The sequence below is a fragment of the Nuphar pumila genome, chromosome 1, assembly GCF_984573655.1.
Source record: "Nuphar pumila chromosome 1, dmNupPumi1.hap1.1, whole genome shotgun sequence".
Lineage (NCBI taxonomy): Eukaryota > Viridiplantae > Streptophyta > Magnoliopsida > Nymphaeales > Nymphaeaceae > Nuphar > Nuphar pumila.
The window spans coordinates 59,734,344-59,806,432 of NC_143249.1; the positions used below are offsets into that span (position 1 = coordinate 59,734,344).

Consider the following 72,089-nt stretch of genomic DNA (forward strand, 5'->3'; position numbering starts at 1 on the left):
GACTATATAATGCCTGTAGAAGTTCTGGCCTTTGCCCATTCTCCTGAGGCTGAATGAAGAAGATCGACTGGTCAGTGGGTATGACATTGGGCTCATGACTCGATTCCTGAATTGGGTGACACACCTTCCCATTCCTAAGGGAGATAACATATTTGACTTGCATAGGGTGTGAATCTGTGGGGTGCTGTGAACACCCCAAATTTTTCAAAATCTTTTAAATATTCCCTTCTTGCCCTTAAATTCATTTTTTTAGCAAATGTATCATTTTTTTTAAATATAAATTCCAGTTCATTTCTCAAGTTTTACTGAAATCAAATTCATTTTATATGTTTAAATTGATTTCGGATCTGGATCCATTGTCCAGATCCAAATCTAAATCTCCTTGTTCAAATTTTAAATTTAAATTATAGAAAATACCAAAAATAGTCTTTAAATAGCTCGGACAGTCCATTCGACATCCGTTTGGATCCATCACATGTATCTCTCAATTCGAGCTTCAAAAACTCAAACATTTTTCTCAAAACTCGGGTCCGAACCCATTTTCTGAAGAAATTTCCTCAAAATAGCCTTAAAACCCTTCTTTTTGTAAATATTTCTCAAAAATACAAAAAAAACAATTAGTTTAAATCCTTGTTTTGCCATACATTTTAGGATTTTGTATTTCCCAAAATACAAAAAAATAAAAATACTCGAAAAAGAACCAAAAAAATCAAAAATAAATGAAGAAAATTGCAAAATAGTTTTTAGAAACCCGTTTTAGAGAAAACTTTTTAAAGAGGTCTTTTTTGGAAAATCTGATTCTCGATGTTTAAAAAAAAAAGTCGAGTTAGGGTTTTGAAAACCCTAACTCTCTCTTCTCTCTCCCTCAGCCGCCTCTCTCTGGACCTCTTTCGCTCAAACCTCCCATGGCCATGTGCAAACTCCCTCCAACGGCCTCTCCTTCTGAGGATCACCCTCCGATCACCCATGTGCCCCCATCGCAACTCTCCATGGTCGCTCATCTCCAACCGACCACCTTCCAGAGCTTTCCTTCCCTCCCTTTAAGAGAAGCCCGCAGGGGATTTCCAATGGGCCGTCTTCTACCCCAGCACCGCTCTTCTCCTTCACGGATCCGTCATTCACCTCCCCATTGGCGTCCTTCCTCCTTCCCTGGAGCCTCTCCTCAAGCGAACCAGATCATGAAAGAAAGTAGGTCGTGGCCTACCTAATGCATAAACTAGGCCAGACTGTGCCCCAAACAATTGAAATCAACCTGCGCTGGGAGGGGGGTTAACGGCAAAGATAGGAAGTCTTTTCTGTAAAGAGTTGAAACTTCTTCATAAAGATGATCATCCCCAGTTGTGTTTTGATATCTACACGAAGCTTGTGGAACGCAGGAGTCTGATGGGTTGAGTTCGAGCTGTTCGAGATATCCAAGTTGGATTTATATTAAAAGACTATCGCTCATATGCAGAGGAAGTTGCATTCATCAGTCAAAATTCTTTTCTGCTAATCAGGTTCATAGGGATTGGTATGATTTCCTTTACAAGTTGGAGTATTGATTTCATAATAAGCAAGAGATAGGGATATAGAATTAAATGTGAAATTTTGAAATTGATTCTCAAACAAGTGAATATTTCAAGTCAATTCATGAAAATAAATGTTGTGCACTGTATTGTATATGTCTTATTGCATCCATTCACTATAGACATCTGAGTTAGTTTATTGTAAAAGCATTTTTTTTTCTTTCCACATCTCACGGTTTGTACTACCACAAGCCACAATCCCCACTTACAGCTTCATCCCATATACATATATATATATATATATATATATATATATATATATATATATATATATATATATATATATATAATCTTTAGTAATTGAAACCGTCACAGGCTGCAATAGTGATTGTTGCGGTTTTTCACTTTAGTATTTATAGCAATAACAAGCACCGTTGCTGCCACCATCTGTACACCGTTAGCAGTGCTGAAGTCTGCTAAAGTTTTCACTATACATGGCTGTCAGCCGCTGCACATTTTCTGCAATTTCTGTGTATCCACTATTTAAACACCAGCATCTCTTCAACTGCAAGTGTACAGCAGCATCACGGTTTCCGCCATGTCATGTGGCTGTCGCCATGACATCTCCTCCTCTTCACTCAATACTTCCACTCTATTTTCAGCATGCAGGAATTATATTGGTGGTACTTAGGTTATCTTTTCTCTTGATTTTTATTTCCAGCCTCTGCATATTTTGACACCCTCCCTTCACGATATTTTGCCACATGGCATTAGTAACAATAACATCCTGTCACTGTTGTGCTTATAGTATGTTGTCTTCATCGTTTGAAGCGCCTTCGACGTAGGCCAGGCATCCTTTTACCTCATCTCAACAGTCCCACTTGCGGTAGCAAGGCCCCCTGTCAATGACACTTCTCTTCCACCTTTACTATTATATTACACAGCAACAGGATCCTCTCTTTCACAGTCATTTTCCTGCATTTGCCTTCACCTGTTTAGACAATAGTTCACTCCAATAGCTGTTTCCCCTACATGTTCTGTCATATAAATCCCACTCTTTATGCCACTGTTGTGCCACATAACAGCAAAACCCACACATCCCATAATACCTCAGTACTGGCACAATCATAGCACCTTCTCCAGATTAGCTTCATATATACATATCTTCCATTCCATAACATATAAGGCATAGGGCATACCATATATATATATATATATATATATATATATATGTGTGTGTGTGTGTGTGTGTGTGTGTGTGTGTGTGTGTGTATGTCTTAGTTGAAGCTTCGCATCTAATACCTCCATTCTTCATTAGAATAAACATCTTTCAGGTATGTCTTTAGTTTTAGTGTGACAATTCTTAGATCTACTTTTTATTATTATTATATATATGTTGCCTATTATCTTGTGCTAGCTCCATTTTTGCAGGAAAATATATGAAAATGTTGTACTTCTTCTTAGCTTAGAAGTTGTACATAGTAATCTCAGAATTGTAATAGTTGGATTATAATGAGAAAACTTGCATTTCTAGCTTAGATTAGAATGTATGAGCATCTCATAAATCATGTGTTTCATCTCATTTTTTTTTATTATCCTCAAAACCTCACAATTGGTGGAACACGAATGGCACGTGCACCATTTCGTAAAAGGTAAATTAATCCTAAGTTGATGATCCACATCAATGGCCATAGTCAGGGTGTGGACAAAACTTAGTATTTTTATCTTTTACGAAATAACACTGGATCCACACTGGATCCATTTTCAAAATTCATCATATTTTCCATAAATATTTTCTTCTTTTATCAGAATTTAACTCAAAATTAATTCAAAATATATACCAATGGCCATAGTCAGGGTATATTGAGAATTAATTTCATTTTAAATTTTATAAAAGCACCAAATGTATTTTATTCTTCTCCTGAATTTAAATATAGATTATTATATAATACATTCAATGACCATAGTCAAGGATGTATTATATATTCAATCTTATTTTAATTCATTTAAAGAATGGAATAGCTTTTCAAAACCTAAATTTTAAATTCTGTAAATTCATTCATCATTTAGGATAGAACTGCATCATATTTTCAAAATTCCCTTTTCAAAAACTCCAAGTGATGCAAATATCTTCCTCAATCTATAAAATCCAATTCATCCTTTCATTTTCAAATTCAATTTCATTTTCAAAATCAATTTCATTTCCAATCTCAAAGTTCAATTTAACTTTGAGGTTTCAAAGTCATTTTTTGTATTCAAATTCAAATCGGATTTCAAGGTTCAATTTGACTTTGAAGTTCCAAATTCATTTTATATTCAAAAACCCTAATCAAACTCAAAGTTCAATTTTAGCTTTGAGACTCTTGATTCATCTTCTAAATCCCAAATTCAAAAATTCAAGGTCTAAATTAACCTTGAAATTCGTTTGTATATTCAAATTCTAAATTTCATTTTTCAAGTTCAACTTAAATTTGAAAGTTCTTGATTCATCTTTTTGAATGTAACTCCAAATCCATTTTAGGATCCAGGATTCAACACTCGTATTGGATCTTAGACTTCAGATCCAATTCCTCTTTAGGAACCAGACTTTGGATCTTAGACTTCAGATCCAATTTCCCTATAGGATCCAGAATCCAATTTCACTTTGGATCTCAGAACGCAGATCCAAATCCATGTTAGGATCCAGAGTCCAACTCTACATTTTCAGATCCAGAACCCAATTCTATATTTGGATCTCAGACTTCAGATCCACTCCAATTTTGAACCCCGAAATCCAATTCCAATGCTAGATTTCAATTCCATTTTCAGATCTAATCTGAATTTCTTAAATCCATTTCTATTCTTAAGTACCATTTGATTTTCTCAGTCCATTCCAATTTCAAACTTCAAAATCCAAATTCAATTCCATTTCAAGCATTCATTTCTTTTTCTAAATTCAAAGTTCAAATTCAAAGTCTATTTCTGACTTTGAAACTTCATTTCCTTTCATTTTCAAAGCTTCAAATCATTCTTTCTCATTTATTCTACCAGCTCTGATTTACTTCAAAAACTTAGAACTTCTCTGATCTATCTCAAGTGCTAAAGATAGATTCAACCATTTCTTCACTTTATTATCAAGTTCATTTCAGAATACTTGGAAATTTTCAAAACATCTTTTAAAAGGAGCATACATTCTTGCATTGCACAAGCATGATTCTTTGTGCATTTAGAGTTAGAATAAATTCTTAGATTATATTTAGGCAAAACAAAAGGCATAGATTCGATCCTTGGTTCGATTACCCCTGGTAAAGGCGCCAGGAACGGTCGAACCTCGTACCGACGAGCGAATCCCGTCTCTCCATTTTCCTGCAAATTTTTAAAACGGAGGCGAGTTATTTGTTAAATATTTTCAAATTAAGGTCAAGTGAAAACCCGCAAAAGAGTTCCTCTTCTCTCTTTCTTTCTTTCTTTCTTTCTTTTCTCTTCTCTCTTTCTTTTCTTTCTTTTATTTCACTCCCTTCAAAAAGGAGGAGAATAGAGGTTAGAAAAGGAAAAGAGAAGGAAGAGAGAGAAACCAACGAGAGAGGAAAAAATTTTGCGATGATCACAGTTTTGGCGACCGAGATGGGACTCGTCTTCGTCTGGTCGAATTGATGCCTTTTGCCTTGCTTTTATATAATCTAAGTCTTTATTCTAACATCTGTCAGCTTCATTTCCATGCAAACCTTAGGAGCCTAGACTTTGTCCTAAAGCTGACATCATTGCATATAGGATCTAAGTATGGTTTGGTAGGACCATATTGAGGAGAATATTCCATGTTCACATTAGATTTAGGTCTTAAATACAACTCTCCTCAATTTTAGGGATTGAATGTAAACAATGTATGCAAGTGTATGCTTCTTTTCATTTAAATCTATCTCTTTAGGAATTGCATTAGAGTCTTCTGATTTTATTGCATGTTAATCATATTTTGAAAACATCCCTACCTATATTGTCCTGGTCTTCACGTTGCTGGGCTGTCTCACTGAACCATAGTTCGGGAGAGAGCCTCACAACTGGACCACTTATTTGGGTTCGCGCCCCCCTACCACGTACCTAAGGGCCATAGTCCGAGGTATATCGGTAGGTGCTCAAGGATGTTGGGAAGCCATTACCTTAGAACCGAAGAGATATCTTATATGCCACGTACTTCGGGCTTCGGCTTGAGTATATCGGCATACCTTGATTGAAAGCAGATGATCTAAAACTTAGAGTTAGGATTAAAGACCCTAACAGCCATTTTCAAATATTGCATATAGAGTTAGCTTTAGGGAATGCTGCTTATACATCCTTGTTTGTATATCCGTGATTGTACGATATTTTATATCTTCCCTATATTCTTCGAAACCCTGGGTATGTATTATTCAAAAAATTTCTCTATTTTAAACCCAGGTGTATTTTCCCTTTATTTTTCTGATTTCTTCAAATTCTTTGATCCCGCCTGCAATTCTTCAAATTTTTCTTAAAATATCCTCTTTCGAATTCTTTTGTAATAAAATAAATGTTTGTCAGGATATGTCCCTTTCAAAATTACATATTTGTTCATTCTTTTTCAGAAAAACAATGTGGTTGTCACAAATTTTTGGGTGACAACCCAATCCCTCGTAATGGGATATTTTCATTATTAGACTTCGATTTCCTTCTTTATCATATTTTCCTCCAAAATTTTTCTAAATATCCCATTCTTACCTTCAGAGAGGACATTGACATTTCATCATGGTTCGGGCAAGGACTGGAAAGGAAACAGTGCCCCAGCAAAGCAACAGTGAAGGAGAGGAAATGAACTCCATCAGGTCATCCAAGCAGCAGGGCGAAGAAGCAGAAAGCAATATCGATACAGCTACATACAAGTTATTTCAGAAAGTGATGGCCAAAATGATGTCTGAACAGGCTGAGGAAAACCCTGAGAAAATATCTTCTAAAAGCAAAGCCAAGGGAAAAGTCAGCAAGAAGCAAGTTCAGTATGACAGCACTTTAGAATCAGCAAAGGAGGACTCAGAGGAAGAGCAGCCGACGTATTTTCACAATCCCTTGTATCGGCCCAAGAAAGTCAATGAGGGGCACGAGTCAGCAAGCAAAGCCAAAGGTCAGATCCCAGCAGAAGATCCGATGCAGGAGAAAATGAGAGAAATGACTCGTGCGATCAAAGACTTACAAACCCAGGACAAAGGCAAAAAGAGCTACACCAGTGCAGATTTTTATGACGGCCTAGAAGGAGATGACAACTGGGAAGATCTTCCTCGTAAATTCATAAAATTTGATGGGACTGGCAACCCCAAGGCTCATCTGGCCACATTTTTCGCCGAGTGCAACCGATTCAAAAAGAACAATAGGGCTTTATTCTTATGCTTTCCACGCAGTCTAGAGGGAGTTGCAGCAAGATGGTATGCCGACCACATCAACCCGATTGAACTGCGAGAATTTGACAAAGTCATCAACTTGTTCATTGAAAGGTTTTTCTTCAATATTGAGGCTCCGCCTACCCTCAACCATCTTTTCAACCTAAAGCAAAATGACAATGAGAGGGCAAAAGATTTCATTCATAGATGGAGATCCACTTGCAACCGGATGAAAGATCCGATATCAGAGGGGCATGAACTTTTAATAATTTTGAACAATTTCTCTCAACCTCTGAAGGGTCTGATCTCTACTTCTCCGTCTAAGTCTTTCATCAAGTTAATAGAACGAGTTGAATGGCTCGAAATGGGATTAGAGAATGGAACCTATCATGGCATCACCTTGGCAGGAGGCAGTCAGGATGTGAAAAAGAAAACCAACTTTACCTTTTCTACCAGTTCCTCCAACAACAATGGCAAAAACAAAAGAGGTGGCAGAAAGAACCACACTGGCGGGTCAGGCAGAGATGATTGTTCCAGTCAAAAGAGTGGGATCAGCAGGCAGAATGGCAGCCCTCCCTCGAGCATCCAGTTAGAGTCAAAGCCTCAAGGAAAACCAAAGCACGATGGTTGGGGATATGACCGTGAGTTTACACCCTTAGAGCAAACACTTGAAGAAGTTCTTGAGTATATGACAACAAAAGAGACGGTTAAACTTCCCAAGGTAGCAGATCCACCTGTGACTATGGGAAGGTTCAAAGACCAGTTCTGCAAATTCCATCGGGCGATGGGGCATGACATCGAGCACTGCTTTGTTTTCAAAAACATCATCCAAGACTGCATTGACAAAAAGCTGTTGGTGGAAGATTAAGAAGAAGAGTAGCTACCCGTCCTAGCCTAACTTCCCGAACTATGTCAATATTTTTCTGCTTTCTTTCTTTTTCAGTCACCTAATAGAGACAATTCAGTCCCAGTCTTTTGTGACCTTTGGTCAACAAACTTGTAAATATTTCAGTTGTTATCAATATTTTCTATCAATGAAATTTCAATTTTCTTCGTATCTGTTGATATCAAACACTTCTGACCTTCGCCACGATGGGGCATATATTTTTGAAAAAATTGTATTTCTCATATTCTTTTTTAAATTAAGGGACAATCCTAAAAACATCATCATGAGAGAAATGATATTACCTATGAGGATTTTCGAAATCCTAAAAATCTTGAGAATTTCTGAAAAAAAAAAAAACTTCTTCATGATCACCAAAAGTTCAATATTTTGATCTAATCTTCTTCAAAATAAACTATCACCTTGATTTTTCTTAAAATGGGTTTTTAAACCATTATCTTCAAAATTAACCCTCATGATGATCTCTCATGATGATTCCTTTTAAAAGGATCAGATCTCACACTGATCATTCTCCTTACAGTGGACTTTCTCCCCAAAAATGCTTTCTCACTTATCTTTTAAATAAACATTTTTTTTTCCAAATCCCATATGCAGACAGGATCAGAAAAACTCCCTTTTCTCTTAAATCTTATAAATTTTCAGTTAAATTTGATATTTATATCAGTTTCATTCATTTTTATTCATGTTTTCATCAAGTTTATATCAATTTTATCAAGTTTTATCAAATTTTATCAATTTTTTCCTCAAATTCTATTAAATTTTATCAATTTCTATACCCCTTTCAGGTTAAGGGAAAAACCTGACCCTTGTTGTCCGAGGTGTTCCCGCTCAGGTTAAGGGATAAACCTGACCCTCGTTGTCCGAGGTGTTCTCATTCAGGATAAGGGAAAATCCTGAAACCCCTCGTAGGAGCAATAATGCTACCTACGAGAATTCTTTTGTAAATACAAGTTTTGTCAACCTTTATTGATTTTCTAAATTTATATCAATTTCTCTTCACCTTCTTAAATTCTATTTCTTTTTCCCATTCAGGATAAGGAAAAATCCTGAAACCCCTCGTAGGAGCAATAACGCTACCTATGAGAATTCTTTTGTAAATACACGTTTTGCCAATCTTTATTGATTCTTTGTAGATTTATATCAATTTTCCTTTATTAAATTTTCTTAAATTTTATTCTTTTTTCCACTCGGGATAAGGGATGATCCTGAGACCTCTCGTAGGGGCAATGATGTTACCTATGAGAATTCTTTTTGCAAATACAAGTCTCATCAAATTGATTTTCTAAATTTCTTTTCTTAAATTCTATTCTTTCCCCTTTCAGGTTAAGGGATAAACCTGAACCTCGACATTCGAGGTATTCTTTCTCAGGATAAGGGATAATCCTGAGATCGCTCATAGGAGCAACAAATGCTGCTTGTGAGAATTCTTTTACAAAGCAAATAAATTCCCTTAAAATTTTCTCCATTGTTTATCAATATTTCATCAAAATTTTATTTTCTTCTATCTGTTTAAATTTTATTCTTTTTTCCAGGACAAGGGGTTAATCCTGAAAATTGGACCGCATACAGCCAAATGTGCAGGTCCATCTAAATCCTAAAACATAAATCTCGTCATATCTCTTCTGAATTCAAGTCTCAAGTATATCCTCAAAAAAAAAATCTCCTTCCCTTCCAGGTTAAGGGATAAACCTGAATCATTGTCTATTATATACTAATTTTCCATCAAATGTCTATCAATTCATCAAATGTCTTTCATTATCAAGCCCTCGGGTTACCATTTTATCAATGTCTATCATCTTCAAGCCTTCGGGTCACAACTTCATCAAAGTATATCATTTACAAGCCTTCGGGTCACAACTATATCAATACCAATCATTTTACCAACAAATCCTGCTTTCGAGCTGGTCGGGCAATCAAAATCCTGCTTTCGAGCTGGTCGGGCAATCAAATCCTGCTTTCGAGCTGGTCGGTCAAACAAATCCTGCTTTCGAGCTGGTACTTCCATCAAAATCCTGCTTTCGAGCTGGTACTTCCAAAAAATCCTGCTTTCGAGCTGGTCGAGCAATCAAATCATGCTTTCGAGCTGGTACTTCCAATCAAAATCCTGCTTTCAAGCTGGTCGGGCAATCAAATCCTGCTTTCGAGCTGGTCGGGCAATCAAATCCTGCTTTCGAGTTGGTCGGGCAAACAAATCCTGCTTTCGAGCTGGTCGGGCAAACAAATCCTGCTTTCGAGCTGGAACTTCCATCAAAATCCTGCTTTTGAGCTGGTCGGGCGACAAAATCCTGCTTTCAACTGGTACTTCCAAAAAATCATGCTTTCGAGCTGGTCGGGCAATCAAATCCTGCTTTCGAGCTGGTACTTTCAAAAAATCCTGCTTTCGAGCTGGTCGGGCAATCAAATCCTGCTTTCGAGCTGGTACTTCCAATCAAAATCCTGCTTTCGAGCTGGTACTTCCAAACAAATCCTGCTTTCGAGCTGGTCGGGCAATCAAATCCTGCTTTCGAGCTGGTCGGTCAAACAAATCCTGCTTTCGAGCTGGTCGGTCAAACAAATCCTGCTTTCGAGCTGGTACTTCCATCAAAATCCAGCTTTTGAGCTGGTACTTCCAATCAAAATCCTGCTTTCAAGCTGGTACTTCCAAACAAATCCTGCTTTCGAGCTGGTCGGTCAAAACAAAAATCTAAATATTCCTTCCCAAGTTTCAACTAAAGGTCGCATCAAAATCCATATTGAGTAAATATTTCACATAGAATCATGAAAACTTTGCCAATTTGCTAAAAATATTTATTGATTCCAATATTCTTATTACACAAAAGAATCACCTCTGATTACCTCTAGTATTTCTTTCCAAAAGGGTGAAACCTTTTATGGAAAAGAGGTAAAATTCAAATCTTTTCCCTGTTGATCAACCAAAAGGATGTGAGAAATGTCCTCGGTATGATTAGCGAAATAAATATTCAATGATGTTGAAAAGTTAGAAGCGAATTGATATTGATCATGGCTATGGTGCATGTTTAAAGACGGCTATCTGGCAATCAGGCAGTGAAAATATCCCGAGCGATAAAAAAGAATCCACTCAATCCATATCTCCTTATCCATTTTTTGAGCTGCAATCAAATATCGGCAAAAGGGATCTCTCAATTGTCGTCAAGATGAAGGCGAATTAAGCGAGTAGACCCCCGGGGCCAAAGAAGATTTGAAACATCTCCAAGATGACAGAGTTTGTGACGGATTCTTCCAGGGAAAGTTCAGATCACCATCAAGATGAAGGCGAGTATGATGGACCTACCGACAAACCCTAAATGATATTTGATTTCTGCTATCATCTAAAGACCTTTTGAGCCAATATCATCAATAGAATCCCTGAGATATAAGAAGGATCGGAACATCTCCAAGATGAAGGAGTTTGTGACGTACCCTTCCCTGAAGAAGAGAAAAAGTCAGGACATCTCCAAAATAAAGGATGATGTAAAAAGCCCGAAAAAGTTCAAAAACTCAAAAAGAGTGCAAAAAGATCATCATGGGAAAACACCCAGATATCAAACTGCCAAAATTGCCAGAAGTTATCTTTTCTTATGCGAAATTCTTTTATCAATATCTTTTCACTACTTGTTTTTATGAAATTAAGAATATTTCTTCTTTTCTCATATCAAGGAAATGAATAACGTCCTTAAAGGAAATCATCAGTGCTAGAGTTCTGAATTTGACTCTTAAAAACCAAGGAGTTAACCTCGTTGGAGGAAATACTCTAGGTAAAAAGAGGGAATATCTTTGCACACATATGCACATTTTCAAGCGTTGAAGTCAACTGTAAATTTATCTTATTGGCAAAATTTTCTAGATATTCTAAGAATGAAATAAATATTCAATATCCATTTTGGTGCAACCTAACGTTGTTTTCCAGAAGAGTTACCCCATTCAGTTGAAGTATCTCTTCTGTCCCATCACGGTTTCGAGAAATCCGTATAGTTGTTCCCACTCAGGTTAAGGGTCAAAATCTGTATTTTCCTGCGAGAGGTCATTAAAATTCAAAAGTTGATTTAGTCTCAGCAATGAGACGTCCAAGTTCATCCCTTTTTCAAAGCTTTAGGGAACCCCATTTCCTTCCTCCTTTCGCAAACCCCTTTCGGATTTGTTAGTCCAAATTCCGAAGGTCCCATCATGGTCCCTCCACTCGAGGAGTCCGTATGGTCATCTCCTTCAGGTTAAGGGTTAAGCCTGAACCTCGTGCATCGAGGTATCTTCCTTTTTCAGGTTTGGGTAAAACCTGAGTCTCGTTCTAACGAGGTTTCTCGTTTTGACGAGGCGTTTCCTTCCAAGTCCCATCATGGTTCTTCCCATCGAGGAATCCATGCTTTGTATATCCATCCGGAATAAAGTCATACTTGAACTCCATCTCATGAAGTGTTTTCTCAAAAATGTCCCATGAAGGTCATCATATGTTCCCTTCCCCATTCAGGTTATCTTGAGATATCTTCGACCCATCCAGGTTAAGGGCTAAACCTGAGTCATTCCACAAAGCTGATCCAGTCTCACCCACGAGGCTTGATCTAAATTCCTTATCTTTCATCATTTCGATATCATCGCCCAAAGTCCCATCACGATTTCCTCATCTCTATCATTTAGTCATATCATGGTCGAGGATTTCGCTCCCCCAAGCCATTGAGGATAAGGTATTAAGCCTGAAACCATGTCTTTCAAATAAATTCTTCCACACCCAGTTCAGATCTGTTGACTGGGGCATTTTTCAAAATTTAGAGTGTTTTCTTTGCCACTAAGCTCGGCTTTCAACCGGCTTAGTAGCAAAGAGGGGCATCTGTGAACACCCCAAATTTTTCAAAATCTTTTAAATATTCCCTTCTTGCCCCTAAATTCATTTTTTGAGCAAATGTGTCATTTTTTTTAAATATAAATTCCAGTTCATTTCTCAAGTTTTAATGAAATCAAATTCATTTTATTTGTTTAAATTGATTTCGGATCTAAATCCATTGTCCAGATCTAAATCTAAATCTCCTTGTTCAAATTTTAAATTTAAATTATAGAAAATACCAAAAATAGTCTTTAAATAGCTCGGACAGTCCATTCGACATCCGTTTGGATCCATCACATGTATCTCTCAATTCGAGCTTCAAAAACTCAAACATTTTTCTCAAAACTCGGGTCCGAACCCATTTTCTGAAGAAATTTCCTCAAAATAGCCTTAAAACCCTTCTTTTTGTAAATATTTCTCAAAAATACAAAAAAAACAATTAGTTTAAATCCTTGTTTTGCCATACATTTTAGGATTTTGTATTTCCCAAAATACAAAAAAATAAAAATACTCGAAAAAGAACCAAAAAAATCAAAAATAAATAAAGAAAATTGCAAAATAGTTTTTAGAAACCCGTTTTAGAGAAAACTTTTTAAAGAGGTCTTTTTTGGAAAATCTGATTCTCGATGTTTAAAAAAAAAAGTCGAGTTAGGGTTTTGAAAACCCTAACTCTCTCTTCTCTCTCCCTCAGCCGCCTCTCTCTGGACCTCTTTCGCTCAAACCTCCCATGGCCATGTGCAAACTCCCTCCAACGGCCTCTCCTTCTGAGGATCACCCTCCGATCACCCATGTGCCCCCATCGCAACTCTCCATGGTCGCTCATCTCCAACCGACCACCTTCCAGAGCTTTCCTTCCCTCCCTTTAAGAGAAGCCCGCAGGGGATTTCCAATGGGCCGTCTTCTACCCCAGCACCCCTCTTCTCCTTCACGGATCCGTCATTCACCTCCCCATTGGCGTCCTTCCTCCTTCCTCCTCCTTCCCTGGAGCCTCTCCTCAAGCGAACCAGATCATGAAAGAAAGTAGGTTGTGGCCTACCTAATGCATAAACTAGGCCAGACTGTGCCCCAAACAATTGAAATCAACCTGCGCTGGGAGGGGGGTTAACGGCAAAGATAGGAAGTCTTTTCTGTAAAGAGTTGAAACTTCTTCATAAAGATGATCATCCCCAGTTGTGTTTTGATATCTACACGAAGCTTGTGGAACGCAGGAGTCTGATGGGTTGAGTTCGAGCTGTCCGAGATATCCAAGTTGGATTTATATTAAAAGACTATCGCTCATATGCAGAGGAAGTTGCATTCATCAGTCAAAATTCTTTTCTGCTAATCAGGTTCATAGGGATTGGTATGATTTCCTTTACAAGTTGGAGTATTGATTTCATAATAAGCAAGAGATAGGGATATAGAATTAAATGTGAAATTTTGAAATTGATTCTCAAACAAGTGAATATTTCAAGTCAATTCATGAAAATAAATGTTGTGCACTGTATTGTATATGTCTTATTGCATCCATTCACTATAGACATCTGAGTTAGTTTATTGTAAAAGCATTTTTTTTTCTTTCCACATCTCACGGTTTGTACTACCACAAGCCACAATCCCCACTTACAGCTTCATCCCATATACATATATATATATATCTTTAGTTATTGAAACCTTCACAGGCTGCAATAGTGATTGTTGCGGTTTTTCACTTTAGTATTTATAGCAATAACAAGCACCGTTGCTGCCACCATCTGTACACCGTTAGCAGTGCTGAAGTCTGCTAAAGTTTTCACTATACATGGCTGCCAGCCGCTGCACATTTTCTGCAATTTCTGTGTATCCACTGTTTAAACACCAGCATCTCTTCAACTGCAAGTGTACAGCAGCATCACGGTTTCCGCCATGTCATGTGGCTGTCGCCATGACATCTCCTCCTCTTCACTCAATACTTCCACTCTATTTTCAGCATGCAGGAATTATATTGGTGGTACTTAGGTTATCTTTTCTCTTGATTTTTATTTCCAGCCTCTGCATATTTTGACACCCTCCCTTCATGATATTTTGCCACATGGCATTAGTAACAATAACATCATGTCACTGTTGTGCTTATAGTATGTTGTCTTCATCATTTGAAGCGCCTTCGACGTAGGCCAGGCATCCTTTTACCTCACCGCAACAGTCCCACTTGCGGTAGCAAGCCCCCCTGTCAATGACACTTCTCTTCCACCTTTACTATTATATTACACAGCAACAGGGTCCTCTCTTTCACAATCATTTTCCTGCATTTGCCTTCACCTGTTTAGACAATAGTTCACTCCAATAGTTGTTTCCCCTACATGTTCTGTCATATAAATCCCACTCTTTATGCCACTGTTGTGCCACATAACAGCAAAACCCACACATCCCATAATACCTCAGTACTGGCACAATCATAGCACCTTCTCCAGATTAGCTTCATATATACATATCTTCCATTCCATAACATATAAGGCATAGGGCATACCATATATATATATATATATATATATATATATATATATATATATATATATATGTGTGTGTGTGTGTGTGTGTGTGTGTGTGTGTGTATGTCTTAGTTGAAGCTTCGCATCTAATACCTCCATTCTTCATTAGAATAAACATCTTTCAGGTATGTCTTTAGTTTTAGTGTGACAATTCTTAGATCTACTTTTTATTATTATTATATATATGTTGCCTATTATCTTGTGCTAGCTCCATTTTTGCAGGAAAATATATGAAAATGTTGTACTTCTTCTTAGCTTAGAAGTTGTAAATAGTAATCTCAGAATTGTAATAGTTGGATTATAATGAGAAAACTTGCATTTCTAGCTTAGATTAGAATGTATGAGCATCTCATAAATCATGTGTTTCATCTCATTTTTTTTTATTATCCTCAAAACCTCACAATTGGTGGAACACGAATGGCACGTGCACCATTTCGTAAAAGGTAAATTAATCCTAAGTTGATGATCCACATCAATGGCCATAGTCAGGGTGTGGACAAAACTTAGTATTTTTATCTTTTACGAAATAACACTGGATCCACACTGGATCCATTTTCAAAATTCATCATATTTTCCATAAATATTTTCTTCTTTTATCAGAATTTAACTTAAAATTAATTCAAAATATATACCAATGGCCATAGTCAGGGTATATTGAGAATTAATTTCATTTTAAATTTTATAAAAGCACCAAATGTATTTTATTCTTCTCCTGAATTTAAATATAGATTATTATATAATACATTCAATGACCATAGTCAAGGATGTATTATATATTCAATCTTATTTTAATTCTTTTAAAGAATGGAATAGCTTTTCAAAACCTAAATTTTAAATTCTGTAAATTCATTCATCATTTAGGATAGAACTGCATCATATTTTCAAAATTCCCTTTTCAAAAACTCCAAGTGATGCAAATATCTTCCTCAATCTATAAAATCCAATTCATCCTTTCATTTTCAAATTCAATTTCATTTTCAAAATCAATTTCATTTCCAATCTCAAAGTTCAATTTAACTTTGAGGTTTCAAAGTCATTTTTTGTATTCAAATTCAAATCGGATTTCAAGGTTCAATTTGACTTTGAAGTTCCAAATTCATTTTATATTCAAAAACCCTAATCAAACTCAAAGTTCAATTTTAGCTTTGAGACTCTTGATTCATCTTCTAAATCCCAAATTCAAAAATTCAAGGTCTAAATTAACCTTGAAATTCGTTTGTATATTCAAATTCTAAATTTCATTTTTCAAGTTCAACTTAAATTTGAAAGTTCTTGATTCATCTTTTTGAATGTAACTCCAAATCCATTTTAGGATCCAGGATTCAACACTCGTATTGGATCTTAGACTTCAGATCCAATTCCTCTTTAGGAACCAGACTTTGGATCTTAGACTTCAGATCCAATTTCCCTATAGGATCCAGAATCCAATTTCACTTTGGATCTCAGAACGCAGATCCAAATCCATGTTAGGATCCAGAGTCCAACTCTACATTTTCAGATCCAGAACCCAATTCTATATTTGGATCTCAGACTTCAGATCCACTCCAATTTTGAACCCCGAAATCCAATTCCAATGCTAGATTTCAATTCCATTTTCGGATCTAATCTGAATTTCTTAAATCCATTTCCATTCTTAAGTACCATTTGATTTTCTCAGTCCATTCCAATTTCAAACTTCAAAATCCAAATTCAATTCCATTTCAAGCATTCATTTCTTTTTCTAAATTCAAAGTTCAAATTCAAAGTCTATTTCTGACTTTGAAACTTCATTTCCTTTCATTTTCAAAGCTTCAAATCATTCTTTCTCATTTATTCTACCAACTCTGATTTACTTCAAAAACTTAGAACTTCTCTGATCTATCTCAAGTGCTAAAGATAGATTCAACCATTTCTTCACTTTATTATCAAGTTCATTTCAGAATACTTGGAAATTTTCAAAACATCTTTTAAAAGGAGCATACATTCTTGCATTGCACAAGCATGATTCTTTGTGCATTTAGAGTTAGAATAAATTCTTAGATTATATTTAGGCAAAGCAAAAGGCATAGATTCGATCCTTGGTTCGATTACCTCTGGTAAAGGCGCCAGGAACGATCGAACCTCGTACCGACGAGCGAATCCCGTCTCTCCATTTTCCCGCAAATTTTCAAAACGGAGGCGAGTTATTTGTTAAATATTTTTAAATTAAGGTCAAGTGAAAACCCGCAAAAGAGTTCCTCTTCTCTCTTTCTTTTCTTTCTTTTATTCCACTCCCTTCAAAAAGGAGGAGAATAGAGGTTAGAAAAGGAAAAAAGAAGGAAGAGAGAGAAACCAACGAGAGAGGAAAATTTTTTGCGATGATCACAGGTGCATGTCAAATGACATGGAATCCTCTCCTTTGAAATGACAACAGGCTGACTAAATAGGTGCCCATCCCTTTGTCTGCTGAAGGCCTCAGCTTACTATCCCATTTGAGTCTCTAGAGTGGGCTTGATGTCAGAAAAGGCCTCTAACATCTTCTTCTGAAATGATGTGGTCGAAGTGTGCTCTTGAGGAGAAGGCAGACTACACTGAGGGTGGACCTGTGAAACTATGGGACCCAAGTAACTTTTTGAAAAGTTACTTTATCTATGTTGTGTCTGGGAGGGTTGATGGGGTGGTTTCGCCATCTTGGGTTGTATGAGGGTACAAAATGATCGTGCACAAGTCTAGCGAAACCTTGAGTAGCATTTACCTTGTCTTCACGGTTCGATAGGACCACTAGGCACAGATGTAGTCCTATCAAGCCGTGAAGACAAGGCATGATGCATCGCATTCTCACACAAAGTTTCAAATAACGACCATGCCTCGTCCTTACTCTTAAGCATAAGAGTTCCCCCACATGACGAATCAATCATTTGACTGTTCTTTTTAGTAAGACCGTCATAAAAAAATTGCACCAGTTGCCAATGGGGCACCTGGTGGTGGGGACACTTGCGGAGAAAATCCTTTATCATTTTCCAAGTCTCCTGAACGAATTCCTCCTCTATTTGTGAAAAGCTGGTGATGGCCTTTCGATACTGGTTTGTCTTACCAATTGGGAAATTTTTTTTTTAGAAACTCCCTTTGCACATATTCCCAAGTGGTAATTTGAGCAGTATCTAATACCTTTAGTCAATGCTTGGCTTGATCCTTCAAATAGAAGGGAAATAAGGTCAACCTCGTGGCATTGTCTCTGAAATTGTTAATTCGCACTGTTGAGAAAATCTCAAGGAATTAATCGAGATGACGATATGGGTCTTCATTACTAAGGCCATAAAATGAAGGTTGCTTATGGATCACACTTGCCTTAATCTCAAAGTGGTTCGTTTCAACATCAGGTCGCGTGATGCAGGAGGCGGGAGTATAGGCGTTGGGCATGAAGTACTCCCTAAAGGGACAAATCATCTGTTGATTCTCAGCCATGGTTGCAACTCTATGGGCTCTCTTGATAAGGGACTCATGGTCCTCAATTGGCTCGACAAGCTCAGGGTCAAGCGAGTGTCGCCCTTGCATACACCTTGAAGTAGACGGGTGTAGCACATATCCTAATTTGGGGTTTTCTACCTAACTAACGCGCTAGCGGCCAAACCACGCAAACCATGAGCGAGTAAGCAAAAACAAATACTAAAAATGAGAAATAAACAAGCACCACGCAGTTGCACTCAATAGGGAATTTACAAAAATAAAATCTATGTGCACGGTACCAATCGTGCACATTCACATCTAAGGGAATCCTATAGGTGGGCTGTGCAGGAAAAGTAAATTGTTCTCTACGTTGTGCAAACACGTGGTTCTAATCCTAAGTACAAAAAGCAAACTAAACAATCATAATTAATCAACTAAACAATCCTAATTAAAGAACTGAATTAAACTAACAACCTAAAATACCAGAACAAACACAAGGCAATAAAGTGAATACTCGTATTTTGCCGTTCCCCGGCAATGGTGCCAAAAATTTGATGTCCTTTATTTCATGAAATATTTTTGAAAAGATTTTTAAATGAAAAATAATGTGAAAACCAGACACTAAATATAAAACCGGTTCTCACAAGTGGTAGACACCGGCTCTAACTCAAGGAACGGGGAATACTTTGTATTCAAACAAGCAATTAACTACTCTTTATTCCGAAAAGAGAAAAATACAAGGAAAGTAAAACTAATTAACTATTACAACCAATGAATACCCTACACAGAGGGTTTAAAATGGTTTTATTATAAACTCAAAAATTGAACTAAATTCCTAAATTCTAAAAGAAAAGCAAAAGGTGTCTTCTATCCTCGTGTGTCATGTCAGACATCCGCACAAGATATCACTTCTTTGCTTTTTCCATGCTTTCTTGCACAATCCACAACACACGAGTTGCACGAACGAAAGACTAGGACTATACTATAGTAATGCGAAAATGTGAAAATGACTAAATGAAGACAAATGCAAATGTGTGAAATAAGAAAATTACAATGACTTCAACTATAGGAAATATGATTGTGTAAAAATAAATGTAAAATGCAGTGATAAAATTATGTGCACACCTAAACACTAACTGTAACAACACCTAAACTTGAGACTTAAACACTAATGTTATGTGCTGATAGAAATTGGTTCAACTCGGCAGCAACTCACAGAGATGCTTATATGGTGATGAATAAAATTTATCTGTTCAGGTTATCCGATCATATGCTAAAAGTATAGTTGATTCAACTCAAAGTAACTAGATGTTGTTGTGCATGTTAATGATATGCATGTGCTGAAACTGATGCATTTATAACAAATGAAAATGCATATGAATCCAAATGACTACATGCGAAAACAACAAGTCTCTAATACAGATCAACACATACACAATGTTAGAACAAAAGATGTTGATGATGTTGACAACACAGATGTAGAACAGATGGATGTATAGATGAAATCATAGAATGCAATGCCTCAAATGTGACTCTATTGCAGAACAACTATAATGATTAATGACAATTATGCAGGTGACCAATGAAATAGAGAGCAACAAAATGCATAAATGATGCATATGCCATATTGTGGAATCAATGATCTACAATTTCAATTGATGCACTCTGCTGGATCGTTACACAATAGATCAAACTCTGTTGGACTGCTAAATGCTATGATGAATGCAGAGAATCAAATGCAGTGAATTAAAAGAGATTATAAACAAAACAAAACACAAAATGAAAAATTGTGCAATTCGTGAGATGCTAATGTTGGATGATGCACAACTATAGATTCAAATTGCAGAAACTACGATGAATGTTTATACAGAATCAAAAGATAAAACCAATGAAATGTGATGTTAAATTAGAACTGGTATGTAGATGGATGCACAACAGTCATGAAGTGTTGGAACTCAGAGTCAACCATGAGGTGAATTCAAAGCAGCCGATGTATGAAATTCAAAGCAACTGGTGAATGAAATTCAAAATATGATTTCACGATACATTTCACTATGCTTTCACGATTGCCGACAGAGTTAGCAGTAGATCCAAAGCAAATCGGTTTCAGATCCACAACAGGTGCTAAAGCAAACCTTGTGATTCTTGTGATAAACGGCTGCTAGATCAATCTGACAAATCTAACTAAAAATCATCATAAATGCTTAATACTCTATGCATATGCCTATGAATGTTGGATGCAGAGTTGCTGGTGTTTATTCAAGATGATCCTAAATCTAATCTAATAGCATTTGCATCGATGATGCAAATGACATGAAATTGAAACAAAACTACAATGTTGAACAAACTGCAATACAGAAATCAGATTGTGATTAGATGAAATGCAATCTAAACTAAAGATGCAGATGCGATGAAAAAATTCTAAATTAAACTAAACAGAGGATGCAATAAAAATAGAAGATGCAGATCTAAACAGAAATAAGAATGCGTAAGGTATTGATGCACAAAACAGGAAATGACTAGATAATGCCAATTGAAAAACACACAAAACATAAACTAAAACAATAAAAAAAATAGAAATAAAAAAGAAAGAATGAGGGAGAAGAAGAAGGGGAAGAGAAGAAGAACAAAAGAAGAGAAGGAACTTACCAAACCATGAAAGGTTTAGGAAAGAAGGGGCCTCTCCCCTGCGTCCACTTCATCCAGGTGAGTCAAGAAGCTCCAGCGGATTAGAGGAAGAAGAAAGGAGGAAAGAAATAAGGAGAAGAGAAGAGGAGAAAGATGAGCCAGAGGGAAGAATAGAGGTTGAGAGGAAGAAGGATTTGGTTTCTTCAAGGGAGGACTCCTTCTCCTTCCCCTACGTTGGGTTTTTAAAGGAGAAGGTTTGCTACTTTTAATACTAACCTCTATAATTTTTGTGAAAATTCCAAAAAGGGCTTCTATAAAAAACATTTTCCTAAAAATTCAAAAATCTACACTATTTACCTAACTACTTAAACTATCTAAAAAATGTTGCGCCTATTTATTTTTTTCGAAATTGATCGGATTAAAAGAATCTAAATCCTAACAGAAAATACCTTTGAATTCATACATTTTGCACGAACATACAACTCTTCCGTTGTCAACATTGTACGTGACATGTGCTTCTTGCCTTTCGTGATGCTTTTTTCCCTGCCATAAAATATGGTATTTGTGCATATTATCGGTTTGCACGAGTCCTTCTATTTTGCAATTCATGACATGTAACACCTCTTTCTTGATCCATTCAAATACAGTTAGTGTATACAGAGCTGCAGGTCGCCTCAATATCTTCATGCCAAAAGTTAGAGGTTGTGTATTGAAGCATTTCACGTCTTGTTCAAGCTCAATCTGTCTTAGACCGTCTACAAATAATTCATATTGTTCTATGAAACGAAACATTGTTAAACATGATTACAGGGTTTTCTTCAACGTGGCATGCATAGATTCAGCTCTTTGTATGTTTATCATACCTGCACAAAAGTATGTCTTCCATATGCCAATGCCCACTTCTCTTTTTCTGCATATAAATTTTGTAACCATAGACAGTCAATAAGGTCGTATGTCTTAATCATTTGCTCTCAATCTAACTTAAAAGTGACCTCGTCTACGCTATGAAGTACACACCTTATAAACTTTTTGTCAAACTCTGTATTCTGATTAAATATGTGTCCTATGTTCTTTGCTGCATTTTGAAAGATATGCCACAAACATAGGCGATGATGTGCATCTGGCCACACCTGAAGCACTGCAGCCGCAATTGCGTGATCACCATCTATAAGTACAGTTTCAAGATGCTTCCCATTCATTGCCTGTGTAAATACTCTGAACAACCACTCAAAGCTTTGCTTGGTCTGGTCATACAAAAACGCACCGCCTAATATACAACTCTGTGCGTGATGGTTCACTCTGACAAACTGCGCAAATGACCACTGTTTATTATTAATCTTTATTGTTGTATCAAACACAAGCACATCATTGAAGCATTCATAATCTACTCTTGACTTTGAATCTGCCCAAAACATATTCACAGCATATCCATCTTCGTCCACTTGCATTGCACTAAAGAAACCATGTTCATTGCTTGATTTATTCTGTAAGTAATGAACCAAAGAACATATTTCTTCGTTTTTCATGTTATCTGTCATCTTCCTTCTCAAGTGGTTTCTTAGATCCAAAGGTGTGAATGGCACATTTTCGCGACCACCATCTATGCGGGTAAACAAATTGTATGTCTTCCTTGGTGCAATGCCGACGCTATCGGCTATTTCAGCCATTGCAGCATGCGCTACAGTTACTTTGCGATGTGACTTTAGCATAGGAGTCATAAATGATGCAGATAAATCATGATTATGATCACTGATTAAAGTGCGCACGACAAATTTCCCATTCGGATGTCTTCTCAAAACCATTCTCGTTTGACATCCACATCTTGATTCTGGCATGCTCCTTGTTGGATTTCCCATTGATTTCTTCCAACCTTGCTTGGAACAAACATATGTCTTGCTAACCAAGACACTCTTCGCATTTTTTGACCAAGAAAACCTTCTAACACTGAAGCCAACTTTTAAGGCATAATCATTGTAAAATTTATATGCAGCTTCCTCATTATTAAACTGCATTCCTTCTACGGGGACAGAGTCAAGTGTAATTCCATGTGAATTCCCAGTTTCTACGCTTTTATTGTGTGTACTGACATCAAAATCTACCTCATTATTGACTTGCATTTCTTCTGCTGGAACATTCAAGTCAAGTGTACTTCCATGTACATTACCGGTGCCTAAACTGGAATAATCGTAGTCTACCTCACTATTGAATTGCATTTCTTCTACTGGAACATTCAAGTCAATAGTGGGTCTAATGCCTGCACCATTCTTTTCATATGCATCGTTAGTGCAGATGTTCAATTCTTCAGTTGCGTCATTAGTATAGATATTCAATTCTCCAGATCTTTCCATTGATTGAGCTACATCATCTTCATTACAACCTGATGATAAGCTCAACAATGTTTTAAGCAATATATCAATTTGTGTTTGCAGCAAAATAGCAAACAAATCTATATTAACTAGCAAAAATGTGTCTCATAAAAATGAGAGTCTGTTATTAATACAGGGGTTTGACATACAATGCATATAATGAGTGAATGTAGGATACCTGATGGGGTAGAGGCCCTTCCTAGCATTTGTAAACAAGCATTCTTGTCAATAGGTCCCAGCGTCTTACAAATATCGATAAGTTTCCAACCATTGTAAGGAGAAGATCTACCTGCAATAAACAAACAATGCCTTAATGGCACACAACACGACATGCCTTCTTCCTTGATAGCATGATGAGATGGAAAGCTACTCACGCCGCCTTAATGGCACTGGTTGGAATGTTTGTGCATCATTGCTTTCTTCCATAATGCCTAACAACAACAAAAAAGAAGAGAAGATAGTGGAATGTTTTGTAACCAATATATCAATTTGTGTTAGCAAGCACATACGTTTACTACGATTTAATCAGGATGCATGTAACAACTGATACCGATAAGGTTAAGCAAGTCAAAGCAACGATTTAATGAATGACAGTATGTGATTTAATGTTTGCTTATAATGAGCATCGAGTTGTCGCTTACCATGCCAATAGAATACTCATGTCGTACATGTGTGTTGACGATAACGCTCTCATTATATCCACGAGGCTATAACGCGAGTTCAATAGAAGTCGCTGAGAGAGCAGCGATATGCATGCGAAAATCACCCCCCAATGCGTGTAACGATGTGTTTTTGCACACACACGTTTTCAAAGTTTGTGTACAAATATCTTACAAATACATATTACAAAACATATAATATCAAATAAATCGATATACTAATCGATTTGTAAGATATTGAAAATCGATACAGCAGTTCAACATAATAACTTACAACTCGACAATACAAAACCATGTTGTCTAAAAGGTGGATAAATATATCGCACAATAAATTACAAATCGATAAGGAAGAAATTGAGCATAATAGCAAACAAATCGATATTAACTAACAAAAATGTGTTTCACAAAAACGGGAGTATGTTACTAATACAAGGGTTTGACATACAATGTAGGATACCTGATGAGGTAGAGGCCCTTCCTAGCATTTGTAAACAAGCATTCTTGTCAACAGGTCCCAGCGTCTTACAAATATCGATAAGTTTCCAACCATCGTAAGGAGAAGATCTACCTGCAATAAACAAACAATGCCTTAATGGCACACAACACGACATGCCTTCTTCATCGATAGCATAATGAGATGAAAAGCTACTCACGATGCCTTAATGGCACTGGTTGGAATGTTTGTGCATCATTGCTTTCTTTCATGATGCCTAACGACAACAAAAATGAAGAGAAGACACGAGAATGTTTTGTAACACAAGGCAGGCACGAGAAGGCAACAATGTGTTGTAAAACAGGGTAAAAAGCAAGGCGGAAAACTCGACTGGAGAAGAAGGACAAGTTTGGGTTGATAATGGGAGCTACTGTTACAGCAGATGGCGCAAGAGTTTAATGGATAGGGAACGTCTCCACTTTAAATAGTTAACATCAAACTTTCCAACCATCGTAAGAACAAGATCTACCTGCAATAACCAAACAATGCCTTAATGGCACACAAGACGACATGCCTTCTTCATCGATAGCATGATGAGATGAAAAGCTACTCAAGCTGCCTTAATGGCACTGGTTGGAATGTTTGTGCATTATTGCTTTCTTTCATGATGCCTAACGACAACAAAAATGAAGAGAAGACACAAGAATGTTTTGTAACACAAGGCAGGCACGAGAAGGAAACAATGTGTTGTAAAACAGGGTAAAAAACAAGGCGAAAAACTCGACTAGAGACGAAGGCAAAGTTTGGGTTGATAATGGGAGCTACTGTTACAGCAGATGGCGCAGGAGTTTAATGAATAGGGAACGTCTCCACTTTAAATAGTTAACATCAAACTTTCTGGATGGAGGACTTTTTTGTCCGCTTCTCGAACCGTCGTTTGACAACTTTTGAATGGAGGATATTTTTGTCATTTCCTCGAACCGTCGTTTCATGGCATGAAAAGCAAGGGTGATTAGGTCTTTGCAATAGCACCAGAGTCCGATGCAAAGTTATGTCAACTTACACGGGAATACGAGACCCATGTGCATGAATACGTAGCGCTCATTCGACCCCCCGAACACAGACGTGGGATTCAGTGAATCATCGGGGGCGAACATACACCACCCTCCCCTTTTTAAGGGGCCATCACCCAAGGAAAGCTACTTCCCCTTAAAGGCTTTGAATGAGAGACTCAACTCAAGAGAGAAAATGTTTCACGTTAACTGAAAACCAGTTCATTTAATGGGCTCGCCTTCTCCAAGGTAAACCAACATCCAAGTCCTTACTAAGCCCACCAGTTAAAGGCACTGGCACAGCAGGTACTTTGTTATATTTATTATATGGACTCCACCATGGGTGTTTGTTTAGCCCTTTTAAGAAAGAATCTCTTTCATAGGGAAGGGCACACTACAAATGTTCTTTAGAGAAAAGAACTGGTTAAAATTTTGATTTAGGACCAAGCCATATCTCATGTGAATTTTCGGGTATACATGAATCCGATTCAGATTTGGAACATACATGTTTGATTCATGTCGGGCCTAGGTCAGGTATCAAATAAATAAATGTGGTCAAACCCGCTCTGGGTCAGGTCCAACCTAGTCCTTGTACATTTTTGCATCAAATTAATAGTATCATCTACTTTTTCATTTTAGGGGCAAGATATAAGACTTATAATCCAGATATGAGCCAAAAGGGCTTTTCAATGTCCAAATAAGAGTGTCTGGTCCTATAAAAATCTTGATTCATACTAATTTACATATTTTGCTGGTTTACATATTCCGTAAAACCTGAGTTTTTATAATATATTTAAGTATGCGTCATGAGTGGTATGTGTAGACATAAGTTTGACACCTATAAATAATATTTTACTATTAATAATATTATTTATTACTTGTTAATAATGTTTTATAGAAATATGTTTAAATATTAAAATATCAAAAGTTTTTTATTGATTAAAAAATAAAAAAAATCTTGCGCAGGCGTTGTTTCTTCAAATTTGTTTTTGGCATATCCAGTCATACCCGTATATTTGTGACAGATTTACATCTATTAAGTTCTTTACTTGTTTGGCAACACGGGAGATGTAAACAAGTTCGTGAATTCATATTGCTACTCATCTAAAACCAAAACGTGCGCTTGGCATAAACTTAAACCGGAACAAGTTCATGAACACCAGAATTGAGAACAAAACCAAGGGTGCGTTTGGTACCCGTCGCTTGCTTTGGTCTTTGACGTTTGAAAACGTCTCTTTGAACTTTGACAATGGGGGGAGCATTGAAGATCGTGAACTGTGTGTCTCCACCAAACGCGCCCTTATTAGTGTTGAGTTTTGACATTGAGCAAAGTTTTTGTTTTTTGTTTTTTGCTTTTTGTTTTTTGTTTTTTGTTTTTTGTTTTTCCTGATTCTAACCTTGGATTTTTCTAATGCTTTCTTGTCTTGAACAGGCCCCAAACTTTAGACCTCAAATCATGATCTTAAAAGGTAACGTCATTAATATGAGGGATATATTTGTCCCTTTCCAAACAAGCCGTTTTCAATAATTGAGTTATTTTATACATAACGTGTACTTGAAGTTAAATAGGCATGTTGGTTATCTTGAAGCTTTTAGGGAATGAGCATTTTCTTTCAGAGTATTAAACATGGGAAGGGAGAATAAAATATTAGCGGCCCTTGATAGACAGTAGTACCATGCCATCTAGCAAAAAATCATGTATGTGAGTAAGTTTTATGAGCTTAGTTTGACCCTACTGACGTTTTTGGCATGCTTCGTTTTATTAGGAATCATACTTTGAATCAAGTATTTTTTTTAACAATAAAGACATGAATTTTGTAACGGTGAATTATAGACCGTTGATTTTGCAGTTCTTAGAAAAGCTGTTTATATGATGCAACTATTCAATCCAAAACAAACCATGTAAATCATATTATGCCGGCCTTGATTTGAAAAATGAAATTAAAGAAAAGGTGAAAATGACTAGTTTTTATTAGAGTGCAGTATATTCGACTATAGCCTACAATATGCTATAAGCAAAAGATTTAGAATAGAGTCCCCACTTTTTAAAAGCCAAAAAGAAGAATCCTATGCAAATGTTAAAGGTCAAAAATTCCCTTTTTAGATGCAACCCCAACACCCTCCAAAGTAAAAAAGGATCAAAAGAAACAAGAAAAAGAAGCTTTAAGCAGTAGTTTCCTAGCTAAAGCCGTGCTGGCTCCACTTATATGTACTCTCTCTCTCTCTCTCTCTCTCTCTCTCTCTCTCTCTCTCTCTCTCTCATGTGTATGCGCTCACAAGCACCCACCTAGAAAAAACCATTAGGGCTGTCAATGTGTGGGTACCCGACCCTTTAAGGTAACCCAAACCCCATATAATAAATTGCTTTGTTTGGGTTCGGGTTTCGCCAAGTCATGAAAATAGAATCCAAAACCAGAACCCCCATAATTTCAGAAATTTACTTTTAATGAAGATACATATAAAATACTGAGGTCAGATTGGGTATCCAGCAAAAAAGCGGGGTTAGGTTGGGTTGGGTACCCAGCAAAAATCATAACCCAAACCCGGCCTGCATGCCCATAACCGAGAATTTGGGTCAGCACTTTTTTGCTCGATAGGGTCAGCACCTTTCATGCCCATAACCAAGAATTCGGGTTTGGATAGGGTCAGGTACCCGGTACAAACCCCAACCATTGACAGCCCTCAAGACCATAACTGTTTTCTTAATTTTTGACCTTTTTTGGGGTTGATCAAACCCTACGAATATGATCTATATATATTGCATATTTGAAAACAAGTTTCAGATAATGTAACCATGCATATAGGTTTTTTAAGATCTTCAAAGTCTAATGGCTTATAACATACAAAAATTCCTTGAATAGTTATACTTTTACATCTAAAAAACAGAACTTGTTATTCCTGTGAAACAAACTATATTGAATGCATATACGAGGTTAGAGCGAGAAGATGCACCCACATTTATGATCTCTACTACCAAAGCACCCTGTCATTACTAATATATGTATAGGTCTTAGACAATCCTATCTCCTAAACAACTTAAAACAGCATACGCATGTGATTGCTTGATCCAAACATATAGATGTAATACATACTTAGCAGAAACCATGATTTAAATGAGGGGGTAATATTTGCTATCTTCATGGCCGAAACTCCATTATTTATTTTATATTTTTTTTTTGCATAACTGACCATGGCAGATGTGATCTACACGTTTGTATTTGGTACCTTCATGGGTTCCTTGTAGGGATGCAAACATTGTGGAGTTGGATCGGATTGGATATGGGACAGCCATGGTCAGTTATGCAAAAAAAAAATATAAAGAAATAAAAAAAAATATGTATTACACAAGTTTTTATTTCTTCATTATCAAGTTTTGATGTGATATGAGCCCTTGAATGAAGTACTTTCATGTTTAGACTTGCTTTTATAGAGATTAAAAATCAAGGGCTCATATCACATCAAAACTTGATAATGAAGAAATAAAAACTTTTTGGTTAAATTGATTGGGCCCAAAACATAATCTTTAGTAAATCTATACTATTTATAAAGGAAAAAAGAGGGGCGGCAATGGACCAAAATATCCCACCGTTGCAAGATTAGAACTGATACCCTATTTGCATGTACAAGTAAAAATTAAGCTAAAATAAGCTAAAAATATCTGTAACTCCATTGTTGTTCTCTTAAAGCATTTGCGACGTTTAGAAAAATAAAAATGTTCTAGGAGAAAGCAAATGGCAACTAAGACCTGCACGCCTCAACTACCACTAGAGTTATGAAGGAAAACCGACTAAATGGCACTCACTTTTTTTCACTTTTTAATGAATTTAGTTAGTTAACAATGGGGCGAGGCGACATGCACGTCACGTAATGGGTTTCTATATTCTTTCTCATCTTTTGACCATATTCATCTCTAACAATTTAAACCAATGATGTCAGTATTAGTACCGGCATAGGCCCCGGAATAATGTTTGATAGCCACGTAGGTAAGAAACTGCTTAGTTAAAATTCTAAGGTTATTATTATTTACGCATCTGAGCCTCAAGATATGATGTATATATTTGGTTTAGTAAAAGAGACTCTTGGATATTTATTTATTTTTGAAAGGCAAGCTGGGGTTAGGCAGAACCCTACCAGATATCTTATAAGCCCCATGTGGCAGCGGGATTCGAATCTTGGCCTTCAGCTTGGCACAGGACCCTGCTTACTACATGGGATACCACCTCGGTGGATCATGTTTTTCGAACCTGAGCCTTTAGTAAAAGAGACTCTTGGATCATATTTTTCCTGACCTGCATGTTAGAGTTTTCTAAGGATTGAAAATTTACCCGTACCAAATTTTCAACCCTCAATAAATAACATTTTTATGTTAAAAAATATAATCCAAGAGTCATTCCTTCTGTTTTGACCATGTAGAACATGTCCATGGAATCAGATTTGGTCAAAACAACCTCCCTTTGTAAGTTCCAATTAAGAAGTTCCTTACCCACGTAATAAGGCCAAATGTTCATAAGCTTGACAACCAAGCACCCCCAAGCATGAAGAGGTCATAAACTTTCAATTTTCAGAAAAAGAAATCAGGTGCAATCATCACTGAGACGGTAAGAGAGCAACTGCCAACTCAATAAATTGACAACCAAGCACCCCCAAGCATGAAGACGTGCAAGCTGCTCTCTCTCTCTCTCTCTCTCTCTCTCTCTCTCTCTCTCTCTCTCTCTCTCTCTCTCTCTCTCACACACACACACAGGTAGGATGAAAAAAAACAAACTGGACTAAACATTTAACGTATCATGAGATTCAGAATCATGCAAATGAGAGTGAATCTCATTGGCACAGCAAATCAAACATTAGAAAATGAGCTGTGAGAAACAAGACTCACGTTGGCCTTTGCAAATGAGTGGTTTTCTCATTTACATGAGAATTAGAATCACTAGGGGTCTCCTGTGAGTCTGATTCATATGACTCCAAATGATATTTGATTTGCAGTCGCATGTGGGGCCAGCGAACTGAACGTACCCTAAAAGCAGGGGATAAACACGAAATACATCACCAATCAAGCTACAAAATGAGTGTTTTCACCTGAACAACCAAAGGCAGCACTTCCTCAAAGAATAATCAATTCCAAATAGCCTGCCTTTCTGCAGTGACAGCAAGGTTAAATCTTCAGATAAAACAAGCAGTTACCACACCAGTACTAGAACTTTAGAGATAAAACATAAACAATTCAAAATTCCAAATCTGTCTTGAAGAAGGTGGAAAACTTGGCTATTTTAGTGTACGTGTGGGCATCGATGGTTGTGTTTACAGAATCAGGGAGGATTTGATAAATTTCTCTCCTGAAACAATATAAGAACCACTATCTTGTTGTATAACATTTGCTTCACACCTCATTGGCGTATGCCAATGAAAGACCTGTCTGACTCAATATGGAACGTTCTTGGGAAGGTTTCTAATCACATTATTTTTTATTCCTATTCTCGTTCGCATTGCTTCCATTCCTGATCTTCTCATCTCCTTCAAGACTTTCATTCTCAAAAGTGCACCTTTAGACTGAACTGTTGACAAACCCATATCATGGTACCTGCAATTAACGACCTCCAATCATGAGAGAGAGACAGAGAGAGAGAGAAGGGAGGAGGGGATTAACCTTGAGACGAGTGCGTGTGAGAGGGCAACATCTCTTTCTGAACTAGGGCGTGGTTTCTGGCGGTAATAACGCAGAAATTCACGAGAGCCGAGCGCTTTTGTGGACTTCCCTGTCTCGGTTTTCCTTGTGATCATGAGTTCACCTCCATATCCGAGTTCAACATTGTTGTTATCATCATCCACGGCCACCAGTTGCTTCCCACTCTCATCCGCATAACTGCCAAGTAGCAAAACCAAATAAATCAAGATCTACTGTAAATAACATATAAGCATAAACTTAAGCCAAACTCAACTCACAATGAACTCCTTCCAATCATAAATCTACTGTTTCTTTATTCTATTAACTTAATTATGCAATGGAAAATTAAGGGTGCCACTTGGGGGTGGCCAACGGGCCAGGTACCTGACGGGCTCTCAGATACCTGACTCGACTCAGGTCGGGCTTGAGCCTCACGTTGAGCACCCAGCCTGAAAAATGTCAGGCTGAGCCCAATCTGACATAGGTCCCGGCCTGAAGTCGGGCTCTTGTACCTGACTTTATAAAAAAATAAAGAAATAAAATTTTACATTTATAATATATATTTACATTTTGGATCTTGGGTCAAGCATAAACATGACAAACCCCCAACCATTTGGATTCAAAAAGTGAAGGGCTCTTCCTTTTATAACCTATGGAGGGTCCTTACTTTCTTTGATTCTTCGATATGGGACAATTTGTCTCACAAAGTAATTATGCATGGTGTATGGATGGTGTACGTGATAAAATATGTTTTGACATCATCGGATCTGGTGCATCTTATCCTTATTAGACATGTTTCTTTATGTAATGGCATTTTAGTTATTTTCATGTATTTTAAACCTATTGTATTATTTGTATCATGATAAAGGATTAGGGTATGCCATCTCAAGAAGTGGCTGCCGTTTTTTAGCATCTCTCTCTTATTCCTTCTCCTCCTTCAGCTGAATGCTAACTGTGGTGATTTCTTACATGGTATCAGAGCGGGACTTCGGTTTTGTTCCAAAAGGTATGCCCCTTTAGATCGAATATTGTTTTCTTCCGGTCAAAATCCTTTCTTCTCTTCATTTCTCTTTTAATCTGTCTTCTTTCTTCTCTTTCTCTCTACTGTCAGTTTTCCTTTACTGACAACAGATTATTCCTTGTTTTATTCATCTAATATTGCATTTTATATTTGACGTCAATCCTAAAAAGAAAAAAAAGGTGTATTTGACGTTAAAATAGAAGTCGTTTGCCTTCGAATATCCCAATCCAAACTCTAGTTCCAATATTCCTAACCTAAAAAAAAGGAAAAGGTTCTGTTCTCATTATTTTTCCAGATTTCATTTTTCTGGAATCTTGTTTTATTCTTGATATTTCTTTTTGGTTCCGATATTTCTCTCCATTGCTTTATATATTTTCCATCGGCATATGCATATTAGCAGCATTATATTGAGTTTTGGTAGTCTGTTGCAGGGATTGGACTGGCTCCGAAATAGTGCCCTATTTAAAAAAAAAAAAAGGGACGTTTTATATTATATCCTGCATCTTACCTAATCCTTTTGTTGTGCTGCTGCATATTTGCTCTTGACTGAAATCTATTCTCTTCTTTCCTTTACTTTCTTCTTTTATCTTTTCAATTATTTTAAATAGATTCCTCTTCCTATGCTGGCCTCTCTTCAAACTTTTTGAGTCAGTTTGTCTCTAAAAAACTTTATCACTCAAATTTTTTGACCGGGAGAGACAAATTGTTCATTTCATAAGGAGCCAAAATCTATTTGGGCATTTGGATGGATCAATTCCAGCTCCAGCAGAGTTCATTCCACAGGAATCAAGATGATAAAGGAGATGCTCTTATTATCTATGTTTCAAATCCAGAATTCACATGAATGAATCGCGATCAGGCTTTGGTTGCATATATTACTTTCATTCTGTCTCAGGAAGTATTGATTTCAATTCCAGATGATTGTACTGCTAGTCAATTATGGAATAAGCTTATGCAAACCTATTCTCAGATTTCAAAGGCAAGAGTTTTATTTCTTAAAAAGGGTTCTATGTCAGTCGTGGAATTTTTAAACAAAGTAAAATCAGTTACAGATCATCTTACTATTGTTGGAAGTGTTGTCTCTAACAAAGAAAAAATGCAGCAAACTCTCAATGGACTGGATCCAGAATATCACGTTCTCTCTACTTCTTTATTAGTTCTACCTGTACTCCCCAGTTTCGAGGATCTTCTTCTTCAATATGAAATGAGAACAAAACACTTGACAGAAGGCAGTGAACATGCAAATCCTCATAATGTCTTGGCATGGGACATATCTCACAGTTTTGGGCATGGAGGTAACAGTTTTCAAAGTGGCAAAGGTCGAGGTCGAGGTCATTTTGGTCAAGGAGGTTGTGGTATTCTTCCTACTCCAAGTACACCATGATTTTTCAAAGCAGGGAATCAGAAAAGAGTGCTTACACGTTTTCAGTGTAATAAGAAAGGACATGTGAAAGCTGACTATTGGTTTAACCCTCAAAACAAAGGAAAGAATAATAAATTAAGAAACAAAAGAGAAGCTGATGGACAGAAATCTTCGGGAGACATGCAACAACTTTTGTTGGCGGCTTTATCTCGGATGAGTATTAAGCAAAATGATCAAGGTGAATGGTATGTGGATTCTAGAGCGGCAACTCATGTCACAAGAAATGTTGGTAAGCTCTCGAATTTATCCCCTTATTTCAGAAATGATAGTATAATCACTGAAGATGGAACACATCATCACATTTCTTATGTTGGAAATGCACAAATTCCTTTGGCTAGTACCTTTCTTAATCTGTCCAATGTCCTTTTTGCTCCTAACATTAAAAGTAATATTGTTTTTGTATCTAAACTTATTGATGATACAAATTCTTTTATCGAATTTACTCTTTTTTCTGTGTATGTTAAGGATCTTCAAACGAAAGAGACATTCGCTGAAGGGGAGTGAATAGGAAACATGTATATCTTTTGATGCAGAGCACAGACATCCCAGATCCAGCGGCAAACAGGAGTCGACTCGGGTCCAGGGCCAGACCCGAGACCCGGATCCAGCTGAAGCCCTTTAAATAAGTTGCCTAGGGTTTCGTGAGGAGGGCAGAGAACGTTGAAACTTCCAACAGCTTTTTCCTTCTTGCAGTTCTTTGATTCTTTATTTTGTTTGCAGTTTTTCCTTTTGACAGTTTTTCCTTTTCAGCATATCTTTTATTCCCCTCTTTGTCTTCTTCTGTCAGTATTAAGTTTTCTCCTTTTTGAATGTTTCTTATTTCCCTTTCTTTATGGTATCCAGTTTATTATTCATCTCATTGTTCATTTGGATTCCATTGAAATAAAAAAAGAAACAATACAGCACCATCATTTTTAGGGTGGCTGTTCTCTTATCATTGCACATCGTACGTTCGTGAGCAGCGTACCAACCATCTCAGCAAAGCGCATTGTACCAGTGACAGTCCCTTAACGTGGCTGTGTGGGGATTTTCACGTGACAGCAAAGCGCAACCACATCAGATTCAAATATCGTGAAGTCTTCATCGTGCCCTTCACTGCATCAAAATGGTATCAGAGCCCAGCCCCTCCTCCTTCGTCAACGGCATGATGCAAGGGGCGAGGAACGGTCCTACAAACAGAAAGACACGAGAGAAGATCATGAAGCGGATGCTCGACATGGTGACGGAGATGCAAGAAGACATGCTACGCTTAAGCGAGGATGTTGTTGGCATATCGAAACGACTGAATGGACTCGAAGATCGGATCGTGGTCCTCGAGTCGTCGGTGGAGACGCACACAACTCCCATGCTGAAAGCGAGTGGTGGATTGAGCGTCAATGTTGTTGGTCTCACGGGTGCGATGGCGATTGAACCAGTCCAACCGAACGTCCAACAAGCTGCCGTGCAACCGGATGGCATTGAAGCGGGCCTGCTCAGGGATGCCGGTCGCTCGACCAACCAACAGACGGTACCGTTTCTAAACTCTGTCTCGGTAGCTGCAATGAACCAGATCTGCGGTGCCTACCCACCGCCCCAAAGGGTCGTCGAGAGGTTTCCCAACGTAGGCTTGAGCACGCAGCCTTGGCCACAACCTGTGGTAAAGGTTTCGCAGGCCAGAAATGGCCTGCGGGATCCAAACCTGACGGTGGGTCGAGCTGCGAGCAATGTGCCAATGGCAGGAGACAGGACAGACTTGTTTTCCCCCATGAAAACCGCTCGTGGGGGCTCGATCGCAACCCACCAGCGAGCCGGAGAAGGTGGTCCAGTTTTTGGTAAGCATGTTTGTCTTGTTGGTATTCTAGCCAGACCCCTAAGACCACGTGCTGGAGGGACAGAAATTCAGCTTGTGCTTTCATGGGATGCCATAGCAGATGGTATAGGTGGTCAACTTCGAAACCAATCTACAAGCTATAATTTGGAGTCGTCCAGGAATATCGTTTCACATAGTGAACACCCAACAACTATTACCAACGACTCCTTAATGTTATCCCCAGATGTTTCTGTTGCAGCCAATTCCCCTTTATTTCAACTCCAGAAGGTTGTGGCGTCTGTCGTGCTTGTGATGGTTGGAGATAGAACTTGGGCTTCTGGTATTGTTCTCAACTCTGAGGGTCTGATACTTACAAATGCTCACCTTTTAGAGCCGTGGAGGTTTAGAGAAGTGCCTCAAGCTAGTGGACCGGCTTCAAACAAACAATAAACATTTCCCATCCTTACTGGAACAAAAGAGATAGAATCCAGCAATGAGATGCAAGCAGTTTATGCATTGGATGCAGAGTTCACAAGTTCATTATGGATTTTTGGCATCAAATCTTATGATTTGGTGTAGAAAAATGGAGAGAATACCTATCTGGCTTGCAGTTACAGGCAGAGGGGGAGATCATATTTTGGCCTGCTGGATATTATTCAGGGCTCTCTCAGTTTTTGGATATTCCATTCACAGACATCAGAACTGTTATTGCAAAGGGCAGGTACTTGTGCATAGAGGGTGCCTCTTCCACTCTGCCATTATCAATAGGCAAAGTGACTTTAGATGAAAATTGTTCCAAAGATGTTGACTTTTCTACAGCGTGGTCATCCTTCCGTCCTAGTTTGGAATACAAAGCATGCCTAAGCACACCAGAGATTATAGAGTTCCCTACTGAGGTCCCTGGCCAAAAGGCATATATGTATTTCTATCCCCCAGTCAATCATTTATATCAAGCTGGTCATGAAGAAAAACCTCCTTTGCTATTGAAGAGTCATGGGGGCCCAACAAGTGATGGCATCATGAACAAACAGAATTTGTTGCCGATGTCTGCCAAAGTCCTTAACTCTGGGGATGATGTAATGGCATCTGTGCAAGATCCTATTTACCAGGGTTATGGAAGATTATGTGTTAGGTTGGATCGTATCAACCAAAAGATATGGCATGATGCAAGAGCAGTATATATTTCGAGAGGCCCATTGGATATTGCCCTGCTGCAAATAGATCATGTTCCAAATAGTATTTGCCCCGTCAATCCAGGCGTTGCTTGTCCACAACCTGGGTCTAAAGCATTTGTGATAGGACATGGTCTTTTGGGACCTCAATCAAACCTTTGTCCATCTGTTAGTTCTGGTGTGGTCTCAAGAGTTGTTAAGACCCAGGGTCCTCTTAAGGCTTCTGAAACTATGAGTGTTGATATAGAGGGGAAATGTATAGCTGCAATGCTTGAAACTGCGGTTGCAGAGCATCCGAGTGGAAGTGGTGGCGGTGTTTTGAATTCTAAAGGACAGCTGATTGGGCTTGTGACCAGCAATGCAAGGCATAGTGGTGGGACTATACTTCCTCACCTGAACTTCAGCATTCCATGTGTCGTTCTTGAACTCATTCTCGAGTTCACATCAGATATGCAGGATTGGCACATTTCGCCTATCTTCAATGTGTCTGGTCTATACGCATAACGTGGTGACAATAAGTCGTCAGAGCCGACTTCTTCCCAACCAGGGGAGAATGATGCAGAGCACAGACATCCTAGATCCAGCGGCAAACAGGAGTCGAGACAGAGTTCAGAAACGGTACCGTATGTTGGTTCGTCGCACGACCGGCATCCCTGAGCAGGCCCGCTTCAATGCCATCCGGTTGCACGGCAGCTTGTTGGACGTTCGGTTGGACTGGTTCAATCGCCATCGCACCCGTGAGACCAACAACATTGACGCTCAATCCACCACTCGTTTTCAGCATGGGAGTTGTGTGCGTCTCCACCGACGACTCGAGGACCACGATCCAATCTTCGAGTCCATTCAGTCGTTTCGATATGCCAGCAACATCCTCGCTTAAGCGTAGCATGTCTTCTTGCATCTCCGTCACCATGTCGAGCATCCGCTTCATGATCTTCTCTCGTGTCTTTCTGTTTGTAGGACCGTTCCTCGCCCCTTGCATCATGCCGTTGACGAAGGAGGAGGGGCTGGGCTCTGATACCATTTTGATGCAGTGAAGGGCACGATGAAGACTTCACGGTATTTGAATCTGATGTGGTTGCCCTTCACTGCATCATCTTTAAGGAGGATCCAACTTCTCATTCTTCTTCTACCTTAAAGTCCTCTCTTTTGAAGTCGACGTCTCAGAGTCTCAAGTCTTGTCATAGAGATGTTTTTAGTCTTTCTCAATGTAATAAGTCAAATTTGTGACAGAGTCGGTTGGGTCATTGTAGTCATGGTTTCATTAAGAAGCTTGTGTTAAAAAATTTGATTACAGAGTCATGTTTACATTTTGTCCTAGATGTAATAAATGAAAGAGTCTCAAAACCCTTTGAAATTGTGTATTTAGATGTATGGGGGGCAGCTCCTGTATGTTCTTCATTTGGAAGTTAATACTATGTTTTATTCATTGACAGTTATTCTCGTTTCACCTAGATATATTTCATGAAACATAAGTCTGAAGTTTTTATATTGTTTCAAGACTTTTGTGCCCTTGTTAAGAATCATTTTTTTCCAATTTTATGCATTTCTAATGTCAAACCCAAGATTTTTTTTTTATAATTAAAATGAATAAATGATAAATTATTGGTGTATTCATCACTATAATCGTGAATTCTTGATTTTCTTGACTTTCTTGATTTTCTTGACTTTCTTGATTTTCTTGATTTCGATTAATTATGAACCTTTGTCTCAAGTCATAAAGATTATTTTACGAATAATTGAAAAAGCTAAAATATGTGGACTAAACAAGAAAGTAAATGATTTGTATATTTTTAGATTATTGATTTTGGAATTGAATTCGAATTTAATAAATATGTCTAAAATGTTATAATTAGATTTGAGTTTGATTCAAATCCAAATTAATACTTAATTGAGTGTTAAATTAAGGTTAAAAAATATAATAAATTATATTTGTGTTGAAATTAAATCTACAATTTTAAATTTAGTTCAAAAGTCATACATGTGATTCTTTAGGGCATTTCTAATAAATAAATAATAATGTTTACAAGAAAGAAACTTAAAAATATAAATTAGCCAGTGGATTTAACTAATGATATTTAAATCAAACCCAATTAAGTTAAATATAATCCATAACATTTAGATCAATTAAATGATAGATTATATGGGATATAACTCAGGATATCTTGAATCATATATCATTGGATTTGACCCGTAGAGTTTGACGCTCCAAAAAAATGTTATTATTGTTTTGACCAAAAAAAATTTAGTCGATCAATGACTCATCTATTAAATCAGAGTTGACCTTGACGTTCCTCATTTCAAGGGCATCGAAATCGACTATTTACATGCCCAAATTGGTATTGATTTGAGTATTTTATCAGTGACCGAAGTTCGTGCCTAATTATAGGTCAAAAATTAACATTTTTCGATATCGACTAAATTTTTTTGCCAATCCGTATGCGTACGATTAAGTCTAAAACCACCACGTCGATCTACGTTTCAAGGGCTATCAAATCGACTATTTAAACGTCTAATTCTGATGAGTGTTTAGGTCTATAGGCCTCCCAAAAAGTTACTTTGTCACTATAGCCCAAGACACGGTAAAAAGCCCCTACTTTTCTTTTATAACTTAAGTAATTTCAAAATTTATTGAATTAGGTCTTATAATTTATTGTTTGGTTTTATTAATAAAATAAATTAATAAATATTAACTTCTTATATTAGAGATGGGACTCTTGTCTAAGCCCATCTATAAATAGAAGCCATCATGAGAAAGATTAATAAGGTTAGTTTTATCTTCTTTCTTCCTCTCTTTTCAATGCCCCTTAGGGTTTCTTCCTCCTTGGATTCAAGATCAGCCTACACATGATTTTAGAGGGTGCCTAAGGCCCTCCTCTTGCTGGTAGAAGGTGTTGATCGGTCAGATCGCGCAAAAAGAACCGTCGGATCCTACGAAAAATGTTTTTTCGACAAGAGGTAGAGTTTTAATGCTTTTCTTGCAAGAACAGAGTTCTTGGCCTAGATTTCAATGTTTTTTCATGAGTTTAGACCATGATCAGACCCTCCTAACCGTGGGTTTGACTCAGATCTAAAGATCCATAGAGAAAGAACGTTTTTCCCAAAGAAAAACCCCTTTTGAAATCTGTTTTTTCATAAAAATTGGTTTCTCAGAAAAGAAATCTGTAAAATTTGTAAATATTTGATTTATGCCAGGATTTTCTTGCAAGTATCGATTTGTATCGGTAGAATATGTTATTATAGACCTTCTGTAAAAAAATTAAGAATTTCTATGCTCGAAACCTTGAGATATTGCGATTTTAACAATATCGGGTTTCTTAGAAAAGAAATCGATAAATTTAGAAAGAAATTGAATTTCGTTGTTGGATTCATGCAAGATTTGATGGTTTCTGATAGATTATGATTTGTTAGATATCCTGTGAATTTTGTGGATTTTTTTAATTTTATTTCATGAATATTGCATATTTTAGTTAATTTATTGTGTATTCTTTCGAATTAATTCTTGAGAAAATAAAGCATATGCGTATCGGGCATATTTTTTTCGACCAAAAGGCTGAGGAAAATATGATTTATCTCAGATAAAATATATCATATTTAACTATATATTTTATTCTGGTTTTTATTTAAAATATGCAAGAAAAATCACGGGTGTACAGATTCGGGTGACTTGTTTGGTCCAACCCGAATGCATAGACCCGGAATTGCAGTTTTTCGGCTAGACCCCTGACCAGTAAAACGTTTGTATCTCCCTCGTCTGAAGAAGTTTTGACGAACGGTTTGTTGCATTGAAAAGCTAACAAAATTTTGCATCTACTGTGAAATTTTGGGCTCTGTTCATGGACTGAGCACGACCCTGTGACAGTCGGAACAGAATATAGCATGTCTGCAGTAAAACGTTCATAACTCCCTCATACGGAGGAATTTTCACGAACGGTTTGCGGCTACGGAAAGCTAACAAAATTTTCTTTATACTGTGAAAATATCAGCTTTATTCACCAAACATAAAAAATTTTGTGAGCTCTGTAACAGTCTAACAGAGTTATTTGTTTCGTAAATCAAGACCGGTCTTTGGACCAAGGGTCGACCTATGCATAGTTCGCATATTTTTGTGCAAATTTCTTCGTTTCGAATAGCATACAATATGTGAATAAGTATGCAGGTCTGATCCTATGCAAAAGCTTATATGAATATGCCTATGACCTGAATAGCTAATAAAGGCTACACATTAAGATCAAAGATCAAAGGATCCAAAAGAAATCTATTTATATGCTTCTTTCATTATATACTTTTTTTCATAATAAAAATTAAAACCATGGGTATAGACAAACCTGAAAATATAGTTCCAGATTTGCGCACGTAGGAAAATCGATCTACATATGTATAAATACATAAATCAGATAAAAATCGACATTATCTATGTTGTTTTGCAATCATATTTCTCTTCACCAAACCCTTACACAAATAAGATTTTTACTCATTCTTTCCCGTAAAGACTCAGAGAGAAATCCGTACCTTCGTTTGAAAACGAAAGAAGACCGGAAATATGTCGGATAATCAGAGAGGAAGGGGATCCCCTCCTTCTTCCTTCTTCTTCTCCTCTCTTTCCTTCCTCTCTTTCCTTCCTCTTTTCCCACAATTTTCGCTCTCTCCCTTTTTCTCTCTTTCTCTCTTTCTTGCTCTCTTTTTTTTTTTGAGCTTTTTATAGTAGAGGATGGACTCCCCTAGAGGGTGACGCCCCTCTAGAGTCCAATAACTACTTTTATCTCTTATTTTAATTTTTTTAATATTCTAATTATCTTTGAGTCCTCGAGGGTGACGCCCCCTCTAGAATCCCTTTTTAATAGGTAACTGTCATATCCAAAATAAATTTCGGAATTAAATAATTATTAATATTTAATTAATTAATATTTATTAAATAATAAATTTTCAGAAAGCTCCACTGGGTGTCTCATCCCTCTGGGAGTCTTTTTAACTTCAAATTTCATTCAATTTAACCTTTATATTAATTTTGGGATTTTGGATCTAAATCTAGATCCAAATCCATATCCAATACCCATATAGATCTCAGTTTGGACCAGATCCTAATTAATATGGGTCTTAGACTGAGTCCAAATCCATATTAACTTGGATCATACGGATCGGATCCAATTCGATCTAATCCAAAATGGGTCACATCGAGGTGGGTCATTTTTTTGAAAAAATGTGATTTTCGGGTCAATCATAGCCCAAATTCAGAAAAATAAAATATCGTTGTTTTCAGAACTTTGAGACGCATCTAATGATATATTATATGAATTTTGCCTCCGAATTTCGGCTGAATTTAACCCAAAATTCACTCGACTTTAAAGGTCAAAAATAAAAAGTTTTACCAAATCTTAATTAGCTCGTTTAGGTCTTGTCAATGGGTCCTGGGCCACACCCACACTCAACCGACTCCACCTAAAATCGAGGATTTCTATCGACTTTACGAAACACTTGGACAAATTTTATAAAGTTTCAGAATTTAATATTATAGAAAAACACACAATATTATAATGCCCAAGCTTGAAAACATCCCACATATTGAAAAACTTTATAAAATTGCTCCTGATTACTCTAGATTAAGAACCTTTGGTTGCAAATGTTTTATTCTTACCACAAAAAATGACAAATTATCTCCTAGAACTATTTTGTGTGTCTTCCTTGGATACAGAGAATCATAGAAAGATTTTAGATGTTACGATCTAAAAAATGATAAACTCTATTGAAATGTGACCTTTTTAGAACGAGAATTTTTTTTATCTAACATGTGCCTAAGAAAACTAGTAACTATTTATTTTGATTTTAATTGCTTCCTAAAGATAAGGAAGATACTTTGTGCATTGATATTATGAATAAAGAACCTCAATTACTCCTAGTGATGAGAACCATGTAGTAGATAGCCATGAACCGCCAGTTATTCAGTATAGAAGAGACATTGATAGTGGGCCTAGTGCTTTAGAAAAATATTTTCATCTTGAATCTTCGGAATCTAATCCCTTTAAAAGATCCACTAGAGAAACTTGAAACTTTTGCCCCATTAGCTGGAATGACTTCAATTAGAACCCTCATCGCTATAGTTGCTATTAGAAACTGGCATATTGTTAAAATGTATCATTCAACCTTTGTAATATTATATATATTTTATATATATAAAGGATAATACATATTCAACTTATGACTTTAAGTCATATTTTTTCCCCTTGTGTGGGTTTATGTGTTAGCACATTATGTGCTTATGTTGTTCCCTTTAATGGGTTTATTCGCACTTCATGTGCATGTATGGGTTCATTATTGAACCTAATGTATTCAAAGCCACTTTCTAACATGGTATCAGAGCCCGGTTACGATGGGATTGTCTCTTGGCGCAACGGAAAGCGTGGTGCTCAAGAAATGGTGAAGTATTCATTGTTCTTTTTTTATTAGAAGTTTTTGCGGTATCTCTTTTCTTAACATATTATGCATTATGAAACTATCTTTCTTGCACATTTAGTGTTTTTAGTGGAATCATTTCTTTCACTTTTTCGCGTGTTTGTATATCTACTTTTAAATTTGGTAAACTTGTTTATTGTTCAAAAATATAATTCTTGGTTATATAGTTATCGATTTCTTATCACATATAATAGTAATTTATGTTTTGCAAAATTATTTTTTAATTATGTGAGATTTATGATTTTTCATAAGAATTTTGTGATTAACCTATAAGTTAACTTTTTAAATACGATTTCTTGCTAAATTAATGATCTTTGCTCAAAAACTCTTGTGTTTGGTTTTTTTTGGCAAAACTTTTTGTAACTTATATAATTCTTGTATAAGTTAATGTTCTTTGCTATATTCTTTGATTTTCTCATCTAAATCTTTGTAGCTTACCTCTTTTTGAATCCTAAGTAGTTCTTGTTAATGATAAGAACTCCTAAAGATGTTTCAATGATTTTGGTTTATTTAAAGGATTTTTTGTGATAAATAGGTTGTTCGAACCATTGTAAAAGTTTTTTTAAAAGAATTTCTCACACTATATAGAATGCATAGTGTGTCTATTACATCTTTTTGGTATAAAAGATTTCGCTAATTTTATTGATACAACTTTACAAACTTGTTGGTTTGTATTTTTCACATAAGATTTCAAAACCTCTTGGTTATATCTCTAAAAGATGTTTATGTTGACCATCATATGGTCCTCTTTGTCCTAAATTACATTTATCAAGCATATAATTGCATAATTAAAAGTTTGAGAAATCTCAAGGATTTCTCTTTTTATAAAGTGCATACCTATGTCACATGGGTGCGGGTGCGGGTGCGGCACAATTTTAAAATTTTTGGACACGGGGACTCGGCAATATATATATATATATATATATATATATATATATATATATATATATATATATATATATAAAATTATTTTATTTTTAAAATGCCACAGCTGACAGCACAGTTTGTGTGTCTGTGCACAGTCACAGACTTTGATTGTGCACAGTCACAGGCACAGCACTGTGCACAGGCACAGCACTGTGCACAGTCACGCAGCACAGTCACAGTCTGCACTGTGCCTTTTTTTATATATATATTTTTAAATAAAAAATATAAAAATTTGGTTTTTTAGGGACATTTTTGGACTCGGTCAAAGTTTACCGAGTCCAAAATGTGGACGGACTCGGCCTGGACTCGTTGACCGAGTCCGACTCGGCGTTGACCGAGTCCGGGCCGAGTCCGAAGCCGCACCCGAGTCCGCACCCGTGTCGGGGCGTGTCGACTCGGGTGCGGCACCTCCTTAGCCGAGTCCGTGTGACATAGGTGCATACTTGCTCCCTTTTGTGTGTTTTTGTATTTTATATACATTTGTTTCTCAAATAGTTGCGCTTGTATGCATTTCCTCTTTTCTATGAAATACATGCCTTAGTGCATGTTTGTTTACACCTTGGTGTGTATTTGTTCAAATATTGTATGAGTGCCCTCGTGCACATCTTTTTGTGCTTGCATATGTATTGTCTCTTCGTAGACATTTCTTACATTATAAAGCTTTTATGCACATTTCTTTTTGTGAAAAATATAATGAATTTAGATATTGACCCTTTTTTAAAATCATTATAAAACATGATAAGTACTTATAGCACTTTGTATGTTTCCGCATATCTCATCACAATCAAAGGATATTTAAAACTTGTTGTATGGGATTTTTATCCCAAATCTATAAATTTTCAAGTACTATTGAATATTCTTTCTTTGAGCTTTGAGTTAAAACTCTCTTTGTGAACCATTACGGTTCTTGTGATTCCTTTGATTAAAAAGCTTGATTGTCTTGATTATCCCAAGATGTATTCTTCATGTCATTATGTTTGTTGCCAAGGTATTCTTTTGACTTTTAATGGCACTTATTTTATCCATCACATGTCATATGATGCATCAATTCTTTTATGGCTCTATTGTTATATTAGAGATTTTTGAGGTGAGTTATGGGCACCTCGTGTTATATCATTCTAGATTGTCCACTTGCCATATTATAGATGGTGATTGAGGTGAGTTATGGGCACCTTAGGACTCTAGAATGATTTGGTATATGATCTCTAATTATGAGTGTGGCACTCATTGTTATGTCATTTTAGTTTGTCCACTTACCATATTATAGATGGTGGTTGAGGTGAGTTATGGGCACCTTGGGACTCTAGAATGATTTGGCATATGAGTGTGTCACTAGTTTAATGTTGGCCATTGATCTTATGGATGCTCTTATTTATATATATATGTGATAGATATATAATGCTTAAAACCTTAAATGTTTTAAGGTATATTAAAATCAAGGTTTTGGGGTTTTTTGCCCAACCTTTTATTGTTTATGAATCATATGAGTGCATTTGCACATTTATGTTTTGTGCTCTTATGCACAAGTATTCTTGGTGTGTGTATATTCACACATTTTATTTCAAAATGATATTGTTATTCTTTTTTGAAGAATATTGTTTCAAGGTTTTATTTATATGATTGTCATTACAAGTTTTATTGCCTCAAAAGTATTCTCCTTTTATGCCCCTTATCTAAGTGTCATCATATGTAGACAAGAATTTTATTACACCTTCGTGTGTTGGTTGCCCTTTGTTGGCTTTTGCTCTCTTGGTCTAGTAGCTGAACACACTTGTCTTGAGTGTTATTTTATGTAGACAAGGCACGTTGATTCACACCATGGTGTGTGATTTTAGCCTATGTTGGCATTTGTGTCCTTGTTCTAGTCGTTGAGTTATATGCCCATGGTTGGCTTCTTTCACTCAATTCAAGTGTCATTTTATGTAGACAAGAGATGTATTGTGTTTAGCCCATGGTTGGCTACTCTTGTTCTAGTAGCTGAACATATTTGATCTTGAGTGTATTTTTACGTAGACAAGATATGCTTTTTGTCCATGTTGGCGTGTATTCTCTTGTTCTTGTCGTTGATACACTCATTTCAAGTATTATTATATGTAGACAAGAGGTATTTTTACACACCTTAGTGTGTGTCATTTGGCCTTTAATGGCATTATATTTATATTCTTGATCTAGTAGCTTATACACTTGATTTATGGGTTTTGGAGGACTAATGAGGTAGTGGTTTGTAATGGATGAACTTTTGTTGAAATTTGCAAAATTTCATTCATGACTTGTGTTTTAAGATATTCAAGTGAATCATATTTTTGATATGCATATTTTAAAAATCAAGTTGATTTTTTGGCATATATTAAGTGCTTATGGTTCTTTGGCCACTTTTGTATGCAAAATGTGTTTTTGTCAATTGAGTGAGATTTTTCCTAAATGGGTAAGATTCTCTACTCAAAAACACTCTTCGTTTTGCCTCGTAAATGGATTTAAAACCTTGTGAACTCTTGTGTTTATTTTGTCTAAAGTATGCTTGGATACGTCGTTTCTCTTGTTTAGCACTTCATTACATGTTTGAAGTATGTTCATTAATGATTCCTTTAAGTATTAATTCATTTCATGATAATATATGCATAGGCTCTTTATGGCTTTTTAGGCTCTCATTCAATAAAGCATATGTAACTTATGCCTTTTCGTAGACTTGCTATGGTGTCCCTTAGGGGACCATTGTGTTATTCCCCATTATGGGGTTATGTTTGTCCAATGTTGGACCTTATGAATGAATTATGCATTCTTGCAATTCATTTCCGCATAATTTGCTTCCGCTTACCATTTAACATGATATATGATTTTGAAATCTTGTTTTTTCTAAATTTTCCTCATGCTAAAGTAATTATTTTATCATGTGATCTTGCATAAATATAATTTTGCACCTTGTTAGGAAAGTTCCATTTGAGTAAAGTGCAAAGATATTTTTTACTTGTTCTTTGTTGTTGTTCCACAGGATCTTGAAGATAAGTGGAAAAGGAAGTACCTTGGATAGATCATGGAAGGTGCTCATCGTTAAAGACGTTGGAGGAAGACATTTACATTTTCAATGGCATTCGAACTAAAGGCTCTTGAAGTCTTGAGATTCTTCCTTTCTTCAATCTTTTCGTTCCCCCACGCAAAGTTTGAGGGGGGTGTTAAAATGTATCATTCAACCTTTGTAATATTATATATATAAAGGATAATACATATTCATATATTGTATATATGCATATGTATTATCCTAATTATATTTATATAATATATATTTTTCTATTTATAGGCATAGGGGTAGTTTAGACATTTCCAGTTTTACGTATATTCCATTCGGAATATGTTTGTAATTTAATTTTATTTTTCCTTTTTTATTTTTCTATTTTTTTTTGGGTTTGCGCCACCTAGGGAGGCTCCCCAAAGAGTCGTCGGGGGAGCCCCCAACGGTCACAAATGTGACCGTTGGGGGCTCCCAACGACTCCTTTGGGAGCCCCCTTTGTGGCTCCTCTCTTGTGTTATAAATAGGGGTCTCCCCCTTGTATTTCTTAGAGATTTGGAGGAGCTCTTGCTCCATTGTAAGGGGTTTTTTCCCCTCTTCTTCCTTTCTTTCAATAATATTCAACTTATGACTTTAAGTCATATTTTTTCCCCTTGTGTGGGTTTATGTGTTAGCACATTATGTGCTTATGTTGTTCCCTTTAATGGGTTTATTCGCACTTCATGTGCATGTATGGGTTCATTATTGAACCTAATGTATTCAAAGCCACTTTCTAACACATATTTATCAAATTGATGTCAAAAATGCCTTCTTAAATAGAAAATTGAAGGAAGATGTTTATATGGACTCTCCACCAGGTTATAAAATTCTACCAGGAAAGGTTCCTTACTTAAAAAAGGATTTGTATGGTTTAATGCAGGTTCCTAAGGTAAATCTTGATATACTGCCACTACTATAAAGAGATAAGCATGGGGTTAGTTATATAAAAAATATTTTAAAACAAAATTTTGAAATGACATATCTAGGTTTCCTTCGATATTTGTTAGGGATAGAAGTAGCATTTTTTGCACATGGTTATTTTCTAACTCAATCTAAGTTTGTAATTGAGAATATTGACAGGTCCAACATTACAAATGAAAATAAGGTGGATACTCCTAAAATTATTAACGCGAAGATGAAAATCGATGACGTTCACCCTTGAAAAATTCCACTCCTTATAGGCAGATGATTGAGGCTCTTACTTATTTGACTATCACCCCGACCTAACATCTCTCACGCAGTGCAGTCAGCCAATTTCAACATTCTCCTATAATTGTGCACATGAGTGTTATGTGCATTATTAGATATTTACAAAATTTTGTCTCTAAAGAAATTTTTTGTCTTTCTCTTCTCCACTTGATCTAATTGCATATATTGATTCTGACTGAGAGGAAACCCTAATGATAGATGCTCAACTACTGGTTTTTGTGCATTTATACTTTATAGGTGATTCGCTGGTGTCCTAGAAATGCAAGAAACCGCAGAAGATGTCTTTATCCTGAACGGAAGCTGAGTATTGCACCATGGCTACCACAACATTTGAAATTGTGTAGTTAAAAAGATTCATAAAGGATATGGGGGTGCATATGCAAACATCTTCAAGGTTGTATTATGACAACAAAAGTGTCATCTATATAGTTGGCAATCATACATTCCATGAACGTACCAAGCACATCGAGGATTGCCACTATGTTCGTGAAGAATACCTTAAGAAGACTATTATCCTACCCTATGTAGCATCAAAATTTCAATCAGCTGACTTCTTCACAAAAGAGCTTCCATCTCCGTGGTTTCACTTCTTGTTTGACAAACTTTCAATGATCACACCATAAGTTTGAAGGAGAGTTTTAAGTTGTATCATATATACATGTATATGATCATATATGTATATACATACATAGTATATACATATAAACTATGTCACAGGGACTCGGCAAAACATATGCTGCACCCGCGTCGACGCGACGCGGGTGCGCGTGCGGCACCGGGTGCGGTCAACACGACCCTGGGTGCGGTCAATGCACCCAAGGTCATTTTTGTCCACGATTTGGGCATAAAAAAAAATCCCCGATGAAAAGGAGGATTAGGGCAAAAAAAAAAATTGCCCTAATCTCTCCTCTCTCCCCCCCTGAGCTCGAGCTCTCTCCCAGCTCCGCCGCCCCAGCTCCGCCTCCCAGGCTCCTCCTCTCCTTTCGCAGGTATGCAGCCTCTCTCACTCTCTTCTTGGGTCGGCAGGGGAGGGGCCGAGCACCCCCCCCCCCTCTGTCGGTCTCTTGTTAGGTCTGCAGGGGAGGGGCTGAGACCCCCCTGCTCCCTCGTTTTTCGGCACAGGAGGGGTTTTTTTTGGGTCGATAGGGGAGGGGCCGAGCCCCTCCCCCATCTGTTGTTTTTTTTGGGTCGACAGGGGAGGGGCCGAGCCCCTCCCCCATCTGTTTTATTTTTTGGGTCGACAGGGGAGGGGTCGAGCCCTTCCCCCATCTGTTTTTTTTTTTTTTTTTTTTGGGGGGGGGGGGGGGTCGACAGGGGAGGGGCCGAGCCCCTCCCCCATCTGTTTTTTTTTTTTGGGTCGACAGGGGAGGGGCCGAGCCCCTCCCCCATCTGTTGTTTTTTTTTGGGTCGACAGGGGAGGGGTCGAGCCCCTCCCCCATCTGTTTTATTTTTTGGGTCGACAGGGGAGGGGCCGAGCCCCTCCCCCATCTGTTTTTTATTTTTTGGGTCGACAGGGGAGGGGCCGAGCCCCTCCCCCATCTGTTTTTTTTTGGGTCGGCAGGGGAGGGGCCGAGCCCCTCCCCCGTCTGTTTTTTTTTTTGGGTCAACAGGGCAGGGGTCGGCCCCTCCCCCGTCTGTTTTTTTTTTTTTTGGGTCGACAGGGGAGGGGTCGAGCCCCTCCCCCGTCTGTTTTATTTTTTGGGTCGACAGGGGAGGGGCCGAGCCCCTCCCCCATCTGTTTTTTTTTTTTTGGGTCGACAGGGGAGGGGCCGAGCCCCTCCCCCATCTGTTTTTTTTTTTTGGGTCGGCAGGGAAGGGGCCGAGCCCCTCCCCCGTCTGTTTTTTTTTTTTGGTCGACAGGGTAGGGGTTGAGCCCCCCCCCCCCCCCCTGCTCCCTCTGTTTTCAGCAGGGGAGGGGGCGAGCCCCCCTCGCTCTCGCTGTCTTGTTGGGTTGGCAGGGGAGGGGCTGAGCCCCCCCCTTCTCCCTGTGTTTTCGAATTGATTTGAAAATTGTAATGTATTTTTTTTGTGTTTTCAGGATAAAAATGACGGATAAAGGGAAAGGACTTGCATCATCCTCATCCCAACATGTGAGTTCTGCTGATAGTTTTGCTGATAGTTGCAGTGGGATTGATGATGTGGGGCCACTATGGGTACATGTAGATAAACTTGCAAAAACTGGAGAAGGAGGTGGTGGAAACAAGAGATTTCGATGCAAGCTCTGCGAAAAAGATTTTGTTGGGTCTTACACAAGAGTGAATGCTCATTTGTTGAAGATACCAGGACATGGCATTTCAGCTTGCAGAAAAGTTGATGAGGCAATGCGAAGGCAATACAAGAAAATACAAAAAGAATATGAGAAGAGAAAAGCAATGGCCAATTATTCTGCAGTCAGTGTGCCATTTGCAAGCCACCAAGAAGATGCTGAAAAAAAAAGAAGTCAATGTAGGAGGTAGAGGAACGATACAAGCAGCATCCAATACATATGGAAGAGAAGAATTGGATAGAAAAGTTGGGAGGTATTTTTATTCTGGTTCACTCCCATTTAATGCGGCTAGAAATCCTTATTGGAAGGATTTAGTAACATCCTTGGGAAATTGTAATTTGAGTGGTTATGTGCCTCCAAGTTAAGAAAAAATACGAACCACACTTCTTGCAGAAGAGAGGGCAAATGTGGAGAGGTTGCTAGAAATTAAAAAATATTCATGGGAGCAAAATGGAGTTTTCATTGTGTCTGATGGATGGACAGATATTCAAAGGCGTCCATTAATCAATTTCATTGCTTGTTCGCTTAGTGGCTCAATATTCTTGAAAGCAGTTGATGCATCTGGGGAATATAAAAATGCAGAGTATTTGAAGGGATTGTTTATAGAAGTAATAAAAGAAGTGGGTGATCAGAAAGTGGTACAAATCATTATAGACAACGCTCCGGTTTGTAAAAGTGCAGCGTTGAGTTTGGAGAGTGAGTACCCTCATATTTTTTGGACTCCTTGTGTAGCACACAGCTTAAATCTAGCCCTAAAGAGCATATGCAACCCCAAAGAAGAAGAAAATTCACAAGCATATGCTTTATGTTCATGGATTGAAGATTTAGAAAGAAATGTCAAAAGCATTAGGAATTTTGTTGTTAACCACCATCGTGCTAATGCTATATTTAATAGGCATTCTGATTTGAAATTGTTGAAGGTCGTTGAAACACGTTTTGCGTCCATCATTGTGATGATGCAGAGGATTAAAAGAGTGAAGAATGCTTTGATTAACATGGTGACTGATGAAAAGTGGACATTCTATCGTGCTGATGATGATATGAAGGCTCAAGAAATTAAGAAATTAATTCTTGATGATGAGTTTTGGGACAGAGTGGTATACTTCCTTCAATTTACGCAACCTATTTGGGAAATGTTAAGAGAAGTTGATAAGGATGAGCTCATGCTTCACAGAGTTTATAAAATGTGGGATAATATGATTGAAAAAATACACGTTATAGTTTTCATGCATGAAGAAAAAAATTCTGCATTGGATGATTCAAATTTTTTTAATTATATTCATTCAATTTTAGTCAAAAGATGGGATAAGAGCAACACTCATTTGCATTGCATGGCACATTCTCTTAATGCAAAATATTATGCAAATAAGTGGCGGGCTGGTGGTATTGGTCGTGTCCCTCCAAATTTAGACCCAGAGCTATCAAGACATAGAAATATGTATATGACAAGACTTTTTCCAAAAGCATATCTTCTACATCAAGTCACACAAGAGTTTGGAAAATTTTCATCTTCGAGATTATATGCACCGGCATTATTCGCGAGAGAAGAAGATAATATAGATCCTATCACATGGTGGTCAACATTTGGGTCAGAAACACCTCTTTTACAACGTCTTGCATTAAGATTGCTATCGCAGCCTGCTAGTTCATCTTGTTGTGAAAGAAATTGGAGCACATATTCTCAAATCCACAACATGAAGAGAAACAAACTCACCAGCAAGCGTGCAGAGGATTTAGTATATGTTTATTCAAATCTTCGATTACTTTCGCGAAGCAATGATGAATACAGGTACTAATTTGTTCTCTTAGTTATTTGATTATTTCTTAGTTTTCATTTAAATATACTTGTATTGTATTTATCATTTTCAAATTGGGTTTATAATGCAGACAAGGAACATCCAAATTTTGGAATGTAAACCCAGAAGAGTGTGATTTCGAGGGAGAACATGAATTCAACGTAACAAACATGGATTTAGCTGAGCCCAGTATTCCTTCTAATGATGCATTTGATGATGAAGAAGAAAATTATTAGCATCCATTACTTCATCAGGATATACTTTGGTATGTAATTTAGTTCTTTTATGCAATACTTATTTGATTGATATTTAGGTCGATTTATGTAATTGCTTTACTTATTTGATCGATAATTTGATATTTAGGTTGATATACTGCATGCATGATGAATCATATTATGAGTTTATGAGAATGTTTACTGTTAAATGTTAAACTGTTAAAACTTCAAAATTATATATATATATATATATATATTTTTTACATTTTTGCCCCTGCTGCACCCCCACACCCGGGTTTTTTGGAAGTGTCGAATCCCCGCACCCGCACCCGCACCCGCGCCCGCACCCGCACCCGCACCCATGTGACATAGCATATAAATATATATATATATATATATATATATATGATACATATGTTCATATCATTGTAATGACTAATACTCAATAAGGATATTTTAGTCTTTTCACTGTATAGGCTGTGCCTACTAGGGGCACTTGTGTCTTTGTATGTTTTTTGTTTCCTTTATTTTTTCTGTTTTGTAAATTTTGTTTTTGTAATGGTCAATAGGGTGTTCCCCTTAGATGGGGTATTGATTTCTCAAGCACTCATTCTCTCAATAAGATTGTGTTTGCAGCCTAGAAGTGGCTTATGTGAATGTTCTTTCGTATTGACCCATAAGTGGTCATTGTGTTCTTGTAAGCCCAAAAAAGGCATCTACCTGTATTTTTCTTCTTTTATTACAAGCCTCACCTAGTGGACTTGTGTGATGGATGACTTATTCAAGCATTACCAGTTCCCAGATTTTAGTAGTCACTTTGGCATCCACTCAACTGCATTTGGAAGCTAAATTTTGGTGGTTTGAATTATAAAGAGAACGTGGGGACAAGGGAATGACCAAAGATCCAACATGGTCTAAGATGAAGAAATTAATGAAAACCAAGTTTATTGATGAACCATATCATATTTGTATCATACCCATCCAGATCCACTTAGGTGAGACCCATGAGCAGCCCAATTCAAAAGAGCCTTCTTTGAAACCTCTTCCAAAACCTACCTAGGACCTTCCTGAAGACTCGGATCCAATTAAAGAAAATTTAGATCCAAAATCTCCTAATGGATCTAAACCTATTTTATTGGATCTATCTCAAACCACTTTAAGCCCCAAAGTTCCAAACCAAAATAAACTAAATTTAGGCGTAGTTGTTGTTGTTGTTGTTGATGTTGTAGACTTAGTCCCAGACCCCAATTGATCCTATCCAAAGTGAACTTCCCTGAAACCCATCTATACCCAAATCTGTTCTGGATCCAATACTTCATACCCAGATCCAAAGCTTACGTACAACCATCTTATCTAAACCAATCTCGTCCTAGAACCTCAGATCAACATCATGTGGAGCGTGGAATGATGGAGTGGGAGATCCAGGTCGTCTGCTTATCGACTTCTTCACATTGGGTCAAACTGGCTCTGGATTCATTTGATCCAAATTGGCATAAAGATCCAGATGACCATGGATGGTTTGAGAAGAACAACATCCTAGGCTTCCAGGCAGATCCTGTTTGATCCACTCATCTTCTGGAGCAGCAAAGAGACCCAATTCCATATTGTGGGCCCATAACCCACAAGGTGGAATAAAATTGGAAGAAACACAGGTGGGATCCAGACTTGAAGGCAAGTCTTCTCCAACCCAGGGAGAATGATGTAGGAGCGGAGCCGAGCAACCCGGGATCCATTGGAACATTTTTAGATCCATCTATGTTAGTTTATTTTGGGTTTTTGGACATTGTATTTGATCCACATTTTAAGATAGTTTTAGCTTTTTAGAAGTTTATCATAATGAGTAGTTTGTTCTGAATAGAATTAAGAAATCTTCTTTAAAAGGAGGATAAGATAATTCCAGTTTATTTGAATTTCCTGCTATTTCTATTTCTTTTCCTGCATTTTCCCGTTTTTCCCTAGATAAATCGTAATAGCCATAGTTTGGTAGATCTTCCTATAAATCCGGTGATGGATTTATGTGAAGGTTCTAGTGCGATTCTAAATCAAGTATCAAGAAAATGTCTGAAATAATGCAAGTACAGCATCCACAGCTTTATAACATGGTAGTTCTTTACATCAGGTAACTTGGCAAGATTTAAGCCAACTTCTGGGCAACTTATTGCTTGCTTGACAGTTAAATCCTGATAAGTGGTTTGCAACATGAGGATCCTTAGACTCGGTGAACTCATTAACATTTAAGCTAACTCCCACACAACTAATTACAGGATTGTCAATAAATCCTGCAAGTAATTTACAAAGTCAGGCCAGCTTTTGGCATCTAATATGAAGATGCTTCTAAGTTGTCTGACATCACAAATGAATAATCTTTTCTGGAGTGTTTCAGCAAGCTGAAGCATAAGAAGCCTTAAATGTGGTGTGGCAAATATTGTGTCAGTGGCAATTAATATGGATCCTGCATATAGCAGAATATAGCATTCATCAAGAATTGTAGTAAAAGCTTCCATGCCCCATTAGAATTTACTTGACATGTAAAGAGAACGACCCCATTCAAGTTTGATTGGAATGTGAAGATGATGAAAAATATATTAAAATTATTCAAGAATAAAAAAAAGGTATTTAATCACATGATTATTCAAACCAAGCAGAACTGGGGGAAACAAAGCTGCAAACTTGAGGTACAACATAATTATTTAGCATACAAGAATGAGAACTCAAGGGTAAAACAGACAAACTGACAAATGCATAATGAACTAATGGCTCAGTGCTAATAGATATCAGGACTTGAACAGAGATTTCTAAGAAAAATGAAATACCTGCTACTGTAGTCATAGAATTCCTCCAACTCAGCATCCTCATCGTCACCACCCTCTCCATATTTCACTTTGCAGTGAGATTTTGATATCATGTGCTTCCTCACAGCTTCTAAGCTAGCAAAAGATTGTCGTTTGTCATTGCAATATAGACAGACAAAATCTCTCGTTACCTGAGAAATGAGAAATTTCAGAATACACTGCAACAGTACAACATCATAAAATTCACCTAAGAGGACATGCTCACCCTCATAGCAATGTATGTAAGAAGGCCTTTAGGATCCTTTAGATACTCAGCATCAGGAATAAAAAAACCATGTACTTTATGCATATGTTCCACACAGCTTTCTACAGTGTTATCTGGATTCAAGTCACAAATAAAGCACAGTGACGGATCCCAATTTGCATCGTCAAGGCTCTCAATAAGATCAGAAGCAGCAGCAATTTCCTTCATATTCAGATTCATCATAGCCTCAGCTGCCTCATGAATAGTGGCATCATCAGGGTCAACCTCTTCCCATTCTTCTTCACTGTCTTCACTCTCATCGCTTTCCACATCTTTCTGAGTGAAGCGTTTGCCAAGAGGGGTTGGCTTGCTGCTCATATGGTCTGGACGTGGTTTAATTACAGTGATCCCTGAACTTTGAGTGTCTCCGCCCTGCTGAGTGTGCATTATGTGACTCCGTGACTTGAGATGTTGAGCATGAGCTTTGGCACTTCTATACTCCTTACTGCAAAGTGTGCATGTATATTGCATGCGGGTCTCATCCAGCTTTTTCCGCTCCTCAGCTAATGCTGTTAACCTTGCTTGAAATAATGCTTCTGTCACACCGGGAACTCCAGCAACCTGATCAAACATGGTCAGAGTTACATAGACAGGTAATTACACAACTTCTCAACTACTTTAAGGTTTGTGAATCCAATCCTAACAGATTTATCTTATAGATTAACTATACTCGCAACATATTTTTGGTTGTCAATGATAACGGCTGATTGATTTATGATTTTGACAGATTTTAATGATTTTGTCTTGCCTAGCTTTCATCTATGGACCCAACAAAGCAGTAATTGTTCTTCATTCCCCCCTCACTCCCTCTCTCTTTCTGCCTCCTAACCCAGTTATGGCATAGTCATCATTTTTGCTCCTGTAAAATTACTAATTAGATCTATCTTGGACTTTCCCCTCCTTTCTACTACTAGATTAAACCAGTGTTCGAACTGATACATTTAAAAAAGAAAAGGATCTAGTCTCTGGTGAATGAAAACTAACATGATCTAATATTACAAGTAGATAACCAGTATAGCGGCTATTTATCTCAAAATAGATGGTACTTGATAATAGGAATTATTGATGCATATAGGCCATAAAACTGTCATCCACCTATCGCAATAAGCACCATTAATCTCAAGCATTGAAGGAAAATACATTTAAGTAGAACCCTTTATGCATTAGAGTAACTCCAGAATTTGGGCTTGGAATGGGCCATTGACAACTGGTCTTATGCCAATCCTAACCTTCTCTAAAACCATAACATTTATAACACAGAGAAGAAATCTTTTTTATTAAAGGAATGAAAGGCTCATAATCTCACAAGGCCTGAACACCACATTCTGAGCTCTATGGGACCCATAAGCAGGAATCTTTCATTAATGCTCCACTAAAAGGTACCCATAACAATCCTAGTGCATCTCTTATCACAGGATTCTTCAATGAACAAAAAAACATTCAGTGACTGCAGAGCACCTACTCACAATCTCAACCTATGTAACAAGAGTACTTCTGGAAGAGTGTTGAACGCTGTACCTGTGTGGAGCCATGACAACACTAGTTTTGGTGCTGGTACTTCATTGCTATGGGTCAGACTGGTTTTGAATATGACCTGATCAAGACCTGATCCATTACCTATATATGGGATCATTTTCACGCATCCATCAGTCCATCAGGGTGGTTTTCATTATATATATATATATATATATATATATATATATATATATATATATATATATAGAGAGAGAGAGAGAGAGAGAGAGATAGATATATTAATGCTAATATTGTTTTTTAAAATTTAGATCATATAATAAGTATTCAAAACTTCTAGAAAACCAAGAGCAGGTGTATTCATATCCTTCGTCTGGGGAATACCAAACAAGTACAGTCATAAATAGAAAATTTCCTTATGCAATCTAGAAGCCGTCTACCAAACAAAAAGTAATGTGACACAATAAGATGAGCAAATAGATGATGGAAGATGGTGCATGAATCAAAATCATGAACAATGTAATCACCCTATGCGATAGCTAATACCAACCTTACCAAGACTATGAATAGGCATGACAAGTTTTTCAACCAATTGGGTGCCCAGATAAGTACGTTTTCAATTGAAGTAACAAAGTATCTAATTAACAAAGGTAGCTGGCATAAGATGACATTCAAAGCGGTAACCAAGAATAATACTATTAAAATTGTGATCTGCTGTTGCAACAAACAGCTACTTATAACCTCTTCTCAAAGATGCCATCCTCATCGCTATCATTCACTGGCTAAAAATTTTAGTTTTTAACTTAGATATGACCTTTTTGATTGGTTATTGGGGTCTACAACAAAATGATGTGTTTATGATAGCAGTGCTGACCATCACAGGATGAACAAAAAATGAAGTTCTGTCTCTTCTGTACGTCAAAAACTATAGCTACCATAAATTGTAAAAGAGAACAAGAGATCTGTCTGAGATGAGTTCCAACGGAGAAAAGGTTTACAAGCACTCAGATATTTGAATCAAAATGATTACAGATAGAAAACGTTTCCAATTCAAATTCTCTACCACCAAGTTCACTTAATAAGAGTTCCAGCATGTAAAGGTAATACACACACATAATAATGGAAGAATATTATAGAGAAGGCATTCAAAATGGCAGTAAAAATACATGTTTAAAATACCTCATGAACAAGTTTCCAAAGGCACCTTAAATCATTTAATAGTTTAGTTGACGAGCAATGAAAACACTGTAAAAACTCCATTCATTGTACGTTAATCCAATACAGATAGAACCGTGCATACAAAAGGAAACACAATCTAGAAAGTTACATATCTCCCAAAGGGAATCTCATATAATCTAGAGAGATGGAACAGAACTTTATAGCTTGTTGAAGGTGCTGAGACATAATACAGAGCATCATCAGCTCGTCATCACCCTTAGCAGCAATTTGCAACTACCCAATACATATCGGTATAACGATACGAGCACACTCGTTATTGCTATTAGATGCGCATCCATCGATCAAAAGCAAATTTTAATTGATTATCGCTTCATTATCGAAATGCAAGAAATCGGAACAACATCCACTAGCTCCGATGATTTAACACCAGATATCTTCACAAAAGAACCGCGAATAAACCGTCTCCGCTGGCACAAACACATCGGTTCTCAACGATCACCGATACCCGACTATCAAACGCTTCGGTACATCGTATTACCCTCGATAAATATCAAACGATAAACCAAAACAACTTCAATTATTAATCCTCTTCTCACTGATTCTTAAACGTAAAAAGCAAACAAAGTATCCCGTTATCGTGCCCTAAAAGAAACAAAACCGAAGTTTCCAATATCACGAACCCACCAATTCCCAATTTCGGAATATATAAAAGACCTAAACCAATTAGGGCAAAACGAGAGAGAGAGAGAGATACCTTCCTCTTGAGGTTGTAGCGGTGCCATTCGGATTTGTAGTGGAGCTTCTGCTCCGCGTCCGACTCGAACTCCGAGTTGCAAGCGTTGCAGGTGAACCCAGGCATCTCTCTAATTCTCTCTACTGTATGAAGGTTCTGAGGTTGCAGGAAACGACACCCAAAAAAGATGGGAGGACGCGTACAGTCGGTGATGCGTTGATTTAAATGGGTCCGACTCGGTTTGAGACGTAGGGATCGCTAAATCACAATCTTTGCCTAATCAGATTCGGATTCAGAGAAGATAGGAAAAGGTACACCGGAGCCGGCTATGCTTTCATGTTCTTATATATATATATATATATATATATATATATATATATATATATATATATATATATATATATATATATATATAACCGGTTCAAATTATAGGTTCAATTTGGATCTGGCTCGTGCTCAGATTCGGATGCAAAACTGCATATTGAATCCGAAGACGGGGTTATCAATCATGTGAAGCCTGCTCTATCTGTCCAATTAAACCGGATCCAAATTCAGTGGGATATCCGACCCTGAAACAATCCGTGACATCCCTAGTACGAATGAAACTCTTAACTCGAGTTTAGTTAATGGCAATATGGCACGACTAAAGAATACATAAACAAGCCAAACAATGCGAGCTTGAGGTGTTCAAGTTTGCCTTGTTGATATATGTAGCAAGTTGAGTTGAGTTGTAACTCACAAGGAACTCGAGCTAAATGAGCAAAATTAGTTAGATCGGGCTCATTCGCACATGGAAAAAAAAATCAAAGCTTGAAATAATAGGATTTGAATTCTAACCTTCAGAGGTCTTGGTTTTTCCTGTATCAGTTTCAATATATATCATGAAATATGAACTCTGAGAAGAAAGGGAGAGAGTGTTGTGTGTTCTTCCTCGTGTTTGGGGGTCCGAATGAGCACCACGTATATAAGCACATGGGGCTCGTATTCTCGTGTGTGTCGGCATCACTTAGCATTGGAGTCTGGTACAGTTGCAAAGACTTAAGTACCCTTTCCTACTATTCTTGCCATAAAACGACGGTTCGAGAAAATGATAAAAATGTCCTCCATTCAAAAAATAGGAAAACAATGGTTCGAGAAAAGGATAAAAATGTCCATCCAGAAAGTCGAGGATGATGTTAACTCTTCAAAGTCCAAACATTTTGTTTTCGCCCTAAGCAGTAAACTTTTGCACCATTTGCTATAACAGGAGCTCCCTTTAACGATGCATCCTTTACCATCGTTTGTTGCAACTGAAGCAGCCTTTGTCGTCATCTCGAGTCCAGGTTCTCGCCTTGGTTTTTAGTTTGTGTTACAACACATTGCTGCATTCTCGTTCATGCCTTGTGTTACAAAATATTCCCGAGTTCGCGATCGACTGGTTCGATCATTGGTGGGCGTCATAGGGGCATTTGTCGGCCATCACTTTTTACAGTCTTTTCTTCTTTTTCGTTATCGTTAGGCAGTATGGAAGAAAGCAATGATGCACAAACATTCCAATAAGTGTCATTAAGGCGTCGTGAGTACCTTTCTATGTCATTATGCTATTGTTGAAGAACGTATGTCATCGTGAGTGTCATTAAAGCGTTGTTTTGTTATTGTATGTGAGTCTTATCCTTTCGACGGTTGGAAACTTAACGATATTTGTAAGATGTTGGGACCTGTTAACAAGAATGCTTATTTACAGATGTGAGGAAGGGCCTCTACCCCATTCGGTATCGTCCATTCACTCAGTATATGTAATGTATCGCAAATCGTAGTTTTAGTAACATACTACCGATTTGTGAGATATTGTTTTGTTTGTTAATATCGATTTGTAAGCTATTATGCTGAATTTTTGTATCGATTTGAAATATATTTTGCGATATATATATATATATATATATATATCAAATTGTAAGATATTATATATTTTGTAGTGTCGATTTGTAAGGTATTATGTTGAATTTTTGTATTGATTTATTATATATTTTGCGATATGTATATCGATTTGTAAGATATTATGTGTTTTGTAGTGTTGATTTGTAAGCTATTATGCTGAAGTGTCGTATCGATTTGTAATATATTATGTGATATGTATATCGATTTGTAAGATATTATGTGTTTTCTAATATCAATTTATAAGATACTTGTAAAAAGAATTTTAAAACGTGTATGTGCGGAAATACATTATTGGGCGCTTGTGGTGGCGATTTTCGTATTCAAATCGTTGCTCATTTAGCGATTTCTATTGAAATCGCTTCGCAACGTCGTAAATATAATTAAATCGTTATCATCAACATATATACGATAAATTATTTTTTTTATTGGCATGGTAAGTAACAACTCGATGCATAGTATAAGCAAATAAGAAATCATTGTTGCTTTTATAATGTGATCCATTCAATCGTTTCTTTGACTTGCTTAACTTTATTGGTATCTGTTTAATGCAAAATGGTATCTTGTTTATGACAGTGGTGAGCTTATCACCTGGTTGCAATGAAGATGATCTATCTCAATCATTGAAAAGTTATGGAGAAGTGAACATGTGCACTAATGATGCACATGATAAGAAGGGTGCAGGCATTGGATTCACTCTTGACTTGAATGTTTCAGTAGAAAAAATGCAATTCGATAATGAGGTAGGCGATCATGACAGTATACTTGATAAAGGTGTAGGCACTCAGAATGAACATGATAGTACACTTGACTCTGTTCCCGTAGAAGGAACACAGTTTAATAATGAGGAAGCTGCATATAAATTTTACAATGATTATGCCTTAAAATTTGGCTTCAGTGTTAGAAGGTATTCTTGGTCAAAAAATGCATAGGGTGTCGTGGTGAGAAAGACATGTTTGTTCTAAAGAAGGTTAGAAAAAGTCATGTGAAAATCCAATAAGGAGCAAACCAGATTCAAGATGTAGATGTCCAGCGAGAATGCTGTTAAGAAGACTTCTAAATGGGAAATATGTAGTTCGCACTTTAATCAGTGATTATAACCATGATTTATCTGCTTCATTTATAACTCTTATCTTAAGGTCATATCGTAAAGTAACTGAAGTGCATGCTATAATTGCTAAAATAACTGATAGCGTCGGCATTGCACCAAAGAAGACATACAATTTGTGCGCTCACATATATGGTGGCCGTGATAATGTGTCATTCACACCTATGAATTTAAGAAATCACTTGAGAAGGAAGGGGACAGATAACATGAAGAATGAAGAAATATGTTCTTTGGTTGATTACTTACAAAAGAAATCAAGCATTGACCCTAGTTTCTTTAGTGCAATGCAACTGAATGAAGATGGATATGCTAAAAATATGTTTTAGGCATATTCAAAATCAAGAGTAGATTATAAATGCTTCAATGATGTGCTTATTTTTTATATGATAGTGAAGATTAATACTGAACAATGATCTTTTGCACAGTTTGTCAGAGTGAACTATCACTCACAGAGTTGTATATTAGGCGACACTTTTTTTTTATGACCAGACCAAGAAAAGCTTTGAGTGATTGTTCAGAGTATTTACACAGGCAATGAGTGGGAAACAACCTGAAGTTGTACTTACAGATGGTGATCATGCAATTACGACTGCAGCGTCTCATGTATGGCCAGATGCACATCATCAGCTATGTTTGTGGCATATCTTTCAAAATGCAACAAAGAACATAGGACACATTTAATTAAAAGACATGGTTTGACAAAAAGTTTATAAGGTGTGTACTTGAAAGCGTAGACGAGGTCACCTTTATGTCTGATTAGGAGGAAATGATTCAGATGTATGACCTTAAAGATTGTGTGGTTACAAAATTTATATGCAAGGTAATATTTTTTATATGCAAGAAAAAGAGAAGTGGGCATTGGCATATGAAAGGTAATATTTTTATGTAGGTATGATAAGCACACAAAGAGTTGAATCTATGCATGCCACATTGAAGAAACCCCTATATTCATGTTTAACAATGTTTCGCTTCATGGAACAATATAAATTATTTATAGACAGTCTTAGACAGAATGAGCTTGAACAAGATGTGAAATACTTCAATACACGCCCTGTAACTTTGGGCATAAAAATATTGATGCGACCTGCAGATTTGTATACATTAATTCTATTTGAATGGATTAAAAAGGATGTTATACACGTCATAAATTGCAACATAGAAGGACAGGTGCAAACTGAGGATATGCATATATACCATATTGTTTGGGAGGGTGAAGAGCATGAGAAAAGGCAAGATGCAAATGTCACGTACAATGTTGACAATGGAACAGTTGAATGTATGTGCAAAAAGTATGAATTCAAAGGTATTTTATGTCGTCATGTATTAAAGGTACTTAATCAAGAGAAGATACAAGAAATACTTGAGTCATATTTAATGCGAAAATGTAGGAGACAAGCAAAGATTGAACTGCTGGATACAGATAATGTCAGTCAATCTAGTATTGATGAGAAGTGCCACATAGCCTCCCGTTACCAACAACTATGTAGGTCACTTATGCATGTTGCAAATTTAGCATAAAAAAGTGAAGAAGCCTATGTATGCATGAGAAAAGCGGCAAGGAAGTTACTTGAAAACATGCAGTTAATTCACCATCAGTCTCTTGCAGCTCATGAAGACCAATCTAAGAAAATGGGAGCGAACAACGGAGGTGAAAATCATGCTTCCATTGACACTCATGAGAAGTTGTGCTGAAGCATAAACATCATCTTTAACAAGTTAGGAATGAATGTTGTAGATTATGATGGAAAAATTCACCTAGCAAAGGGTATCAAAATAAAACCTGCCTATGATTGCAGTCGGAGGAGGACAAAGGGTGCACTAGAATTGGTTGATAAGAAAAGGTCTAAGAAACAACCAACCTCTAAGCAAAAGCAAAAAAACCCTTCTCATGAACAGGTATGTAATACATTATATTGCTTTTCATGTAAATTGCATTATGTGTAGCTTATCAATATCTAACTTGTGTAATTTTCAGCATGCAACAATACCCTACTGACATAATTTTTAACATTGTAACCTTCAATCCTCTGAACCAGTTTTTCCAGAATGATAGCTTCAGTTTTACAAGTCTTTTGGTATGTAATCAATGTTGGGAGGATGTTTGCATCTCTTTTGAAACTTAATGTAGTGTCTTATACTGTTCTATTTCATGACAAGCTCATATCAGTTCGAAAGCGAGCTATGGAACACAAGAATCACATGTGAATTCTGTTTAAGTCTTACCATAAAGTTAGTTATGCCTCTTTGCATGACCCAATTTCCACATTGTCGGATTTGTTAAGAATTTAACAAAATAGGAGGTGAATATGCTTATACACTGGATAGTCTCATTAAGAAAGAGTTTTGAGATGAAGTCATTTTCATAAATCATGAGCCACAAAAATAGAATTGTTAATATTTTTATGGATCAGCGTTCATGAAAATGGCTTCATCCAAAAAGCTATGGAACACAGGAATCACGTGTGAATTCTATTTAATAATGTATCTTTCACATGTATAAATCGTTGTAATATGTATCATTCACATGTATAAATCATTGTCTCATCTAGCTTTTATATGTACAAATCATTATACATATGCTGTATCGTTCATATTGTATGGGAGGACCTCTGCCCCATCCAACATCGTTCATTCACTCAGTATATGCAATGCATCACAAATCGCAGTTGTAGTAACATAATACTGATTTATGAGATATTGTTTTGTTTGTTAATATCGATTTTTAAGTTATTATGCTGCATTTTTGTATCAATTTTTAATATATTTTGCCATGTGTATATCGATTTGTACAACTAGATGAAAATCGCAATGCGCATGAGTACAAATTGCGATAAAAGTGCAAGGATAAATTATTGTCTCGTCTACAAATTGACATAAAATTTAATGAAAAAAATTAAGGTAAATTCGAAGTGATTTACAACATGATGTCGGTTTATAGTTTATACAGAAACAATATTTTAGTAACAATTATAAATCGATGAGTAAATCACGATATTATATATCGATATCGTTCACAAAGACAAACAAAGATATATCGTTGTCACGGGCCTATGTCCTTCAATGGGCCAGCGCGGCGCGACGGTCCTTCCTTATCGCCGCAAGCCTACTCGTCAGCTCGCTTGCCGGTCGCGGAAGCTTGTAATCAGAGTGCAAGAGAGCAAGAGAGAATAGAGGGAGAGGAATTGCAATCACAAGAAGCAATCACAACGAGGGTGAACAAAAGAAAGCTCAATGCATTTACTTCATTCACAATTTTGCCCGCAGGCTATTACAGTTCAAGTATACGGGTTGCCCCTTCGGGGTATTGATTCACATGAACCGGGCAGCTTACATCAGACTCAACAAAAGCAAAACAGACTCTAAGCGCAACTGTACACTGTAAGTCGCAAGGGAACATGCTCCCCCCTTCAAATCATGCGCCGTCCTCGGCGCCATCTGTTTCGTGGTAAGCCCTGACTTCAGCCGGGTAGCGGCTGTTCATTCGAAATGCAGGCTCCCACGTTGGTTCCGTTGTTTCCTCCCACTGCACCAAGTATTTCTTCGCTTGCCCCAAGTAGTTGACCTTATGGCGAAGGATCTGACTGAGGTGCTTCTCGGCCCATTGTGCTGCTGGGGCCCTCTGCATGATGAGAGCGCATTGCGGCACATTGCGTTCCGGGTCTCCATCATCTGGATGGAACTGCTTGAGGTTGCACACGTGGAACACCGGGTGCACATTGAAGTCTGGGGGCAACTCCAGCTTGTATGCCAGCTTGCCCACCTTCTTTGTGATGGTGAAGGGTCCCTTATACTTTCTGAGTAGTCCGCGGTGCCACCCGCGGAAGATGCCTGTGCGACCAGGATATAACTTCACCAACACTTGGTCCCCAACTTGGAACCCTGCGGGCTGACGGTGCTTGTCCGCCCACTTCTTCATTCTCTTTGCCGCTTTGTGTAAGAATGCCTTCGCCAACTCATTTTGCTCGTGCCAGTCGCGAATAAACTGATAGGCGAATGATGGCCTTCCCTTTTCTTGTGTGGCAAGAGTGTGCGGGGTCAGTGGCTGCTGCCCCATGGCTATCTCGAACGGACTGTGACCTGAAGACTCGCTCTTCTGCAGATTATAACAAAACTGTGCCACATCAAGGAGCTTCACCCAATTTTTCTGATTGGCACTAACAAAATGCCTCCGGTACTGCTCCAGTATCCCATTGATACGCTCTGTCTGCCCATCTGTCGGCGGATGGAAGCTAGTTGAAAACAGCAACTCAGAGCCAAGTAGCCGAAATACTTCACGTCAGAACTTGCCCGCGAAGCGAGCATCGCGATCACTCACAATGCTCTTTGGTATGCCCCAGTGCTTCACCACATGCTTTACGAACAACTCTGCAGTCTTCTCTGCAGGGCACTCCTTGGAAGCTGGGATGAAGGTAGCATACTTTGAGAAACGATCCACCACAACCAAAATAGAACTGAGGCCCTCTACCTTCGGCAGACTAACAATAAAGTCCATGGAGATGCTATCCCAAGGACGTTCTGGAATTGGTAGAGGCTCAAGGAGACCGGCAGCCTTCTGGTTTGTCCCCTCATCTTGCTGGCAGATGAGGCATGTCCGCACATACCCCTCAACGTCGTCTCACATTTGCGGCCAATAGTAGCCGCGCTCAAGGAGTGCTAAGGTCCGCTCCTGACCAGGATGGCCGGCCCATAGTGTATCATGGCACTCCTTGAGTAGCTCTCGGCGAAGGCTTCCCCACCGTGGTACAAAGATGCATCCCCCTTTTGTTACGAGGAGGCCATCCTATAGCCAAAATTGCCGAGTCTTCCCTGCCTGCGCTAGAGAAACAAGGTGTTGTGCGGTCGGATCCTGCTACGTACCCTCGCGGATGCGGCTCAGCAATGCGCCCTCCAAATGCACTTCAGAAGGCTCTGCGCGCGCAGTAGCTAATTCAGCCCTACGGCTCAGGGCATCCGCCACAACATTGGTTTTTCCAACCTTGTACTCTAAGGCAAAGTCGAACTCAACCAAAAACATCTGCCATCGAGCTTGCTTGGGCGTCAACTTCTTTTGCGTCTGAAAATAGCTCGTGGCCACATTGTCCGTCTTGACGACGAACTCGGCACCCAAAAGGTAGTGCCTCCAGGTTCTGAGGCAATACACAATGGCGGTCATCTCACGTTCGTGCACTGTGTAACACCTCTCTGCATCCTTCAGCTTGCGACTCTCATATGCGATCGGATGACCATCTTGCATAATAACTCCTCCAATGGCAAAGTCTGAGGCATCAGTGTGGACTTCGAAGGGTCTCGAATGATCAGGCAGTCGCAACACTGGCTCCCTCACTAGGGCTTTCTTCAAGCCATCGAAGGCATCTTGGCATGCTCCTGTTCAGAGCCATACCCGATTCTTCTTTAACAAATCTGTGAGGGGCGCAGCAATGAGGGAATAACCTTCGATGAAACACCGATAATAGTTTGCCAAACCAAGAAATGACCGCAATTCTGGCACTTTGCTTGGCGGAACCCATTCTTGGATGAACCTTATCTTCTGCCCATCCATACGCAGCACACCACGCCCCACAACGTGGCCAAGGAAGCTGATCTCCTCCTGCCCGAAGAGACATTTCTCTCGTTCGACACAGAGGTCATTATCCTTCAACACCTGAAACACTGTTCGCAGGTGCCTGACATGTTCCTCCATGTTGCTGCTGTAGATCACGATATCATCCAGGTAGACTACCACAAACTTATCTAAGTAAGGGTAGAAGATCTGGTTCATTAAAGTCGTGAAAGTGGCTGGAGCATTTGTCAACCCGAATGGCATTACTAGAAATTCGTAAGCACCATAGCAGGTGACGCAAGTTATTTTCGGCTCATCACCTTCGGCAATCCTCACCTGCCAGTAACCCGATCGCAGATCTAACTTGGAAAAGATACGGGAACTGCCTAGCTGATCGAACAAGTCTGCTATCAATGGCAATGGATACTTGTTCTTCACCGTGACCTTGTTAAAGGCACGGTAATAATCCACACATAACCGTTTAGAGCCATCATGTTTCATCTGGAAAAGGACCGGGGCACCAAATGGGGCTTTTGATGGACGAACAATGCCTGCGTCCAACATCTCGTCTAACTGCCTGCGCAGTTCCTTCAGCTCAGCTGGCCCCATACGGTATGAAACCATTGCAGGAGGCTTCGCTCCCGGGGTCAACTCAATCTTGTGGTCGACCTCGCGTCTTGGCGGAAGACGCTTTGGCAATTTTGGGAGCATCACCTCCCGAAACTCCTCCAATAGTGGGGTTAGGGTCGGTGGCACTCCTGCTTCCACCTTCCCTTCCTCTGCGCGCACTGCCACTAAGAATGTCTGCTCCCCATGCTTGACACCCTTCTTTAGTTGCATTGCCGACAACACTGAAGACTTGCCTTTCTGCGTAAGGCACTGCACTGTGTGGGACAGGTCTGACTCCATGATTGTCAGCGTGTTGAATTTTGGCAACATCATAACATTCTGGCTTCGCAGAAACTCCATACCCAAAATCATCTTGAAATCGTTCAGGGGCACCACAGAGAAGTTGGCTTTACCGACCCAACTTCCCACTTGAATAGCCACATCCCTTGCTTCACCAAGGATGGGTTTGGCCTCAGAGTTTACCATTTTAATGGTCCTCTGCTTTGGCCCATGCTTCAATCCCAACCGCTCTGCCTCTTCCCGCGAGACAAAGTTGTGTGTGGCCCCGGAGTCTATCATTGCTGAAGTACACTTTCCATTCATGATAACTTCAGTGTACATGAGTTCCTTACTGACCTGCATGTTTTTAGCTGCACAACTTCTGGCTGCATTGAGCGATCGCATGGCGCCCATCCTCGATTGCATGGTCTTAGTGTCACTGCATTCAGTATCGCTGCATTCTTCCTGTGCAGCATTGGCTTGCCCGTCGTCCTTTACAAGGCGCTTTGGGCATTGCCGGGCGATATGTCTATCACCACAGAACCAACATGTCACAACCGCACCCTTGTTGTTGTTGTTGTTATGCTTTGTGTAGTTCTGTTTATTTTCGGATTGATGGCGTGTCGACGCCTCACCTTTATCGTTGCGCTGCTCATCCTTCTTGCCTCCGTGGTCAGGATTCTTTCCAACTTTGGTTGATGGGGTGAAAGGCTTGCGCTGAGTGTCAACTAAGCGCTTAGCCGCCACATATGCATCTTCCAAAATACGAGGGTTGTTCATTTCCACTTCAAACTGTGCCCATGCTTGAAGTCCCACAATGAACCAGTTGAGTATGTCCTCTTCTGGCATGTTAGGTATCTCCAGCATAAGCTTCTAGAACGTTCTGACATAGTCTTGCAACGAACCAGTATGTTTGAGCTCACGAATCATCCGGTAAGCCTGTCTCTGCGCATTTCTTGGCATGAAGTAGTTGCGCAACTCTACTTTGAAGTCATCAAAGGTGTCTATCACACATTGACCCCTCTCCATGTCATTGCGCTTCCGCCTCCACCAAGCGATAGCATCACCATCAAGTAAGGCCGCTGCAGCCTTGATCCTCATATCTTTGAGGGTCACATTCTGGATATCCAAGTAGTCTTCTACTTGGAACAAGAAGTTCTCAATGGCCTAGCTGTCACGAGAACCATTGAATTTTGCGGGTCTAGGTACATCAATCCTTGATGGTCTCTCACCATTTTCGCCATTTAGAGTCACCGTCCGCTGCAACGTACGGTTCCTCAACTCAAGATCGGTCACTGTAGTCGTCAATGAAGTGACCTGCCCCATTAGTAAGTTCACCTGCTCTTGCAGGCTCGCCACCACATCATTCAATCCATTGAATGATTCACATGCGCGTGAAATCGCTTCATCATGCGAAGTCACATCTTCCACCAGCTTGTTAACAGTTGCAGCAAACTCTTCTTGGCCCCGAGGTGAACCCATCTCCTCAGCTTCGGCAACTGCCTTGCCTTTGGTGTTGCGCAAGTGTTGATAAGGCGCCACGATGTCTTGCTCACAAATCGCAGCTTGTCGGCGTGTCTATCGACACTGACTCCGGAGTCCCTTCCCCAGCACGAGAACGGGCTCTGGTACCACTTGTCACGGGCCTATGTCCTTCAATGGGCCAGCGCGGCGCGACGGTCCTTCCTTACCGCCGCAAGCCTACTCGTCAGCTCGCTTGCCGGTCGCGGAAGCTTGTAATCAGAGTGCAAGAGAGCAAGAGAGAATAGAGGAAGAGAAATTGCAATCACAAGAAGCAATCACAAAGAGGGTGAACAAAAGAAAGCTCAATGCATTTACTTCATTCACAATTTTGCCCGCAGGCTATTACAGTTCAAGTATACGGGTTGCCCCTTCGGGGTATTGATTCACATGAACCGGGCAGCTTACATCAGACTCAACAAAAGCAAAACAGACTCTAAGCGCAACTGTACACTGTAAGTCGCAAGGGAACAGTCGCATAGCTTCTTAAATATAAATCAACGTTATTTACAACCACATTCATTTATAAAAAATATTAGTATCTAGTTACAATATATCATGATCAATGACTGAAATGACTGATTAATAAATGGCCAAAAAATAAAAAATAAACAAAGCCACACGATGTATAGACTTAGTAAAGAACAAATCAAGAATAATTCAATGATACAAACCGAGGCAACTTTATAAATACAAGTCGATTTTGTTCACAAAGACTAACAAAAAACATATCAATTTGTACTTTACTAAGTCTAAACATCATTTCGATTTGTGTACATGTGTGTAAAACCCTGCAAAATGTAAAACCCTAATATAGATCTATATATAAAGCCCGACCCGACCCGACCTGATCTGACCCGTTGTCTAGGTCTAAAACCCTAATATATTTAATCTCTCTTCCTCTTTCTTTTATGCGGCAGTGCAACTTTTTCTTATTCTTTTTTCTCCTTCATCTTCGTCTTCTTCTTCTTCTTTCTTGTATTTTTATTTCTTCTTTGTTCTTCTGTGTTCCTTCTACCTGTGCTTGATAGATGATGTTTGATGCTGATAACGTAGTTGTTTCACGATGTGAGAAAAGATTTGTATAATGCCCATAATCATCTTCAATCATTGCCTCCATACCAAAGCAAGCACAAATATTTTGCATGACAGGGGTGATGTTGATGTCCATCTATTTTATCTATTCCTATTGCTAGACCCTCCATTGTTCGCAAACCATACTTCATAGTTGAAAAAATATCTGCTTAATCTTCGATATACTTCATGATAAATATGGTACAGTGCCTCAGCTGAAGTTTGTGAAGCATATTCTCAAGAGTGCACCATTGCTAGAGTCTCTAAAAATCAACCTCAGTTCGAGAAAAATGGTATAGTGGGCTGTCATTACTAATTAGTTCATTTTCTTGGAGTGGATGTATCCTCAACTGCACATAGAATCACTTTGCAGTAGAAAATGAACTCGATGATGAACGATATGGAAGTTTTGGTGATCTCTTCTGTAAAAATGGGAGTCTCTAAAAGATAGATATGTGTTTGACAAAAATGTCCTCCCATAAATATTATAACTAAATACTAATATTTTTTGTATATGAATGTGGTTGTAAATCATGTGGATTTATAGTTACAAAGTTATGGCAAGAACGATATATCTTTGTTTGTTTTTGTGAACGAAATTGATTTGTATTTAAGAAGTTAACTCATTTTGTATCGTTAAAGTAAAACCCTAAATCCTTAAACCTAAACCCCAATCCCCAAACCCCAAACCTAAACCCTCAACCTCAATCGCCCATAAAAGCGATTAGAAAATGTCGTTGACATAGACGTAGCCTTCATACGTCATTGTGTAAATCGTGATGGTACAACTGGATGAAAATTGCACTGTACATAAATACAAATCACTGTAAAAGTGCATGGTCAATGTTTGTGCAAATCGTTTCAGACTTATATAAACACTTGTTCGATTTTAATTTATGAAGGCCGATCATTACAATGATTTGTTCAGTGACATTTGTGTGCTACACTTACAGAATGTCAC

General features: G+C 37.9%; 1 protein-coding gene across 1 annotated transcript; it reads right to left on the reverse strand.

The window, feature by feature from the left end:
• Positions 1–30,849: 30,849 nt before the first annotated feature.
• On the reverse strand, positions 30,850–59,275 carry LOC149848956 (Zinc finger protein 622). The gene is made up of 5 exons (XM_089998258.1): positions 59,106–59,275; positions 55,661–56,260; positions 55,417–55,586; positions 31,274–31,489; positions 30,850–31,207 (listed from the first exon to the last, which is right to left on the reverse strand). Exons 1-5 carry the CDS (start codon positions 59,208–59,210, stop codon positions 31,048–31,050), a joined length of 1,251 nt encoding a protein of 416 aa, XP_089854384.1. The 5' UTR covers positions 59,211–59,275; the 3' UTR covers positions 30,850–31,047.
• Between the last annotated feature and the right edge of the window lie 12,814 nt (positions 59,276–72,089).

Coding starts and splice junctions, on each gene's coding strand:
- LOC149848956 (XM_089998258.1), bottom strand. CDS start 59,210: ATGCCTGGGTTCACCTGCAACGCTTGCAACTCGGAGTTCGAGTCGGAC. Junction 56,261..59,105: donor GCTACAACCTCAAGAGGAAG/GTATCTCTCTCT, acceptor ATGTTTGATCAG/GTTGCTGGAGTTCCCGGTGT. Junction 31,490..55,416: donor TTCTATGACTACAGTAGCAG/GTATTTCATTTT, acceptor GCTACTTGGCAG/TTATGCGGATGAGAGTGGGA.